The 70,056-nt window shown below is 42.3% G+C and overlaps 7 protein-coding genes and 1 long non-coding RNA gene across 13 annotated transcripts in view; 3 read left to right on the top strand and 5 right to left on the bottom strand.

Annotated features, from left to right (window-relative positions):
• The window catches only part of LOC134462515 (tubulin alpha-1A chain), an 11,437-nt gene extending 3,580 nt beyond the window's left edge, over positions 1-7,857 (bottom strand). The window contains exons 1-4 of one of the 2 annotated variants that reach the window (XM_063215585.1): positions 7,724-7,857; positions 6,548-6,770; positions 6,309-6,457; positions 4,956-6,170 (exon numbers count right to left, since the gene is read on the bottom strand). In XM_063215585.1, the coding sequence (XP_063071655.1) occupies positions 5,190-6,170; positions 6,309-6,457; positions 6,548-6,770; positions 7,724-7,726 (1,356 nt within the window). In that variant the 5' untranslated portion in view covers positions 7,727-7,857 and the 3' untranslated portion in view covers positions 4,956-5,189. Of the gene's footprint in view, positions 1-1,495; positions 6,171-6,308; positions 6,458-6,547; positions 6,771-7,723 lie in introns of those variants that run through there. The other variant, XM_063215586.1, reaches the window with a different exon arrangement.
• Positions 7,858-10,436: 2,579 nt separating this feature from the next.
• On the top strand, positions 10,437-14,441 carry LOC134462514 (tubulin alpha-1B chain). The gene is made up of 4 exons (XM_063215584.1): positions 10,437-10,536; positions 12,605-12,827; positions 12,918-13,066; positions 13,190-14,441. Exons 1-4 carry the CDS (start codon positions 10,534-10,536, stop codon positions 14,168-14,170), a joined length of 1,356 nt encoding a protein of 451 aa, XP_063071654.1. The 5' UTR covers positions 10,437-10,533; the 3' UTR covers positions 14,171-14,441.
• A 1,240-nt stretch (positions 14,442-15,681) lies between these two features.
• On the bottom strand, positions 15,682-38,488 carry suox (sulfite oxidase). Of its 3 annotated transcripts, none has more exons than XM_063215580.1 (5): positions 38,384-38,488; positions 26,704-26,774; positions 23,638-23,839; positions 21,289-21,579; positions 15,682-19,088 (listed from the first exon to the last, which is right to left on the bottom strand). In XM_063215580.1, exons 2-5 carry the CDS (start codon positions 26,760-26,762, stop codon positions 17,856-17,858), a joined length of 1,785 nt encoding a protein of 594 aa, XP_063071650.1. In that variant the 5' UTR covers positions 26,763-26,774; positions 38,384-38,488; the 3' UTR covers positions 15,682-17,855. The 3 variants fall into 3 exon arrangements, with proteins under 3 accessions (XP_063071650.1, XP_063071652.1, XP_063071651.1); XM_063215582.1 differs by lacking the exon at positions 38,384-38,488 and adding an exon at positions 33,378-33,499; XM_063215581.1 differs by lacking the exon at positions 38,384-38,488 and adding an exon at positions 32,000-33,360.
• LOC134462512 (uncharacterized) lies at positions 33,778-36,593 on the top strand. Of its 2 annotated transcripts, XR_010037536.1 has the most exons (5): positions 33,778-34,335; positions 34,920-34,972; positions 35,478-35,661; positions 36,039-36,134; positions 36,472-36,593. It is a non-coding gene; the product is annotated as an uncharacterized LOC134462512 (long non-coding RNA). The 2 variants fall into 2 exon arrangements; XR_010037535.1 differs by having other exon boundaries at positions 33,778-34,972.
• Positions 38,489-38,901: 413 nt separating the features above from the next.
• mcrs1 (microspherule protein 1) lies at positions 38,902-53,182 on the bottom strand. Of its 2 annotated transcripts, XM_063215577.1 has the most exons (15): positions 53,059-53,172; positions 52,671-52,757; positions 52,379-52,550; positions 51,059-51,197; positions 50,016-50,180; positions 49,045-49,154; positions 48,742-48,850; positions 47,512-47,650; positions 46,989-47,064; positions 46,097-46,125; positions 45,593-45,685; positions 42,874-42,956; positions 42,279-42,366; positions 41,817-41,944; positions 38,902-39,750 (listed from the first exon to the last, which is right to left on the bottom strand). In XM_063215577.1, exons 2-15 carry the CDS (start codon positions 52,678-52,680, stop codon positions 39,664-39,666), a joined length of 1,428 nt encoding a protein of 475 aa, XP_063071647.1. In that variant the 5' UTR covers positions 52,681-52,757; positions 53,059-53,172; the 3' UTR covers positions 38,902-39,663. The 2 variants fall into 2 exon arrangements, with proteins under 2 accessions (XP_063071647.1, XP_063071648.1); XM_063215578.1 differs by lacking the exon at positions 52,671-52,757 and having other exon boundaries at positions 53,059-53,182.
• Positions 53,183-53,312: 130 nt separating this feature from the next.
• On the top strand, positions 53,313-61,252 carry LOC134463460 (acyl-coenzyme A amino acid N-acyltransferase 1-like). Its single transcript, XM_063216657.1, has 11 exons — positions 53,313-53,972; positions 54,561-54,770; positions 55,909-56,008; positions 56,207-56,415; positions 56,747-56,922; positions 57,233-57,349; positions 58,215-58,300; positions 58,490-58,583; positions 60,019-60,099; positions 60,580-60,715; positions 61,138-61,252. Exons 1-11 carry the CDS (start codon positions 53,888-53,890, stop codon positions 61,248-61,250), a joined length of 1,407 nt encoding a protein of 468 aa, XP_063072727.1. The 5' UTR covers positions 53,313-53,887; the 3' UTR covers positions 61,251-61,252.
• Positions 61,253-63,032: 1,780 nt separating this feature from the next.
• On the bottom strand, positions 63,033-64,326 carry LOC134462510 (protein S100-B-like). The gene is made up of 2 exons (XM_063215579.1): positions 64,096-64,326; positions 63,033-63,200 (listed from the first exon to the last, which is right to left on the bottom strand). The coding sequence occupies exons 1-2, from the start codon at positions 64,222-64,224 to the stop codon at positions 63,033-63,035; spliced, it is 297 nt and encodes a 98-aa protein (XP_063071649.1). The 5' UTR covers positions 64,225-64,326.
• Positions 64,327-66,173: 1,847 nt separating this feature from the next.
• Positions 66,174-68,397, bottom strand: LOC134463459 (protein S100-B-like). The gene is made up of 3 exons (XM_063216656.1): positions 68,383-68,397; positions 67,385-67,525; positions 66,174-66,631 (listed from the first exon to the last, which is right to left on the bottom strand). Exons 1-3 carry the CDS (start codon positions 68,395-68,397, stop codon positions 66,488-66,490), a joined length of 300 nt encoding a protein of 99 aa, XP_063072726.1. The 3' UTR covers positions 66,174-66,487.
• Between the last annotated feature and the right edge of the window lie 1,659 nt (positions 68,398-70,056).

Here is a 70,056-nt window from a genome sequence, read left to right as displayed (position 1 = left end):
ATTGTCATGGCCATGTTATTACGATGTACTTGAATATTTTCAGCAAAAAGTGAACAGGCCTGCTGGTTGGTCCATCTGCATCCATCAAGAGGCCACGCGTGTGTCCTGTCCGCATGCATGAATAAGTGTGTATGAGAGAGAGACAACGTTCTATATGACTCAGCACGTTCCTGTTCTATGCGGCGAAAAAGCCATGGCAGGCCTGGGCGACTCTGCGGCAGAGAGACTAGAGTAACCACGGGGCAGGGCGCGCACATGACATGGAGAGCTGGCACAGCGCATTGCTAGTTTGATCCAATACCTGAGTCTACCACACTCTCATTCAGACTCTCAGCAGCTTGTTGCATCCTCTGATAAAACCAAACCTCCTTCTTAATTAGCACTAGACACAGTGTCAACACTGTTCGTGGAGAAATATATTTAGGATTGTCTGTTTTTTTTTTTTTTTGCCAGAACATCTGATGCAATATATAGGCCTATGGTAAATAAGGCAGTAACGGGTAGCCAGTGTTCATTTGTGCTGCGTCAGAGGCGATTAAAACTAAGAGGCCAGCCGCGACAAGAATCACTACGTGCGTAGATCAATGTGTCACACGAAGAAGGTGGTGGTTATGTGTCAAGATGATGTCATGCGTGCGTTCGTTTAGTCTCATTACGCACGGTCGGATGATCTTCAGCGGGCACCGGGTGTTTTCACCAGTCCCCATCACAATGGTCTGATTAACAATGATTTGTGTGCTAATCCCGCCTAAATAATGCAGCACAGAGTCAGCGCGGTGAAGTCATTCTCTCAGCTTTGGGTAACGGTTTGCGCTTGTTCATGTCTGCCCGAGGGGTGTATGGCAGCAAATTTCACTAAACCACTGTAAAATGTAGGGCGACAAGATGGTTGCTAAGTCTCAAGAAATGGGTAAATGGGTCACTGACAACCCACTGATGTGCCATATGAAAATGTTGGGATCTCATATTTGGAGCAATGCGTGGTTAAATTGCAACTGCCATGGACATCAGACAGTAGGCTATGTGACTTTCACACACAAAGACGTTATGGGCGGCCAATGATGAAACTAACAGAAAAATGCTCAACGACACGCTGGTCACATAACCGCTATGCAACAGTGTAACAAAGCGTCTGGGCTGAAGAGGAGGGGTGAACTAGGAAATGTTCCGCTCAGACAAAGAGAATTTTAAATCTGTGGCGCAGAGGCAAAGACGCTTTATATCGATACAGTTAGTTGTGTTTCAAAGAAAGAATCTAAACAGGCCTTCTGAAAAGATATAATAATTCCTGCCGTTTAGTGGCAGTGACGTTGTATAAAGACATCGTTGCGATGCATTTTATGAACTCAAAAGTATAGCCTAATACATTTTGATAGTCAAGACTACATCAGATATTAGGCTACTGTGTCAACTTTTATAAGTGACACGCAAAATAAAATTAGTATGACTTATGACAAAAAGAAACAACATATCACGACAATTGTTAAGCGCTTACCATATTTAAGGTGAAGATATGGAATAGAAGTACAAATAAAAATGCAAAATTCCGGTCCTATTAACCCTCACGTAGAGACCTTTAGGAGTCTGTTGTGAGAAGTTCTTGATTGATGACGGGTGGGGTGCTAAGCTATATACTGGCTGTCACATGTTGAGGCGGGGTTTGCATCAAAAGGCACCACCCCAAGCCGGAAAAGGAAGAATTTAGCCATGCTTATTGGTCTGTCGAAAGCTAAATATCTAAAGAGGCATGAATGAATTTGCATGAAGAGAGACTCGCGGCAGTTGATAAGATCTCATCCGGATGAGGTATTTTCACCGTGTCCTGTAATAACTGCGCGCACTGTCTGCACAGAAGGTCTAAAACGCATGTGTTGTATGTAAAATTATGTAGCCTAAAAGAAAGTGTCAGTAGTCTATTAAAACGTATTTAAAAAGACTAGTCCACTTCATAACCACCTGGCTGCCATAATATTGGAGACATAATCTAGTCTGAGTTTGCAATCACAGTAGCCTATGTGAGGAACTGGTAGCCTACATCCTTAAAGGTGCATTGTGTAGAATGTGGGCAGAATGTGTACTGCAACTATGCTTCTCATTGAAACTGTGCTGCCTATTACCAAATTTTATCTTTCCATGAATATTTACTAAATAATAAACCAATATTTACTATAACCAAAGTAGGCTACAGTAAGTTTTGCTTTGCAGCTAAAAATGTCCATTTCTGGAGATTCAAAATGGCAGGCATGGAGAACATCCCCCTTTCATGTATGAAAAGTGTTATTTTCCCAGTCATAATGAATACTTAATTTGGTGGTGGTGGTAAGTATTCATGATCAAGGTAACATTTGTGAATGGGCAGCAGGAATTCTGGAAATAAACTACAAAAAATATTACATGTGCACATTTAACTTACTGCGATGGTTAACCAGTTAGGCCTACACTAAAATATTGGCAGATACACGGAGAGAATAGACAGAAGAATTAGGTAGGCTATATTATCCCCATGAATAGGCATTGCTCTTCAGACATCATGACCATGTATTGAGAAAGATCAGGTGTTGACACATACACACGTTTTTGTCAAATAATGTACTGTATTAAGCTGATAATGGCCAGTTTCAGAGCAACAAGGCAGCCTTGGCCTAATGGTTGGGGAGGTAGTCTTAAGTCTTAAGGCAGGGATGGGGAACCTTTTTCATTCGAGTGGCCACTTCAAATCCCTCCAACGGACCTCAAAGTCCTCCAAGGGCCGCACTATGAGCACAAACCAGGATTTCCCCCTGCACTTTGGGCCTATATTGAAGGCAGCCAGCTTTAAAACAGGCCCCACCTTCTCTTGGTCCCCTGAATATAACTTAATTTATTGCAAATGTAATTTCTAAGATTCCTTTGCAAACTATGTTATATTTAATGTGAAGCTGCATAACATTGAAATTATGCCAGGGGCCGGATAAAACGGCCTCAAGGGCTGTATACGGCCCTCGAGACATGGGTTCCCCACCCCTGTCTTTAGGGTTGCAGGTTCAAATCTCACCCTTACCTCTCCCCACACATCAGTTTATGGCTGAAGTCCCCTTGAGCGAGGCACCTAACCTAACCCTACATTGCGCAAGAGACTGTAACCAATACCCTTTAAATACTTGTGAATCGCTTTGGATAAAAGCATCAGCAAAGTGTAATCTAATGTAATGTAATGTAACAATGCATGAAGGTGATCGTGAAAGCACACACTATCTTCTGTCTGCAACTCAACTTAATTTAGATAGATAGATAGTTTAGAGTTGTATTAAGTTGAAATGAAAGTAAATTCATTATATAGGTACTATGTAATATCATGTCCTTAGGCCTATGAGTACCCAAAGTAACCTCGACTTTAAACTCCTGATTGTGCAGAAACAAAAACACTCCCCAGGCAACAACATTAGATTAGATTAGATTATCCTTTATTGTCTCTTCAGGAGAGAAATTCAGAATGGACATGAGAAAGTGTGATTCACAATTAACATCAAATTACCACAATAGACAGACTTAGGACCACAAAGCACAAACAAACGTGTAAACAGGTAACAGACGACCATTGTTAGTGTTACACCCAACGTTCCAGTTTTGGCCCTGAGTCATCCAAAGGCGTATACAAACCTAGATATTGCACATACTCTGAGCTAGAGCTATTGCTCAGAAAAAATAATAAAATAAAATACAGGAGATAAAAACTATAATGCTACATGTACAAAAGTGTAATGCTACATAAAAGTACCCCCCCACACACACACACACACGCACACACACACTCTCCTCTCTCTCTCACACACCCACACACATGCGCACCACTAAGACCTGCTATTTAGTATCCTTATTGACCAAGGGACCATTGAAAATTTGAACCTATTAGTATTACAGTTGGGTAGCCTGTATCTCTTCCCTGAGGGCAGTATCTCATATTCCCCATGCAAAATATGTTCATCATCCTCTATGATCTTCAGACCCTGTCTTTTTACTGTTTCGTCAAATAAGGCCTGCAGTGATGTGGGAGGGGGCATGCCCATTATTTTCCCTGCTCTCTTAATGAGAGTTTGTAGTTCAGCTTTCAATTTCACAGAAAGGTTCCCAAACCATACCACGATCCCATATCTGATGATTGATTCGATTGAAGCCCTGTAAAAAGCCATCATTATTTCTTTTTCAATGCCAGCCGGCCCTCACATTGGTGTTGTGAGCTATTGTACTTCTTTGTGTTCAAGAAACACTGCTGAAGAAATAGGCATGACCAGAGGAGGGAGCCAAAGTTTGGCGCATGAAACCTCACTCAAAACACCTGCCCAACATTGCATGGGTGTTAATTAAGTCAGTAGAGTTGGTAATTGATAAACATGAAGTCAATCACATATTATATTATTGGTAACACTTTCTGTGAAGCCCATATCTATAGCGCATTATGAGTACATTTCTAACAAACATAACATAACATAATAATGTGCATCATAATCATATTGCATTATGACTACACACTAACGCTTCATGATGGAGTATATCAACAGTCATGAATAGCTGTAAATCTAGCTTATAATGCATTATAAATGTTAGGGTGTTTTGAGTGCTCGTGAATGGTTATAAACTACAGGCAGTGAATGGGGCTTATAATACATTATAACTGTCATAATGCACTATGATTAATTATGATGTGCATTATAAGTTGCGCGCTCATAATGTGAGATATGGGCTTCATAGAAAGCGTTACCATATTATCTTGAGTTCATGGTCATGTATATTCAGCCTATGTAATCAATTTTTCTATTGCAAGTTTGAATTATTTGACAGTAACATTTATTCTCTGAGGTACTCATAAAGGAATGTCTTACATCATGGTATACCTTCAAATTATGTCAAAACTGAGCAAAAGTACAGTACAAGTGTAGAAAAAAAACATTGCAACAACAATCATGTCAGTTGGGTGAGGTCTTTATTAGGTTCTAGCCACCAAAGTTCTAGTATCACAAAGGCAAAGCATTGGACCCAGCCTTTACTAGCACACTGATAAAGTTTGTGTGGACTAGAGGAGGCCTATCACCAGGTGGAACATGGCGATTGGGCCAGCCCTCACTTAATACTGTAGTGGGCAAAAGTCATGATGGAGAAGGAATGGCAATTGTTTGTTAGGGAATAGGCAGCACACAACTGTGAGGAACAGTTTAATACTCCTCTCCTTCCTCCTCACCCTCGCCCTCGATGGAGTCGACACCGACCTCCTCGTAATCCTTCTCCAGGGCGGCCATGTCCTCTCTGGCCTCGGAGAACTCTCCCTCCTCCATACCCTCACCTACGTACCAGTGTACAAAGGCGCGCTTGGCGTACATCAGGTCAAACTTGTGGTCAAGCCTGGCCCAGGCCTCTGCGATAGCAGTGGTGTTGCTCAGCATGCACACGGCCCTCTGCACCTTGGCCAGGTCGCCACCAGGTACTACGGTAGGGGGCTGGTAGTTAATGCCCACCTTGAAACCAGTGGGGCACCAGTCCACAAACTGGATGGTGCGCTTGGTCTTGATGGTGGCGATGGCAGCATTGACATCTTTGGGCACCACGTCACCACGGTACAGCAGGCAGCAGGCCATGTACTTGCCGTGACGGGGGTCACATTTGACCATCTGATTGGATGGCTCAAAGCAAGCATTGGTGATCTCAGCCACTGAGAGTTGTTCATGGTATGCCTTCTCAGCGGAGATCACTGGGGCATATGTGGCCAGGGGGAAGTGGATACGAGGGTAGGGCACCAAGTTGGTCTGGAACTCAGTCAGATCAACATTCAGGGCACCATCGAAACGCAGAGAGGCAGTGATGGAGGACACAATTTGGCCAATCAACCTGTTAAGGTTGGTGTAGGTAGGACGCTCAATATCGAGGTTCCTACGGCAGATATCATAGATGGCCTCATTGTCCACCATGAAGGCACAGTCTGAGTGCTCCAGGGTGGTGTGGGTGGTCAGGATGGAGTTGTAGGGCTCCACCACTGCAGTGGACACCTGGGGAGCTGGGTAGATGGAGAACTCCAGCTTGGACTTCTTGCCGTAGTCGACAGAGAGGCGCTCCATCAGCAGGGAGGTGAAACCAGAGCCGGTGCCACCTCCGAAGCTGTGGAAGACCAGGAAGCCCTGAAGCCCAGTGCACTGGTCAGCCTGGAGAAAGGGAATTACAGGCCATTAAGCATAATTAGTATACAACCTTGCAGGTCAGAAAACAACATAGTGGTAAAGTTGATATTCAACTAATGTTCTGCCCTCAAATGGCAACAACTTTCCATTTTGTATCCTTACCAGTTTGCGGATCCTGTCCAGAACCAGGTCGATGATCTCCTTGCCAATAGTGTAATGCCCACGGGCGTAGTTGTTGGCAGCATCCTCCTTTCCAGTGATCAGCTGCTCAGGGTGGAACAGCTGGCGGTAGGTTCCAGTGCGCACCTCATCTAAACCAAGACAGATCTGTCAGCTCCTCATTTACACATTACACAAAACACGGTAAGCCAATAATGTCAGTCACTGGCTTCCCAGCTTACCGATGACTGTGGGCTCCAGGTCCACAAACACAGCCCTGGGGACGTGCTTGCCAGCTCCAGTCTCGCTGAAGAAGGTGTTGAAGGAGTCGTCTCCTCCTCCGATGGTCTTGTCGCTGGGCATCTGCCCGTCCGGCTGGATGCCATGCTCCAGACAGTACAGCTCCCAGCAGGCATTGCCAATCTGCACGCCAGCCTGGCCCACGTGGATGGAGATACACTCACGCTGTTCACAGAGAAGACAAAAGGGATGGTTAGAAGACTTATTTTTGTTTTGCAGAAAATAATGAAATAACACTTTTTAAAAAATAAATAAATGGGCAACCTTTTGAATGTAAAATACCTAAGACGTGGATTTTAGGAATAAATAGATTGAAATAGATATCAGCAACAAAGGTTTAGTTGTGATGGGCCTTATTATTTAGTGTGCCACCACAACAATGTGCTCTACACAGCCTATGCCGGTTCTCACAGAAGACTACAGCCAGGGGACACACCCTAGCTGACCTGTCAAAAAAGATCAATTCAGACACACTCCTATAACATTTCCAAATTAAGACTAGAAGATTTTCATTATCATCATTTCCTATGGCCTTAAATATTCTTGAGCACTTTTATTCAGTTCAAATGTGAACTTGTTGAGGTTATCTTTTATTCAGCATAATGTGATATCCATCCTCCAGTCAGTAGACGACCTGTGGTAGCCTATGTTGTTTTGTAGAGTAGCTTTAAAAAATAATTACAGCACCACACGCTGTCTCGTGCACGCATAGAGTCTGCCGGTTCACACCCAATCCAAATTTCTCCTAGCGGTCGCGCGTGTAAGGAACCATAATTTCATTGGAACAAGGGATGCATTCAACGCTCACGTTTTTAGCTATAGTGTGGGAGTTGGTATTTCAACAGAAATAAAATGATAAACATTCATTTGATAACACAATAACCGCTGTTTCTTTCGGAACTAGAGCTGCATTTGTCTTGAGACGAGATGTCCCAGCCGACATGATGTGGATGAAAGTACCACCATCACAAAAAGCACATGATACCCCAGTGGCCGTCAGTCGAAAAACACCCAAAATTTAACACCCTTTCATACAATACAGAAAATTAACCATTTCTGACCATTTTTGTCCCCACAAATCAGGTTATGCAAGCTAACAAAGGAGGTTATTGTCTCACCATTTTGTTCCCTCTCGGAAGCGACGGTTGATGGAGGCGCTGAAGAGTTGAATGTTGAATTCTTCCAGATAGCTGCAGGAGCAGAGAGCTGGGAGGCGGTGCCTGAGTGTGCGCCAGACAGCAAGACCAACGGACAACAAAGCAGACACAATGTCCAGCAAATGCAAATGGGTATATCGCAAATATGCCGTGGCTTCATTAATTTAAAAAAGCGATATTATTTTACTTTTTACCTTTTTGACATTTTCCAGTCTGCTCAAAATAATAGGCTTAGTGACAAAGTAGGCCTAGCTACATCTGGCAGTAGCCTGCTCATTTTATTGTCAACAAATCATGTAACCTGACCTGTATTATTAATGCATTACCTTCGTGATGGGGAATTTGTACTTATTTATTAAAAGTGGGATGAAGATACACACTTTAGACACACACTATTATGGATATTTTGCTGCATATTTTATGTGAAGACAGAATGACTCAGGATTCATTTTTTTCTAGCATTGACCAGGGCACAGGCAAGAAGCCCCACCCAGGCCCGAACCTGTCATTTTCACATATGGTAAATTCTTTTAAACCTATGGAGGCATATTAAATATGTTTGTCATAAAATCACACACACCTTCTTATATCAGTGTCCTATCATAGAGGGCTCAACTGTTTGTTTTTTTTCATGTTTAAGCAGCCAATATGGCATCTACATGATCAACCTCATTTCAAACCAGACCCACATGTCTTGCCATTTTTAGGAGACAGGTAACATCATTAAAATCACGTGACAAAAAGCTGGTTGTGCTGATTAGCTTTATAACATAAAAAAAGAAATTGTACATTTGATTTTTGCAGCATCAATATTCAGCTCCTCTCTGCTCCTTGTCTCCCCCTATCCTCCATGGCACTGCTCTCAGCAGCCGGAGCCTCCGCCCCTCTTTGTTCAAGATTTTTGCTGCAGTGAAGTCATCCCACTGCAGTGGGTCACGTGACTGGTGTGTCAGCCCTGTTTCTAGGGGGGATGAATGCACTTTTCCTCCTTCCTCCCTCCCTTCCTCCCTTCCTTCCTTCTGCATACATTAACATTAGCCCTTGCCTCTCTCCTCTCTCCACCAATCACCAACACCACCGAAGACCAGCAAGCCGGCACTCTTGACTTTGTTTTAATGCAGCCGTATATTACATATATATTAAAAAAAAAAAAACAATTCAGAGCATCGGCTGTAAAGTAATTGCTGGGGATTCTGAAGTCCTAAATATACTGCTGCAGTTGGCTTGGGATGCTGGATGTCTAGCGAGGGCTGGGCCACAGCAGCAGCTGCCTCCACTCGGATCCCCTTGTGTGCAACGCCCCTGTCTGTATGATGGCATAGTCTAATGCCCCTGGCACACACTTACACACACACACACACACACACACACACACACATTGAATTATGCATCAGAAACAAGCTGGTCTCTTGCCAGAGTGCAGTGGAAAGTCACGGACAGATGATCTTCCTCGATATTTCTACACTTTCATGTAGCTCGTTTGTCATAAACCATGTCAGTTGTACAAATGACAGTGAACTCCATCAGAACATTAAATGACATAATTGCAATCAGATGTTACATTTAATACAAGTGAATGACTTCTAAATGAAGTCGCACTGGCTTGATGTAGTAATACGATGCTGTCACTGCACACTGTAGGTGTAAAGATGCAAAACTGAAGTCCTCAATGCTCAGGTACTTTTCCACTATCAAGCCAATGGTTAATAATATATATTATCCTCCATCGTGTAGTGTGTGCTATTTGCTGAGAACCCTCAAAAGCAAAGCAGAAAACAGAATTGTGATGTAGATAAGCCTGCATTCTGTGGCCAACAATTGTGTTGTCTGGAGTGATTTCATGGCACTGACTGACGGTGATCATGCAGATTCATGGAGCCTGGGTACCATCTGGAGTTTTTTGTGTGAATCTGCATTCACTATGAACAATAGGGCCACAGTCAGCATCAGTGTGTAACACTCCCACCTCCCCCTTCATGAAGTCTTCAGCATTGATTGTCGTGCCATTGTTGGCTATTTTCTTTTACAGGCCTACAGCCCCCTAATGTTTGTTTCTGTGAGTAAGTATACACAAGCGTAACTATTTGAGATTGTGGACTTCTGTGTTTTATTTGATCTGTTATGCCATGTAAGAAGAGTATTTTAATAAGAGGCACCAAGTGGTGATGACAAGTGGGGACAATGTAAGTCTCAGATGCTGAGACAGCTAGATCATCAGTAGGCCTACCAGTTCCTCAGAAGTATTCATCAGTGACAGTGATGAGAAAATATGGCTTTGCAAACAATAAGCAAGGAGGTCAGCCATTCATATGGACTCGCTATTGTTGAAACAAAAAGACTATACTCTGTGATACTATCCTTAATATTCCCTGCACAATATATTATCCACTTTAACATAGACACTAAGCTCCTTAACATCCAGGCGGCTATGATAAAATTCACCGTTTAAAAAGGCAAGAAATGTAGATATTACGCACATAATTACGCATCAGTACCCGAATCCATCATAACGTTAAACCGGTTCTGTGGACGTTCCTGAAGGCACGCTTGGCTGGTACCCAGCCTTCTCCGTCCTCCGTGATTATTCATGTCACCCCAGTAAGCACGGCCCCTCTATGCGACAGTATAAATACTAGTGCGCCACAGTGTTGAAGGTTAGTTACTACATCGACTCTTAACTGTCGAGTAAAGTAACCTATATTCCATCCGGAAAAGACGGTTTCCGTTCTCTGAACTTTTTTATATTAATACTCCACTCTCCTCTCAGAAATATGGTAAGTGATCTTGGCATATTTAATATATATGGGCGGGTTTTTATTTTAAAAAGGATAATTCGATTTGAATGGAATACCCTGACCTTCCATTGCGCTGCGATCAGTGAAATACCGGTCATTTTGATAGCAAATTAGATAAAACATTAGATAGGCCTATGCACAAATATGGTACTCTTTCTGAAATAGGATGACGAAACGTACACTAGGCTATATGTCCGTCGCATGTCTGTGAATTTGTGAATCGGGAATGCTATTCAGGCCATTTCAGTGGGCACAGGTGCAGATTAAATAGCAAATGACACCCCCTTCCCCCCTCATTTCTGTATAGTGAATAACACGGGTACATGACCCTATGCTTATTTGCATTAAATGTTAGTTGCAATGGTCATCTAACGGTAGGTACACTGTCTTGCCAATGTCATTACTGTTCCTTTTCAGTGACGCATGGCGGATTTAAGGTAGTAAGGCATCTCTGAGTAGCCAAGCCATAGGCCTAATTGCAATTAGCCTGCACCATAATCTTGGTAGCCTATCATATTAGGTCAAATTAATGCAAATCTTGTAAAGTGGACAGACCTCACAGTCGTTGAGAGAATAAAATGTCCAATTTAATGATATCCTCGCGGATCATCCCAAAATGGCACAATTTAAATTCATTGAGATTTTTTTTAATCACTGCGAGATAGCACTGCATTGAATCTAGACCACTTGACAAAGAAGACACTGTTGCTCATACCGAACGATTACAGCACAAGGCACCGCCAATTCTCATGCAAATGGCAGTACCCCAGATAACTGACGCATCCACCTGTGACGCGACCAAAGTTAGATGAGCTACATCGATGTCGCTCAGATGCTTGTAATTGTAATTTGACCATGAGAAGTGGCATTTTGTTGAAGTACAGTGACACGTTAATGTGCAAGGAGGATTTAGATTAGCCCATCCTTTGTCGCCATTGAAGCAAAGCCTGCTTATCGACAACCCAATGCTCTTACAACGTGACCTATTTAAAAGAATGGGGATAATATGTCCGTATGTTTTGTCAATGACCTATCATTTCAAAAGAACAGCAACCAATAAAGCATTTTGCGCAGAAATGCGCGTTCACTGATTGAAGCACCGGCGGGAACCGATGGCGCCGGCGGGCAACAGTGTGTTCAAATGGGGGATGGGTGTAGCCGCCGATTAGCCCACTACACCTTTTTGTCTGGTGGTGCCCCCTAAGCAGATGGTAGTCTGGTTATTAAGTCTTTGAAGTAATTGCTAATTCCTCAGGTAGCCTACTAGTACTAGAACCGCCATTTACAGCTTCCCATGTAGAGCGTGCGCTCTGGTTCATGACAGTGTTATCAGCTTGTATGTGCGTATTCCATTTAGTTTATGCTGCCAACATCTTTGCGGGTGAAAATAAACGTTAAAATAATAACTTAATTAAACATTTGCGGGTAGATTGTGTGCTAGACTCGTGTTTTATTTGAACGCCCATGAATGAAAAAAGGCTTATTCAGCTCGCGCTCAGTGTAACTGCCCCCTTCAGAAAACCTCAAATCGTTTCCTAAACGAACCGGTTGCCTAGGAACAGGCATAGCTTTGCTGGCAGCATATGTGTGCTGCAAATCCCTTGGTAACAGCAGGGTGGAGCTCGCAGTGGGGGAGGGAGGAAAGGAAGGGGGAGATGGTGGCATGATTTGTCTTGGCCTTCCCCTTTGCTGCACTGCCCAAACTGCAAACACTGCTGATAGTGTCTGTCAGTGGCAAGTTGGAAGTTCAATTATCAGCTATCTGCCTATCTTTCAAGTTAGCTCTGCGCACACAAATAGTAGATGAGTATATAGCTGGGGGAAAAGACTCAGTTCTTTAAGTGGCCATAGATTTTGAATTATTAATACAAAGGCGGTGTAGACCTGTCTTTTTTTGTCCAAGTGGGGCCTAGAGTTGGGCTGTGGGAATTTTGCATGGCCTGATTTGGAGAGACATTGAATGGATGCCCTTTTTGGCACACATGCACCAATAAACAACAACAAAGAATGTGTACTAAGTATCCCTATTGTTTTTCTCTTTCTATAGCGTGAGTGTATCTCCATCCACGTGGGCCAGGCTGGCGTGCAGATTGGCAATGCCTGCTGGGAGCTGTACTGTCTGGAGCATGGCATCCAGCCGGACGGGCAGATGCCCAGCGACAAGACCATCGGAGGAGGAGACGACTCCTTCAACACCTTCTTCAGCGAGACTGGAGCTGGCAAGCACGTCCCCAGGGCTGTGTTTGTGGACCTGGAGCCCACAGTCATCGGTAAGCTGGGAAGCCAGTGACTGACATTATTGCTTTATCACGTTTTGTTTAATGTGTAAATGAGGAGCTGACAGATCTGTCTTGGTTTAGATGAGGTGCGCACTGGAACCTACCGCCAGCTGTTCCACCCTGAGCAGCTGATCACTGGAAAGGAGGATGCTGCCAACAACTACGCCCGTGGGCATTACACTATTGGCAAGGAGATCATCGACCTGGTTCTGGACAGGATCCGCAAACTGGTAAGGAGCCAAAGTGTAAAGTTGTTGTCATTTAAGGACAGAACATCAACTTTGTCACTATATTGTTTTCTGACCTGCAAGATTCTATACCAATTTTGCTTAATGCTCATTTCCTCATTATAGGCTGACCAGTGCACTGGGCTTCAGGGATTCCTGGTCTTCCACAGCTTCGGAGGTGGCACCGGCTCTGGTTTCACCTCCCTGCTGATGGAGCGCCTCTCTGTCGACTACGGCAAGAAGTCCAAGCTGGAGTTCTCCATCTACCCAGCTCCCCAGGTGTCCACTGCAGTGGTGGAGCCCTACAACTCCATCCTGACCACCCACACCACCCTGGAGCACTCAGACTGTGCCTTCATGGTGGACAATGAGGCCATCTATGATATCTGCCGTAGGAACCTCGATATTGAGCGTCCTACCTACACCAACCTTAACAGGTTGATTAGCCAAATTGTGTCCTCTATTACCGCCTCACTGCGTTTCGATGGTGCTCTGAATGTTGATCTGACTGAGTTCCAGACCAACTTGGTGCCCTACCCTCGTATCCACTTCCCCCTGGCCACATATGCCCCAGTGATCTCCGCTGAGAAGGCATACCACGAGCAGCTCTCAGTGGCTGAGATCACCAATGCTTGCTTTGAGCCAGCCAATCAGATGGTCAAATGTGACCCCCGTCACGGCAAGTACATGGCCTGCTGCCTGCTGTACCGTGGTGACGTGGTGCCCAAAGATGTCAATGCTGCCATCGCCACCATCAAGACCAAGCGCACCATCCAGTTTGTGGACTGGTGCCCCACTGGTTTCAAGGTGGGCATTAACTACCAGCCCCCTACCGTAGTACCTGGTGGCGACCTGGCCAAGGTGCAGAGGGCCGTGTGCATGCTGAGCAACACCACTGCTATCGCAGAGGCCTGGGCCAGGCTTGACCACAAGTTTGACCTGATGTACGCCAAGCGCGCCTTTGTGCACTGGTACGTAGGTGAGGGTATGGAGGAGGGAGAGTTCTCCGAGGCCAGAGAGGACATGGCCGCCCTGGAGAAGGATTACGAGGAGGTCGGTGTCGACTCCATCGAGGGCGAGGGTGAGGAGGAAGGAGAGGAGTATTAACATGAATTAAAGTCAATCTTAAAGCATATCACTGGTCAGAATGAACATTAACTGTTTTTTCTTAGACTAGGAAAAACACAAGTACTGTCACGCTTCATAGGGATGTACATGTTGTCTGTCTGGTACTGAAAACTGGTCATTGATGTGCTGTGATTGTGTTCAGGGAACGTGATGACTGTCTTTCTTTGGTTTGTTTTTTCTTTTAAGCTTTCCACAATTTACACGTTGTTTGTCCCTTTCTGACGACAGAGATATGCAATAAATTATTGACCTAAAATAATCTGTGCTTTCGTCATTCTTTCAAGCGTTTAAATAATCAAATCTGGAGTGGTGCCGATTTTGGTATAAGCAGTTCAGCCAAAGCCCATTGGGTGGCAGTATTAAACCAATTGTCTGCACAGTTCTCAGAAGGCAGGTGATGGAGGATGGTCATGACTCATGATAGGGCAGTGGTTCACAACCGTTATTAAAAAAAAAATCCAAACGCTCCCTAGGACTCGACATAAGCCTTCCAACGCTTAGTGTTGAAAAAATAAAGACCCACGAAATGCCCCCATTTGCAACTGACTGCCATCCTCTCAGCTGTCTCCATTCAATGCCACCCAAGGGCTCCTTAAAAGTGCACATTTTGTAATTGCAGTGCACTTACCTATCCCTACCCCTGACATTAAAGCTGCACTGTGTAAGATGGTGGCCAGAGTAGGTATTGCAACTATGCTGTTCATTGAAATTGTGCCATCTATTGCCAAATTTGACCTTTTGATGAATATTTGCTGAGTAATAAACTAATATTTACTAGTATGACCAAAAGACAGTAAGTTTTGCAAATAAAATGTCTATTTCTGGAAATTCAAAATGGCAGACAATGGAGAAGATCCCCCGCCTTTTCATGCCATCCCAGTGATAATGAATGCTTAGAATTTGATGGTAAGTGTTCATGAAAAATGTAACATTTGTGAATGGGTAGTATTAATTCTGGAAATGATCAGCAAAAAACATTACACAATGCACGTTTAATGCCCCCTGTGTGGCTGTAGAGCCCCCGTTGCGGTGTGACTGGACTAAATGTTTAGGAACATTTACACTTGTATATGAACTTCTGACACATGGCCACTGTGGACCATTTTAAGAAACACTTGCTCATCTTAACTGCACCTAACTACAGTCTTGAAGTCATAAAATTAACTCAATATGGTAGGAAGATTTTTCTCCATTACCAATCTGGTTGCTGATAGTGTTTGTTGGACTGTTTTCTGACGGTAAAGGTAACTTATCGGTAGTTTTCAACCTTCACATACAATTGTTGCTTCTACACCTGTTGAAATTATTTTCTTTTGTCTCTTAAGATGAGGTCCAAATGTGTTATTTTCTAGAATAGATAGACTGTTATTGTCCCAAAGGGGGCAATTCGTTCTCACCATCACAGACTTGTCACAGCCAACATCAGGCATACATAAACAGACATCAATACAATGTGAAAAGCAAGGGAAGAAAAACAATGTGTAAACACATTACATAGTTGCAAGAACCATTCCATTGAAAGCTCCCTTTATTGAGTTGTAGTGATCTCTTATGTATACAAATATCAAACGACATAATTCCCAAGATCAGAATATGTTCACTTACATACCAAGAGTGCAAAAAAATAATTTAACATTAATAACTGAAGAAGTTTTTAAATCATCTTTTTTTTAGGAGTCCACAGGAAAAAGATTAGGCACCGTCACAAAATTCATTTCTTTCCAGTTACTCCTTCAACTTTTTAAAAGATAATCATCTGAAAATATAGCGTGCACTTGGAAGTATATAAAATATCATTTACATATTAAACCACCATAAATCTGCCTTCTGAGTCTATTGCATTCTGTTTTCTACATGCATGGACTACTCATTTGCATATCTATTTGCATTTCGGATTCCATTGATGAAAATGAGTACTCTAGTAATGTGTTTTTCTATCTCCCAAACATGTTAATATTTCCACAAACAGACCTGAGAAATTTGGACTTTATTTACTTCCATTTAAATAATGACTCTGAGTGTACATAGATTAACCTTCATAAACTGTGAAGAGATGTATTGTATGTTTACAGCTCCAGAAGCATTTAAGGATTGCGGATATTTTATATATAGACATATATTCATATTTATTGTATTTAAAAAATGAAAGTTTTGGTTTATGTTGATAACAGACTATACAGTCTATGGTTGATAAGCATTTGACAAAATAATGATAACAGTCCATGTGTTTGTCACTCGCTGTGGAATCATCGTACATGTGTATGTGGTACACAGGAAGTACCGTAATACTTTTTTTAAAGCGATCCAGCCCTTCCAGGAGGCCATATATTTTTTCCTAGGAGAGCGACGCCACAGATGGCCAAACCCGACTTCTGATTGGTCGAGCTTCAAACGAGAAAATGCTCTGCTGTGCCCTATCCAAAACCACCCCTAAACCTAACCTGTCAGTAAAGCAATGTGTCAGCTGCTTTACTGCTTTGCCAAGAGCAGAGAAATAGGCATAATGGTGAATTGGTTGTGAAATTGTGCCCAGACCAAAACCATTCCTAAACCTAACCTGTCACAGGGCATAGAGCCAGTTCCAATTAGCAAGTTATCTTGAAGCTCGACCAATCAGAAGCCGAGTTTGGCCATCTGTGATGTTGCTCTCCTAGGGAAAAAAAGCTTCCTGGAAGGGTATTCCAAGAATATGGCATGATAAATCTGGCTAACATACACAAAGTGGTGAACCTGCAAATAGAGGTGGCATTTGGTTAAAGGTACACTGTGCAGGAAATGGTCAAAAATGTACTGCAACTATGCTGCTCATTGAAACGGGGTTACTAAGTAATAACCTAATATTTTCTAGTATGGCCAAAGTACAGTCATTTTTGCAGCTAAAAATGTCTATTTCTGGAAATTCAAAATGGCGGACCATGGAGAAGATCCCTCTTTTCATGTATGAAAAGTTCAAATTTCCCAGTCATAATTAATACTTGGAATTTGATGGTGGTAGTATGTATTCATGACAAAGGTAACATTAGTGAATGGGTAGCATGGATTCTGGAAATAAACAACTACAAATCTCACACAGTGTGCCTTTAAGAAAACAGGACCTCAGGTTCTTCTATTAGAAGATTTACCACTACCTCAAGGATCACTTAATCTGAGCCTTGGAATACCCCTCAGCTGGCCGCAGTGATTAGAATCACCTCCGCTTCACTTAGCTCTGTCAGCAGACTGGTCATTTGTGCGCTATGCTCAAGTCATCCCAGATAAACTCCACCCTCCTACACTGCATAAGCCACCACAGAGCTGTAGGGTCTCTACTACCTCTGATGGACTCTGGCTTTAGTCCTACCCAACCCTCTCACACCTAATAGTCAGTCTAGCAATGGTATTTCCCGCCAACTTCAACGTCTACTACTAGTCCTGACTTTTTAAGAGCAATATGTCAGAGCGATGCATTGGGTCTTGTAGTGCAGGTGCTCTTCAAGGGAAAGGGGCAGCTTAAATATCAAATAAAAGGAAGGTCCTGAGGCAACTCTGCCACTTTTTATTTTAGCCGCACACACCGATGCTGCATGTCAACTCAAGCACAAGACTTGGTGCGTGTCGTACAAATAAACGAGACGAATAACTAGCGAAGTTGCCTCGGGACCTCTTCCTTTTATTTGAAAACGAACTACTCCTCGCTGTCCTCGTTTATCTTCACTGTGACTCGGTGCCAGGCGTTGCTGAGCACCCCTCGCAGGTTCCAGATGGGAGCCACAGTGTCCGGCTGGGTGTTGTAGCTGTTGTCCACGGCCTTGCACATGATCTCCAGCTCCTGGTGCTCGGGAGGCAGAGGCACGGTGGCCTCGAACAGCTTCCAGGCCCAGGCCTGACCCGTGGGGGGAGGGGGGGTCTGCGCCGTGCCCTCTTGCCCCTTCTCGCTGTCCTGGAGCTGGGCGATGTGCCACGTCTTGCCCCCGTCCACCGTCACGTCCACCCTGACCACCTCGCGGCCGCCGCCGCTCCACGCGTAGCCCTTCACCGTGACTTCCTCCATGCTGCGGTCCACGGAGGTGCCCTCGGCCGGCGTGGTGATGGCCGACTGGATGGGCAGCTCCTGGATGGCGGGCGCCGACTTGAAGTCGACCGTGTCCCAGTCGGTGCTGGGGGAGAAGCCTTTGTAGTCGTTCTGCTGCCAGTGACTCTTGCTCTCCTCCTCGCTCACCACGATCTTGCCCAGCCACTTGACGTTGCGCGCTCCCACCGTTCCCGGGACGACCGCGCGCACGGGGTAGCCGTGATCCGGAGGGAGGTCTTCTCCGTTCATCTCGTACGCCAGCAGCACGTCGCCGAACTCGCTCACAGCCTTGACCAGCGGTATGGAGGCCCCGTAGGTGGTGCCGGTCACGTCGCGGTCCAGCCCCTCGAACTGCACGTGGCGCGCCTTGGCGGCCACCTCGGGGGTGTAGCCCGCCGCGAGCAGCACGTCCCGTAGACGCGCCCCCGACCAGGTGGCGTTGCTGATGGCCGCGATGCCCCAGTTCAGGCCCTTCACCTGCTTGACGCTGTTCATCTCTGAGCGGCGGTTTCCGGCACACTGCAGCGTGGCTGTGACCGTGTGCTTGGGGAAGCGCGTCTTCAGGTCGTGTAGTGACAGCGACACAGAGCCTTTGGGCAGGCCCTCGATCTCCAGCTTGTAGGTCTTGGGGTCCACCTGTGGCACGGGCAGGTGGTTGCGCTTGAAGAAGAGGGCGTTGGGCGTGATGTAAGAGTCGGTGAGCAGCTGCGGCGGCGGCTCGGCGTTGAAGGGCTTCGCGCTGTTGATGCGCAGTGCCGGGTGCCTCTCGGGGTCCGTGGAGTAGGGGTCCGACGCGTCCGACACCTTCTGCTGACGCTTCCGGTCCTCCGGGTTCAGCTCGCCCACCTTAGAGAAAAATATACGGTAACACTCTCTATGAAGCCCATATCTATAGCGCATTATGAGCACATTTATAACAATTTATAATGTGTATCATAATTAATCATAGTGCATTATGACAGTTATGATGTATTATAAGCCCCTTCACTGCCTGTAGTTTATAACCAGTCACGAGCACTCAAACACACTAAGATTCATAATGCATTATAAGCTAGATTCATAGTCATTCATGACTGTTGATATACTCCATCATGAAGCGCTATGAGTGTAGTCATAATGCACTATGATCATGATGTGCATTATAAGTTGTTATTTATGTGCTCATAATGCGCCATAGATATGGGCTTCATAGAAAGTGTTACCAAATATACATAAATACATCAAGCAATCAATCAATCAATCAATCATGGGCAGCCTGGATTTAGAAGCTATAATCTACTGACACTTAATACAATAACAGAAAAGGTAAAAATGGGTATTTTGGAATGTGGCACTGGATTAGAGCCTCTGTATCCATGTTGCCCATCACAGCCTCTTAAGCACTGAACACAAAAAGCTGCTCTTAAGCATTTAACTTATGGGTCTGTATAGTAGTCTGCATTTCCCCACGTATTGCATGCAACTGATTATGCCCTTATTTGTCCCAACCCGGCCCCATCTCTCTCTCCCACTCATTTTCTATCATACTCTCAACTGTCCAGTCATCAATAGACATAACAAGTCCGACAGGCGGACAACAGATGCGTCCGTCTATGCCCGTTCTGAACCTTTTTTGCCCAAACGCCCCCTTGGCCTCCTCATAACCTGTCAAGGCAATTTATCAATAAGCCTACCATGTACTGTATAAGCCTGGATTTGAAAAAGTACCATAGGATTTCAACAGTGTTGGGCAATTTACTGAAAAACTGTAATGCATTGCTGATTACATGTTACTGTCTTTTCAAAATAATCCCTTACACTACATTTAGCAATGTGGGGCCCATCCCATATCACATTTTTTTTAACATAAAATCTCTATTTTTGTTAGGCTATTTTTTTTTTTTAAATCACTTTTTTTTTTTTTTTTTTTTTTTAATTTACAAACATAAACAACAGGCAAACATTACAACCCTTTCTGGACAGATTTCAATGAATAGGCTATTTGCAATTTTGCATAGGCCTACATTAAATAAACTAAAATGTGAAATTCTCTTTTCACTTTAATATGAGAGCAGTGATGTCCCCCCCTCACTGAAGTGTTATTTCATGTGTGAGCATGATGCTGTCACCTATTTGAAGTGACGTTGATGTTGGATTTCATGGAATACTTTTAAATGCCGCTTTGGGAAGAAAACAGAGTAGGCGACAGGTGAACTGTATTTCTGTCAAAACAGTGGTTTGCAGGCGTTTGCGTTTTCACGTGGATATTGTCTTCGTGGACCGTAACAGACAAACCGTAAGTTCCATAAAGTAATCAATGAGACATTGGCTACGTGTACATGATGTTTTTAAGTCCGATTTAATAAATGCGATTTAAATAGATCGGATTAAGAGTTATTTTGCGATGTGTATACATGGCACTTTCACTTAAATGCGATTAAACGTCTGGGGAAAATAAAGCATTGCGATTGGACTGAGGACGCACGTGCTGAGCGAGCCAAATAAGGCACGGGGGCGTGGTTCAATGCCACCGAGATGCAGGTCATCTTCCCCACGAAAATCGTTGCCTCAGGCGGACTGAAATCACAACATTTCCCCCTTTCTCCCTGGATCATTTACAATGCTACATTAGCTACCCTGTTAGCATAGAAAAACGAGTGGTCAAATGGTAATGTGGAGTAACTTTGTTGTGCTTCATTACTTCGTGGGGCACTTTTACATCAATATATGGAAGCCACAACATTTATAGTCGCTTAGGGACTTTAAATTAAGCAAAACTTTCATGTGAAAATCAACAGGAAGTGCCGCCATGTTTTTCTCACTGGCAAAGAGCACGGTTGGTTTGCACGCATGAGCTCCAGGCCAAAACTGAGCGACTGCCACCTTGTGGACACAAGAGGGAATCACAGGAGGGAATCACAATTCAGAAACGCATCACGGGAGGGAAACACATCACGGGAGGGCGGACGGACGGACGGAGGGACGGACGGACGGACGGACGGACGGACACCAAAGCCTCTTATAGAGATGCGTGGGACGCATCTAAAAAAGGTTTAAAAAATATAACCTTGTACTCGGCCAGTATTTCCAGCACGTGCTCTTGGCTGTGCACGGCATAGAGTGCCCAGAAGGGCTCCAGAGCGCCCCCTGCGGCCAGGAGGATCTTATCGCCGCCCGGGTGCATGTTGATGAACTCTGTGATGTCGTAGACGCCCCCCTTGTAGGTCACCCACACGCCGTCGTCCAGGTTCTTGTGCCTGGAAACCTCCTCCTGGGTGTAGACGGGCAAGGAGGACTGGGAGACCGGCTCGATGGAGGACTGGGAGGCCGGCTCGATGGCTATCCGCTCCTGCCCAGACTGTTGTGGGGGAGGAAAGAGGAAAAGGAAAAGAAATAAAGATTTAAATCCTGAAACATTATTGTAGGGGCAGAGAGAAAGATAGAGTTTACTATATATTCACTTTGCTGAGGTTATTATCATCATATTAATGGGTTCATCTGCTGCTAGGCCGATTAAAATGAAGGTTAAAATAGTAACGTCCACAGGGTAAAAACAGACTTACCAAACCAAAGTCAGCTCATATACAGTCCCAGGAAAAAGTTTGTACACCCTTTGAAATTTCTTACATTTTTGTCAAAATTGATCATAAAACATGGTCGGATCTTCCCGGAAATCTCAAGAGGGAACAATCAGAGTCTGCTTTAATTAATTCCACCCAAACATTTACATGTTATCATATTTTTATTGGTCATAAGGCCATAATATTTCACAGGAGAACAGGGCATAAGTAAGTACACCCTTGCATTAAGTAGGTTTTAACCCTCAGTTAGTTGCAATATCATCAACCAGACTTGTCCTGTAGTTGCAGATCAGATTAACAAAACAATCTGTTTGTATCTTGTCTCCCTCTTCTTTAGAGAACTGCCTCTCGTCAGCAAGGTTTGTGTGATGTCTGGAGTGCATAGCTTTCTTGACTTCATGCCATATAATCTCAATTGTTTTTTGTCAGGGCTTTGACTGGGCTATTTCAGAATGTGTATTTCATTATTATGAAGCCATTCTAAAGTTGATTTGCTTCTAAAGTATGGGTTGTTGTCACATTGCAGGACCCATACTCTTGTGTGCTTCAACTGTGTGACAGACTACCTCACGTTTTTTCTCTAAAATATCACAATAAACTTGAGTTCATTGTTCCACTGATAATAGCAAACTGTCAAGGGCCTGAGGCAGCAAGGTAGCCGCATATAATGATGCTCCCGCCACCATACTCAGAAGAGGAGATGTAACCAAGAATAGCTAAAAATGGGATTCATTCTGCCAATCTAAAATTAATGGGGTTCCTGTCCAAAAAAATATTGCTGCACCTTTGAGGTTTGCGAAAAAGCATTTATATGCTTCATAGAATTACTGCAAAATATTCTGTAGACCAATGCTGAAACCAAAGTTGAATTGTTCAGGGGAACACACAATGTCATGTTTGGAGGAGAACTGGAGAACCACACCTTCACCAAAATATCATCTCCGCCTTTGAGTATGGTGGCGGGAGCATCATTATATGCGGCTACCTTGCTGCCTCAGGCCCTTTTGAGTTTGCCATCATCAGTGGAACAATGAACTCAGAAGTTTATCGAGATATTTTACAGAAAAAAAGTGAGGTAGTCTGTCACACAGTTGAAGCACACAAGAGGATGGGTGCTGAAATGTGACAACAACCCATACTTTAGAAGCAAATCGACTTTAGAATAGCTTCATAATAATGAAATACACATTCTGGAATAGCCCAGTCAAAGCCCTGACAAAAAACAATTGAGATTATATGGCATGAAGTCAAGAAAGCTATGCACTCCAGACATCCCACAAACCTTGCTGATGAGAGGCAGTTTTCTAAAGAAGAGGGAGACCAGATACATCCAGATTGTTTTGTTAATCTGATCTGCAACTACAGGAAACATCTGGTTGAGGTTATTGCGACTAACTTAGGGTTAAAACCTATTGAATGCAAGGGTGTACTTACTTATGCCTTGCTATCCTGTGAATGTTTACATCTTATGGCCAATGAAAATATGAAAACTTGTAAATGTTTGGGTTGAATTAATTAAAGCAGACTCTGGTTGTTCCTTCTTGCGATTTCCGGGAAGATCAGACCATGTTTTATGACCAATTTTGACAGACAGGTAAGACATTTCAAAGGGTGTACAAACTTTTTCCTGGGACTGTACCTATTGTTACTCAATGTATTTTTCTAAACTCTGGCCAATAGTAACCATGCTCTCACTGATTACTTTTCCCTGAAAAAAAAAACGTTCACAATGCAATACTTATCAGCCTAGACGACTGAAACTTTGAAAACGCTAATCCATCCCGATTACCAGGTTTGCCGTCAAGACAAACAGATCATTAGTCACCACCACCTACCTGACTGTTGCGGAGGCCATATGCCAAGACGGCCCCTGTCCCAGCCACCAGTCCTGCTAGCAGGTGTGGCCACCTGGGGTTGAAGCCGCTGTGAGCCTGCCCTGACTGGTCATTGGAGGAGTTGCCACGCCTCTGCCAGCGTCCAGCCAAGGGACCCGCACATGCTGCCACTGCGGGTGCTACATCCTTCAAGAGCTGGGCCCTGAAGAATAACATGCAACAGCCATTAATAAATGGCAAAATACATAATGTGTACATCAACATGTTTTAAAAAATATATTATTATTATTTCAAATCACAACAAAAGGCTGGCAAACAAAGATGTTTTGTCCATTCTCAAAAGGGTGGTGGTTACTAGTCTGTTGAGTAATGAGCTATTAAAAAGAGCTGAAGTGAAACTGTGTATCCTTCCACATGCTTACCACAGGTTGCCTAGTAACCCTATCCTGTATATTCAGATGATGAAGTCAAAAGCAGCATGCATCAAAATCCAACTAATAAAGGCTAGTGGCATGGGTTGTGGCCTACTTCTTGTAAAAACAAAAAGTTCATTGTTTATTTACATGAATAGGACTGTTTGCCTTTGTTATGGGCCCTGGTTGTTTGTCTTCCCATTACAATGTGCATTTTGTTTTACCACTGCCACCCCAGGATTTCTACTTGCTGATTGGCTGATTGGAGCTAATTGAGGACATCTGCAACTGGGGATATAAAAGACCAGAGGATCTTCAGTTAGGGACTGCTCTCCAGACGCTCTGCAGCACTTTCCTCTCGCTCCGGTTTTGCTGACACTCTATTGTCTTGTTTACCTTTCGGGCTTTGCCTTTGCAATTGTTGATCTCTTGGTTGATTTTTGATCCTGAGCTTGGAGCTCTTGTACATTTTGTTAAACCCCTAGACTTTCTGTAAATAAAATCCTTTTGTTGAGCCTTGATTTTGCGTCTGACCCCTTTCATGTTACCCGTTTGTAACAGCCTTGTTACCACTGATATGGCCGGGGCCGCTGACAGCTATGGCTGGGCTGGACCAAATACATGCAATGTAACGAGGACCAAAATCTGGGCCCCCCGACACAACTTTGTCTCCCCCTGTCAGCTTCAATGGATATGGCCATAGGCGGAGCTATAGTAAGAGGTTTGGGGAAGCGAAAAAAAGGGGCAGCGGGCAAACATCACTGGAAAGGGCTGGGGCCTATACTACAAAGCTGGTTCAGGATAAGTTAAGGTTAAGTTAAGGGGTAAATCATCTAATAGAAGAGCCTTAAGAAAAGCTCTTGTATTAGATGATTTACCCCTTAACTTAACCTTAACTTATCCTGAGCCAGCTTTGTAGTAGGCCCCAGCTGTGGTAGGGGGGTCCGGGGGCATATCACATCATATCATATCATATGGCCAATGGATTTCATGACTTTCCTGATTGTAAACACAACAATTCTTCACGATCTGAAAACAAACTATAAAAAAAACTATTATAAAAAAACCCCAACAACACTGCAGCCAACTTTCAATATTGCAGTTACAAGCAGTCTTGGGGCATGGTCTCCCATGGGAGAAAATTTAGTTACCATACTGTATTAAAACTTTCCATTTTGGGCAGATATAAAACTGGTACCACTGATATCGTCTTTGGTTATCGCACTAATCTATGATGTTACATTATGATTAGACTTGATTAAAATGTGGGTTACATGGAACAGAAATGTTTTTGTGTTTTGTCCATTATGAAAATAAACAGCACACCGTGTTTTTGGACAAAGTGTCTGAGTTGTGTGATCAGTGAACATTGAGACCAAAACCATGTTAAACACTACAACATATGAATATATGAAAACCACAATAATCAATTATGAAACTAGTAAAAATCCACTGTGCAATAAAAGCATGAAAAGAATTCCCTGAAATAAGGCGAAATTCACTGAAATAGTGCAGACTCCGTGCTTTTTTTCAACAAGTTGCTATGTCGGCTTCTGGTTAGAAATGATTAACTTTACGATGCCACTCTCCAAGATACACCTGTTGACTGATCAGAGCCTGAGAGTCTGTCCGCCACGGCAAAGCATTCACCCACAGTTAGCCTGATGACGCCATCCCACACACTTCCACCGAAAGATTTTGGCTCCGTACATAGTCTGGCCTAGCTTGGCTCTACCAATCAGCAAACAGTTGAGAGAGGTGACACAGAACTCACCCGTGGAATCCGTTACTGATAAATTAAGGTAACACTATTCACACTTTTGTCTTGTTATTTGTATGCTTTGGCAACACTGTATCGTAACAGTCATGCTAATAAAGCACAATTTGAATTTGAATTCGGGACTCCAATGAATTTAAATTGCAGAGTAAGGTCAGACCATTTCCCACCCTCCATGGAAACAGATTCCTCTTAGCTTGTTCCAGACGGTTTGACGGAGTCAACAGTCGGCTTTCGCCAAGGCTAACCCACAGTGTGTTAAGTGTCCAAATATGATTCATAGGGGATTAAGTTCCTGTTCCTTACATTAACACCTCATTGTGTATGCAACACACAGTAGTATTGTATCCAACCTTGGTTTCACAAAGCACCAAGTATGCACAGAATCCTCTCTTACTGTATGTGGTGATAGTTTTTGTAGGAAACATTTCTCTATCCTATCTAGCTGTTCATACACTTGCATTGTTAGTGCCTCATTTAGAAGCAGGTATTGATATCAAACTGTGTATTCACCACAGTGGAAACATAGAGAAGAGCTGATTAAAAAGGAAATTGTGAAATGAGTGAAATGGAATCTACTGACTAACTGGAGCAAAAGAAAAAAGGGGAAGGACATCTTATTTTATACAATTTACAAATACAGGAAATAGCTATGAGTGAAATGGAAATCACTGTCAAACCTGAGTAAAAGAAAAACAAGGATGAGGGACAACTTAATTTACACAGAACAGACACTATTCTGAATGAAGGGCTAAAAGGAAATAAAATGTTATTGATTCGCTTTTATAGATATAATTTTATGAGTCGGCAACCGTAACATTTCACAAGTCAGGTTGGTGAGGTCAGTGGTGGGGGCAATATGCAGACGTGCTGTACCTTTGTGTCCCGAGTAGGCCAACTCGAGCAAGCCCTTGGCAGTGTCTCAGGTGCTGCATGGCATTAGTGATCTACAACACACAGAGGCAGAGAGATACACAGCAACATTACCATTGACAGCAATATTACAGAATACACACAGTGGATTCAGGCTTTATGAACATATTAAACTTTTTTTTTTTTTAAGAATACATAATGTATTGTGTTGGAGTACAGTGTGTGCTTTATGACTGCTGGAACAATGGAATTAATGACATGTGGCTATTAAGAGTATATCTAATCTAATCAAATTGGTCAATAAATAACAGATATTAGAAAAACAAGCAGCTGCTTGTTCAGCAGAATCTCTGAGCAGACAAGCAACACAATCTGCTGCAAAATCATTCCAGCCTGGTGGTAAACATCAATTTGATCGCTTTGGTGCACTAGTTTGGTGGAAAGTAGCTTTCATGCTAATCTTATATATGTTATGCTTTAAACCTAATGTTATTAATAAAGGCTGTCCCTGTGTTAAATAAGCGTTGAACTTTCAGGTCAAGTGGACCCAGACATCATAAACATCTGATATCTCAGCATTGCTTCAAGGGTCATTCCATGTCAATTCAACAGGAGCCTGCGCACTTAGGTCTCAAAAAAATCTGAAAAAATTACCAAATGTACCCATGGTACTTAAGAGAAACACTGTACATTTATTTGAGTGTAAGATGTATAGAAATCATGTTGCTCTCTTTTTGCATTTTGCCCATGTTCAGGGTGGAAATTAAAAACATCACATAAGACAAGTCTCATTGGCATTTTTAAAAAGAATACTTCATGGAGAATGACGAAAAAAAAAAAAAAAATCTGTCAACAATCCCACAAGGTGTTCTGGGGCTCTGAAAATGACACCCAAAATGATTTGTCAGACTTGTGACTTCTGGTCAAACACTGATGGGGTTTCCTTTCTATTTATTGCTTTTTTGAGAGTGTTTCTACTTGTATCTACAAGGGAAAAAATCATGAGACTATGTTGGGCACAAATATGTCTTCTGAAGGCCTAAACAGAGCACAGCCAAAAAGTCCAGTAAAATTTGTATCTTTGAGGGAATGCTATGACGCTGCAAGGTCATACAGACCAAAACTGACAGTTTTGCAACAAATGATTCCGATCTATGTACCAGCATGCCAAATTTGAGCTTCCCAAATGTTTTAGTTCTTGAGCTATGGGCTTGTGAACATTGACAAAAAAAAGAGTGTGCACAAAATGGGCACCCCCTTCCCCCAGTAAAATTGGCTGTAACACGGAGAGTAGACATCTTACATTCAAATACATTTACAGTGTTTCTCTTAAGTACCATGGGTACACTTGGTAATATTTTCAGAATTTTTTGAGACCTAAGTGCGCGGGCTCCTGATGATTTGACGTGGAACGACCCTCAAAGGACTGAGAGGCTATTGCATTGTAACTTGTCATTATGGCATCTGTTTCAGGCCTTCATCAGCACATCAAAACAGATGGCCGAGCACTACGTGTAGTGCCAACTTTCCCAAGCTAAATACTGCTTTGCCAATTCATCAGGACTTCAGAGGCAAAGTTGATGACCTAAACTAGCATTCATAAACTACCATTAAAGAGGACAAATTAGCACACGGTAATTGTGTGACCCCAAGGTACAGAAAGATACAATAAGTATTTGCTGATTGAACATAATGTTGTCAGTCTACCACACTTCATGTTAAATAATGCAAGCTATTTCCATTGGACATTGTGGTCACACATATCCCTCCACAGCACAGAGCGAACAGTTGACAAAAAGAAATCCAACCTCTGCATTTCACTTGCTACCCATGTGAGCGGGGGTCAGCAGCCATGGCAACAACTTGTGACCTTACGGTTGCTTTAGACTACACAACTCATTATCTATTAAAAGGTTCAGGGCCTTTGAGGCAGCCTGCTACACCTTCAAATTGTTCTCTTGTTTCGGCTTCTTTACTTCTATTAATCAGGCAGGACAGTGAGAGAGACCACACTAAGTGGGGAGAGAGAAACGGGGAAGGAACAGGAAACTATCTGGAATCGAACCCGATTCCCAGGCTTACCAGTCCACTGAGCCATGTTGCCCCAACCTTCACGTATTTCATCTAACTGAACGTGTCCATGCAAAAGTGACTCATACAGTTATAATCTTGAAAACATGGCTTGCGTGTAGACATAACCATGTCATTTGCTGTTATATGGCCTTTCAATAGCAGATAAGCAAATCCCACGATAAGAGCAAAAAGATAACACTACAACTGGGTGAGGGGAGGCTTAAGCTTGAAAGGCGCTGAGAGAGAGAGAGAGAGAGAGAGAGAGAGAGAGAGAGAGAGAGAGAGAGAGAGAGAGAGGATGAATATGACGGTACAGTAGTGTAATCCTTTTCAAATGAGCATATGGGGCACAGCCGTGATGGTTCTTGATGACTCAACAGGATTTAAGCTTACACCATCACCTAACTTACATCACCAGTTGTATTGGTAAAGCATCAAGCATGCCATGCTTGCTACATGTTAACTGAAACTCAATTAGTGAAAATGACGGCTGAAATAGGTTTAAGTTCCTCAAATAGTATGCCTAGCTCAAGGAAATGACAGGGCCCATGACCATTTCCTCTTTCCAGACTACAAATCATATCAGATCATATGACCAGATGAGCTTGCTGCAGAGAGGAGAAGGTTTAAAGAGGAGGAAAGAGACGGCGACCGGCAAAACAACAGCAAGCACACTGTTCTGGAACCTCTCAACAGAACACAATTCATTCTCTTAATGAAGAGGACCACTACGTCAGAAGCAGAATATGTAAAATGGGAGGAGCTACCCAATTGTAGGCTAATATAGTTACCGGTGTTAACTTTTATGGGCCTTTTGTGCCTTGATTCCAGACAATACAGTGGACAGAGACAGAAAACAAGTGGGGAAAGAGACAGGGAAGGACTGTAATTTGTGAACCAACCAACCTAGGGTTGGAATTGAACCCGGGTTCCCGGTCTACTGGTATGGCGCCTTAGCCCACTGACCCATGACGTAGGGCAGCATAATTAATCGAAATTAATTGAAAATTACGGTTTTGGCCAAAACAAGAAAAAAATCCCGCTCATGACGATTTAATTGTGATTGCACAGGGGGGAATATAATGACCTGCCTTTGGGCGTCCTTGAAGCCAGAACATGTTGACAGTTATTTCTGTCAAAAAAATATGTAGGCCCACCTAAGCTTCATGCAATTGACTTTTACGTAGCTATTACGATTCAGTTTTATTTTGTTCATGCCTAACATTATTGTTTATACTTCATTTTGTGATTCTGAATAACATTCTGCACAAAATTCAGTTCTTTATAATTGTTTAATAATCATGATAAATAATTGTGATTTCAATTTCGACCCAAACCGTGATTATAATATTTCCACAACCGTGCAGCCCTACCATAACGCCCCCACCTGCAGTCACTCACCTCAACAGCTGAGAGCAGAACACTGAGCAGACTGGACTCTATTATGGACAATCAGCATCACCCCCTTAACGCCACCTTCACTAACCAACTGAGTCTGTTCAGTCACAGACTCCGTGCTTTCACCTGCAGGACAGACAGGCTAAGGAGGTCCTTTGTCCCTTGGGCCATTCAACTGTTTAACAGTATACAGAAGGACACTAAGAAGGACATCATTATTGGGGATTGGACTGCCTGAGATGCCAGAGCTGGCCCAGATCTGGAGCCTCTTGGCGTGTGTGTGTGTGTGTGTGTGTGTCTGTGTGTCTGTGTTTGTTTTTATGTAGCTACTTGACACCTGAATTTCCCCCTGGGGATCAATAAAGTTTCTCTACTCTACTCTACTCTACTCAACATAAGTTATTCTTTGCTAAAGCAGGAGCCGCCCACACCGTTTCCAATACAGCAGCCATCAGCACTGCCCATGTTAACATTAAAGTGACTTGCCCAATTAACAGCACAGCAACCTGCCCTTAGCCTAGCGCAGCCAGACCCGTAGGGGACCTAGTCAAGGTGGTAGATGTTTCTTGTCAAGGTGGCCGCCTTAGCAATAAAGTGCTGGGGGAAACCCTGAAGCCTATGCTGGCCAAAACCGCTAGCCCAATAAGCATAAAGGCATTTAATAGTAACTATCCTCTTGAGCACCTCAGGACGGTCTTTTCTTTGATAATACATAGGCTCTCCATGCTGAACAGCACCAGAGGAGTGCATAATTTCAACATCCAAACAGCACTCCCAGCATCTTGTTTGTATAACAAGTTTGCATGACAAGCCGTTGGTTGGGCTAAGTCACAGCAGCTACTGTAAACATTAGCAAACGGAAGCGGCAACGTCAGTGTGTGCCTGTCAGGTCGTATATCTTTAAGTGCACAGAGACACTGAGCCACCAGCAAACAATGTTATCAACCCAGCAATAAACCAAACCCCTTACAGAATAGACCCCACAGGAACGGATGCTGATGCAGGCCATCTCCAAGTGCAAGTCTGACAGGCCTTTCTTTAAATAAACAAAAGAGGGCACTTGACCACATGTAGGCACTTGACCACATGTAGGCTATGGTACATGCCCATGGGGACCCAGGTTCGAGCCCAGCCTTGGTCATTTCCCAAACCCAACCTCATCTCGCTCTCCCACTGACCTCCTGTCCCCTGTCACACTTTCCAATCTGAATAAAGGCATAAAGGTCCACATAATATCTCAAACAAACAAAACAGGCGAGACAGCATGTGAATATAAACATGTACAAAATATATTGTGATTTCTTCTGTCATATATTCCTTTTCCAAAATGTTAGTCGTGACAATAATGAAATAAGGCACTGACAAGACAGATGTCGTCTCAATTCATTATAATACATTACAACACATCACTTTCAAGCACTGCCACAGGCATTCACTGCCATGACCACAAACCAAAACTGTGGAGGAGGTTTAAGTCGGATTTCCTTCATGTCGCGCAAAGCCAAACCTGTCATCACAGCACATTAAGCAACACCCACCGTTGCCCTCATGCTTTCTCTGACCAGCATGTTGTTTAGACAAGACAAGACAAGAAGGCCTACTTACAAGAAATTACACCACATTAGCTTTAAACATAATTAACGTATATGATGGATTTACTTTCCTAGAGTGCTGAATAAGAATGCATTAAAACAGCAATAATGATGAACAGTATAAGAGGTGTATTATCATAAGCTGGAAATTAGACCAACATATTTTACCACAAAAAACTACTCAGATTTAGGCTATAGTTGATACAAGGGAGTGAAATGGGGATAAATACTGTCACCTAAAATCGCAGTTCAGGCGTCTAGACGGTTGAATGTCTGCTATGTTTCCAATCCAAGGACCTTTTTTGGACATTTATGTCAGGCCATTTATGATTAAGGTTTTTTATCACCCTAACCGGCTGGTTTTACAATTCTTCAAAACTCTGCCAACTCATGTTCCCGCTAACAGGCCAATGGGACTTACACAAACAAGTCCAACACCTCTTTCATGGACCAATCAGGAACCACGTCCAAACATGTGGAAACCCAACCAAAAGCTGGGGCGTGCTTTAGAGGGGAGGTCTGGCATTGGCACAAAAAACCTTGAGACTTGACTTCAGACTTGAGCTATGCAACAGATTCCCTATTCACATAACACTGAGCGAAGACACAGTATGTAACAGGGAATTGGAATCTAAACTTTCTTAACTTTGCTGACATTTACATGGTCAAGCCACTGCTTGCATCTGGACCAATCAACTGTGTATTCTTTTTCCCCTCATAAGAACAAAATATGCTGTGGCGACAAGCCCCCCTATATGGCTAGCAAATAAGCAGTACTACCATGCCCTATCAATTACAGAATATCCAAGTGTGAAAAGGTCAATAAGTTATTATTTATAACTTGGCAGTCCCTAAATGGTTTATTGGCGGCAATAGAGGTGTTTCTGATGCTGATAACAACACTTCACAGCCGTGCATAATAGACTGCCATCATGCATAAGTACGGTAGGTACTTTTGGAATTGCCAACACTGCCTGGACCACAATATTGCTGTTGCCCACATACTGACCCTGGCAGCTGCTGAGCTGTTAGTAGTTCTACATGGCAGTACAATCAAGATGCTGATCAAAGTAGAACTGCTGTTGCTTGTGCTGTGCGTGCAATTTCGTTAGGAGTGTTGGCCCATGCGCCTATAACTGTATCATACTGAAAATAATGGATGGCTGCAAATAAAAAAATACTTTAAACTGAAAATGGAAAGGAAAATCGCGTGTGCAAAACGCTGCGATGGAATGCCTTACGAATAAATCAAAATGACAACGGAGCAGTTCACTTCAGCTTCAAGTCTCTGCAACTGCCGTTCATGCGTTTTCAAACAAGGAATATTGAGATAATGAGGAATGAATACCAAATACTATAGTATAAGAATTTTGAGGCATCTTACCATCGGTATGCAACACTGTGACGTTCCCCAATCCAAATTGATACAAATATTTCCAACAACGTGTAACAGTTAACACTGGCTACATAATATCTTTTATCGTGTATTGACACACGCTCAATCAGGATCAGAGCCAAATACGCCGCTTGATCAAGATGACCAGGTTATCATCAAGGTTTGACATTTAGTTTCTTCGAAAGAGATACCCAGCAACTCTATATAATTCTACATACCGTTACAGGTCTAGTCGTAGCCTTTTGCTTCGGGGTAGTCTAACTTTTTATGAGCTGCCACTCTGGCTAACTCAATGGCGAGTTACGAAATGTCAAGACCTGCCCAGGGGTGGTGACTGATGAGGATGAGACAAACACACCATGTATAATATAGCAACCGAATCAACTACTGAATGAACTAATATGCAACATTCACAGCTAAACTTTAAAGTCAAGCGCTTTACTCTCAAAACCCTGCAAATGCCTTTACCTCTGGTTGCTACAAATAGCTAACATGCTAAGCCTACAGATAGGCAGTTCAACAAATAATCGATTTCTGGTAACATATGTGCCATGCGGCTTAATACATCTTAAACAGATGAATTGGTAATTATCCAATGACCTCAAAGTGATGTACCAACCACTGACGTGTATAGTATAACTGGACTGCGGATGTTCGATGTGTTGTGAAGCAACGGCTGGGGGCGGGACATGGGACGATTTTTGGGCGGAAGAAGGAAGTAGAGCGCCTTTTTCCATTGATCTCTATGGTGGACTTGAAGCCATATAGTTCCTAGGCAATTCTTGCCGAGTCGGCCCTGTTTCGTTAAAACGGTAGTCTCCCCTCCCTCCCAAACAACCCAGATATTTTTTTCGGGCTGACCCTTTATTTAAGAAAGCTATTAAAATAGTTTAAATGACCAATGAGCATGGCTATTTGGGTTGATTGGCAGTTGCCATTCTTTAGAATTATTGTTTTGATTGACAGGCAGGCCGTTGTCAAGGAGAAGGGCGAGTCTCGCAGCGTCTCCAGGGGAAGCCCCCTCCCTCCCTGCTGCATTACTTTCAACCAGCTCTGCTTTCAACAGCTTCATTACTGCGATGGGTTATTTAATTTTGGTACACTTTCCCCACAAATATGCGTTGTTGTACTTTTGGATGTACTTCTCCGTACTCTGTAAGGACCTCTGCAGTTTTGGTAAGTAAAATAAAAACATGTATATACGTGGCTGATTGACCAAAATGACTGAGCTTTGTTAAACAAACACGTACGACAATGCTAGCTTGTTATTAGCCCAAGACAGCATGCTGATCTTTCAGTGTTTGATGATCTGTCGGCTTGTCAAGTAACTTAATTATAATTTGAATGCCATTGCTTTTGAAAGCAAAATGTGTCTGTTTGGCGTGCGTCAGGTGTAATTATCTCCTTCCGTACCGTAGCCAAGTCCTTACATCAAGATGAGTAAACATTTCACTACCATTCTGGCACTATGCTGGCCAGTGGCCACATCGGAAAAGCAACGTAGTCTAGCTGTGTTCCTCCGTCAACTGTTAAATATTGTTTGTTTCTGTGTTGCCAAATTGCTAGTTGGTGATGAAATGATGGTCATTGGTACGTTCGTTTTCAGTATGCAAATTGCGTCATTAATGTTGACTGTACTGAGTGACGAGTGCATAGTGTAATGCAAATTGTGTCATTAATGTTTAATTGTAGGCCTACTGACGAGTGCATTGTGTAGTAAACATTTCCCCATCCTCATGTGACATGGTTTCATTCTGTAGGCAAACAACAAACCACACTTCACCTGGAAAACAGAGCCAGGACTCACTGTCAGGTAAGTAAAGTTTCAAATCCTTAAAGTATGCTCCTGAGTTAAGACCAGAGACCTTCCAATGTAAAGCTAACACCATCATCTGCTTACTCTGCATGTGTTTATATATTAGTAATAAAATAGTAATGAAATATGGTCCAGGAAAACAGATGCTGAGGCACTCAAGGTTGCAATTTTTTTACTTTTTTATTTGGCTACAATGCCTACGCGTTTCGGCCCTTATGGCCTTCTTCAGGGCGTATCAAGCTTGTATCCTTGATACGCCCTGAAGAAGGCCATAAGGGCCGAAACGCGTAGGCATTGTAGCCAAATAAAAAAGTTTTTTTTTAAAGAATTGCAACCTTGAGTGCCTCAGCATCTGTCTTCCTGGACCAAGTTTGAGAGCCTCTACACTGATGAGCACCAAGGAAAAAAGGTGAAGACCCAGAAGCACTCCAATTACCTGCTTGTGAGTAATGACATATATGTTGTTCTCATCACCCTTCGTTTGTCATCATTTTCTTTACAGATGTCTGAAAATGTACAGTAGGCTACACGCCAGCAGGTCTCACCATAGTCAACATCATCAAGGATTGTCACTCTGACCTGAGAAGAGGCCCCATAGAGACACGGACAAGGACCAGCCACTGTTGCCAGTGCACAACTGAGGACCCGACCAGCCTGCTGCCATCTATGATACTATATAGTACCCGGTATGTAACATTACACTACACTCAGCCAATGCTTTCATCCAAAGCTTATCACTTATTTTTACATGTGCCTCCCAATTTGAAGGGACAAAAAGTAATTGGACTGGATAAAAGTATACATCAAGCGTAGTAAACTCTTAGCATTTTGTCAGTAGCCACTATCTTCAATAATTACAAGGGTACCAATTCTATTGACAGATATGCATGCCCACACCATGAAACTACCACCCCATGATTTTCACTGATTAGGCAGCATGCTTTGAAACATGAGCAGCCCATCTCCTTATCTATTGTGTTTTCTTCCCATGAACCTAAGTTGTTGGTGTATCAAACGGTGACGTATTCTCATCACACTTCATATGCCATTATTTTATTTACAGCGGAGCGGTCTGAAGACGTGGAGTACACTGCAGCAGGTATCACATGACCAAGGACTTGGACAACGTCTCTGTTTACATCTATAGTGTATTACACAAGTGAGTGTACACCCCCATATTTCTGCAGATGTAATGGGACAATAAAGACATTTGAAAACTGAAAATGAAGTCTGCACTTCAAGCTCATCACATTAAATAAGTAAAACAGGAGCTTGGTGAGCAGACTTAATTTTCAGTTGTCATTTGACTTTGTTAGTCCTGCACCCAAAACTTTTTTGAGAAGGATGTTCATGGGTTTTTTCCTTTTTAAACAAATGTAGACATTTGTAGACACTGAAATGTTATAGTTACTCTATATATACCAGTGATATGCTTCAATTATGTTCATGTTACATTAATTATTTTTTTTTAAATAGATTTGTATTTATCGTTACAGCTGAAGATGTGCACAGTACGCTACTGCCTGCATCCTACCACCACAGAGGATCCGATATGCAGAACCAGCTTCAAAAACCATTGCAATTATGAAACACAGTTAATAAATGCTTATATACAGCAGCCCGCACATTTTGTTTAATTTGTAATATTGGTTAACACACTATTGTAACAACTGTTTAGATCGGTGTTTCCCAACCAGGGGTACATGTACCACTAGGGGTACGTGAACACAATGCAGGTGGTACATGCATTGGCAGGTATCAATAAAAAGAAATGTATGGAGCATAATCATATTGGGATAGAGCAGTGGTTCCTAACCTATGGGTCGGGACCCAACTTATGGGTCGCCAAAGATCCACAGTGGGTCGCGAAGCCCTCTTGATTTTAAGGGGTTTCGTTTTAATACCATATAGCCCATGTTGAATATATGACAAAGTAAAGCTTTTAAACTGATATATGCATAGAGGCAACAAAATGTAAGCGACACATTAAACAGTCATTCTATATTTGACTGAAGACAAATTGAGGAATACAATTTTCTAATGAGTTTCCGCATGACTCCCTCTCGCCTGGGACTCCCTCTCGCGTGGGCGCTGGCATGATTGGGTCACCAAAGCTTACAATGGTAAAAATATGGGTCCCTGAAGAAAAAGGTTGGGAACCACTGGGATAGAGGAAGATATACAGTAGACTAGAGCATGAGGGAGGGGGTACTCATGGTATGACAAAAATGCTTAGGGGGTACATGAGACAAAAAAGAAGTTGGGAGACACTGTGTGATTGAAGTAATGCATTTCTTACAAGCTTGGGGAAGAATGTCCACTCCATGATTTGCAAGTTTAAAAAGCTGAACATAAGGGTGAATATTTCATTTTAATCTTTATGTCAAGCATACAAAACACCCAGATGTTTAGTCATAGCCTACTGTAGGCCAGCTATGTTTTACTAACTGAAAGGTGTTAACTTTGGTTTGTTTACCATACCGTCTACTTCTAAGAGTGATTTTGTATTCTGAATCTTTTCAAAAACTGGGGGGGATCAGCAAAAAAATGGTCAATCTTCATCTTCAATCTTCCGGATGACAGCTTGGCGTCGAGGAGCCTTTCTTCAGCGTCCATGGTTTGTCTGTCAAACGGAAAGGTTTTGCATGTCATTTGATGCCCAAACATTCAAAGTTATTTACAAATGTCCGTAGAGGATTAACTTGGTGTGGCAGACACAAACCAAACAATATTTTACGCAGATGTACTTCTGAGCTCTCATACAAAAGCAATGTTGATACTGAGTATTGCTGACATGGATTATGTTTTGCCAAACGGTACGCCGACCCCAAAGACACATCTGCATGTTCTGTGTACAGCTCTGTTTGTAGCCTAACTTCCCATTTATCTTTAATTGCGGCTACATTACAACGTGGTGAAGTAACTTATAGTAAGCTAGGTCTTTCGCCACTCGGCTGGCTCACGTTAGATGCTAAGCTAAAATTATTATGGTCATCATAACAAGCTCTTCAAGGTTTCGTTAACCCAAAGTATCATTTTATTAATAGCATGGTATATTTGCCATACTTACCGATCACCAGTTCCATTTGAACTTGTGTTGCTGTTTTTATGACAATCAAGGGTTTCTGTGTCGACCAGTTCCACAGCTGAAAAGTGGGTTCAATATTTCTGCTGGGGACGCCATGTCATATTCGGGTGGGAGGGGCGGGACATGTCTTGAAGTGTCTGTTTGTGGATTGGCCGGCGATGTCGACCTATCAGCAATGTAGCTCAACGTTGTCAAGGGGATTATTATATTTCCGCATTTTTGGGGCGGAAGTAAATCAGCCGCGGTTGCTTCAAAACCGTTGAATGGAGTTCTATCGAACTCCGCAGTCCAGTTATACTATACACGTCAGTGGTACCAACCTATGACATGAAGTAGCACTGTCCTCTTCCTGACCTGCCAGCTTCACTGACGCGCGAGACTGGTCTGGAATCTCCAGGAAGGTCGACCCCACTCTTGCACGCGGACACTTTTACGTCACTTGGCATAGAAAGATTTTTTTTCAATCATGAGGAGAAAGCATTGAGTTAGTTATGTACACTCTATGGCAGAAAGCCAATTGTTTTCATTGAAAACATGTCATTAATTGTGGTTAAAAATAAAAGTTATTGGACAGACACTGTGATGGACGGACCCAAAATGTTGCCATGATATATAGTCTACATGTGTGATATTGCTATGTTCAGCTGAATTCCATTACAATAATGCTTTTATTTTTATGAATTTAAAGTTGTACTCCGTTTCAATTGTACGTTTCAGTCGTATTTGTATATTTACTAGCAGGGAACAAGTGCAACAATGCACAGATAATAATACTGACAACAATGAAGTGAAAGTTTGCATGTCGTTAAACCCACAAATTAAAACACGTTGAGGGGGCTTCAGACAAACACTGTTTATTAAATGTTTACATCACAGTTTAATATGAACATGAGCAACATACACTTCCCTCTTACTAAAGATTAAAGCGCTAACTTAGAATAGGCGAATACCTGTGTGTGGACTAGACCGATTCCTGAGCCTGGGACTGGTGCAGTCGTAAGTAGTGCATGACTGCAGATCTGTAAAAGTGTTAATGACCGTGTTCATGGCAGGGACAACAGTAATTGTCAAGAAGGACATGTTAATTATTCATTACAACTCTGACAAATCTTTCTCTCTGTATCAGTGTCTACAACGTATATGGTGGCCGTTACAATTTCAAGGAATGTCTTTGCTGAACAACAACAAAATATCACAAACAGGTGAAACCATGGAAACAGAAAACCCAACTTTGAGCTTTAAAAAAAAAGGTGTTCTAAGCCAAACTTAAGGTTCTGAGTTCTAAATATCGAGTCAGTCAAGTGTTTGAACTGTCCGTATATTATAGGCACATTCCAGTCCTTATCCGCGTTTCCACACAGCTTGAAATACCATTTTCCACTGTGGACACGCATGATGTGTGTGGAACTGTTGACACATCTCTTTACATGAAGGGCCATGGGAGTCCCAGGAGCCCGTGGTCTAGCTCTACAAACACAGCTAGGTAGTGGGACCTGGTGGCAAGGCTTTGCCCATGGCCTCATCTATGGCAGGCCATCTGCCTGGAGCACCACTGGGTCTGGTCCACTGATGAGGGCGGTTCTTCTCCTCGGGAAAAGGTTCACTGCTGGTTCATCCTGGCTGCCTCAGCCTTGATGAGAGAGATGAGCTCCTGGTTGATGAGGAACACGAAGCGAAGGCTTGCAATCTGCAGGACAAAAACAACAATAATTAGTTGATCTATTTTACATCATTACATATAACATTTTTAAAAAGATATTTTATGGGATGTACACCTTTGTAATGACAGGACAGTAAGATAGAGAGAGGGGAAATGAGTGGGGGGAGAGAGATTGGGCAATAACCCCCCATACATTGTTCCTCCCATACATTGTTTTTGTTAAAAATTGGGAAGATCTTTGTTTTAAAGGATAGTTCCGGCGTAAAATGAAAGTTTCACCATCGCTTTCCCATGCCACATAATGTATCTAATGATGAGCCATTCTGGGCAATGCCGCGCCGTTATGGTGTTAGCTAATTTTAAGCTTTTTGGCGAAAAACGCAGCCAATGCATCACGGCGGGGCCAATTATAGGCCTATTATTTTCTGATGTTTCCCCGCTATAAACAACTTCAAAAACGATACACACTTCATCACAAAGGTCTCGTCAATCAAACCGAGGCACAGAGACGATCATCGGACCACACAGTCTTTCACTGGCCAGTGTTTTCAGAGGTGTCATTGCAACTCTCTGACCCGGATGCAGGCTACTCAATCAGGTGGCTAGGTAGGCTAAACATGGTCCGCGGTTCTTACACCGGCTGCGACCGTAAAATGAAAAGCTGGAACCCCGACCGTTTTCACCGACTGCCACTGTCTAAACCAGCCATATTACAGGAATGGCTAATAGCATCAGAAGTGGACTACCGTGTGTGCAGGCAGCAGATTTGAAGAGTTGTATGGAGTACCGGTGGCAGATGGACAGACACTCCCAACTGAGATCACTCCCGGACGTGTAGCCCCAGGTGGTTTTATCACTCCCAGACGTTCGATAAGGTAGGCAGACTACTCTTACAAAGTAATTGCAACACGGTATAATATAACATGGATTCAACTTTGTAATAACACACCACTGGTGGTGTACTTACATTCTAGTACGACTTTATAAAAAAATCCTCCAGCCCTCCTCCGTTGCGTAATGGTCCATCTGACCTCGCGCGCCCTGGTCAATTAGTGTCTACTTCACTGAAACTACTCTAGCATGCTTGACATCAACCACATCGAATGCCTCAGGTCGCACAATTTCACAATTTCACTTGCCATCCCGCGCTAGTTTGTTTTGACAGTTTATTATCTCCTGTAGTGGGCTACATTTACTGCACCTGTATGCCTTCCCAAAACAGAGTGCTAGCTGGCAAAGACGCGCGGTGTTGCAACCAGTTTCACAGATTCAAAGACACTCAAGATTCATGAGCCAGACACATTTACACATGTTTCTCTTTCTTCAAACATACCCCCATAGCCATGCGCCTTTTTGGTACAGCATTCATCTTTAGACGGTTTCGTTTAGGTGTTCCATTTCCCTTACTCTTCTTGTAGCCTAGTCATCATCCTCGAAATACTCCCTCCATACACGGTAGTAGCGATCCCTCAGGGTTTTTATGTCAGTTTCGTCCACTTCTAATGCTATTAGCCATTCCCGTAATATGGCTGGTTTAGACAGTGGCAGTCGGTGAAAACGGTCTGGGTTCCAGCTTTTCATTTTACGGTCGCAGCCGGTGTAAGAACCGCGGACCATGTTTAGCCTACCTAGCCACCTGATTGAGTAGCCTGCATCCGGGTCAGAGAGTTGCAACAGTGAGACACCTCTGAAAACACTGGCCAGTGAAAGACTGTGTGGTCGGATGATCGTCTCTTTGCCTCGGTTTGATTGACGAGACCTTTGCGATGAAGTGTGTATCGTTTTTGAAGTTGTTTATAGCGGGGAAACATCAGAAAATAATAGGCCTATAATTGGCCCCGCCGTGATGCATTGGCTGCGTTTTTCGCCAAAAAGCTTAAAATTAGCTAACACCATAACGGCGCGGCATTGCCCAGAATGGCTCATCATTAGATACATTATGTGGCATGAGAAAGCGATGGTGAAACTTTCATTTTACGCCGGAACTATCCTTTAATGCACATTGCAGTTTTCTTCATAAGGACACATGGCATCTCTAAGCATCTCAAAGCCTCACGAGTAATGACACCCATAACACAGCCTTGTATCCTTACCTCCACTACAGAGTTGTTGTTGAGTTTCCACTTGTTACCCGACAGGACAGGCCTGCCGTCTATGTAGATTGGTCTTCGGCCCTCGTTGGCGATGAAGAAGTCCCCATTGTTCTTCAGTTTGATGATCCCTTTGAAACAAACACATTTTGTATATAGTCAGGAAAAGGATGCCATTAAAAGAGAAGCTGGTTTCCTTTGTTTAATGTGTATACATGTTCATGCTTATGTATACATCATGGCGAAGCTCCTGAGATCCATATTCATCTTGAAAAATTACTAGTGGTATTTCACACAGACTAACGTAAAAGAAACAGGTGGTCAATTCGGTGCGGCTGAATGTTGCAATTTTATTCCCATTTACTGCTTTGTAAATTACCGTTTTTCCCCCAACAAAAACTGTCAGCAAATTAATTTCACTGGTCTATTTCCTTCTTTGGGTTTGCAAAGGACAGCATAGCATACCTTGCTTTCTTGAGATCTTCCATGCCGGCCCTTCCAGTGACAGATCCACATCTATCTGCTTGTCCTTGGTGGCTCGGCCCAGTGTTATCTACAGCAAAGCAGAGAGAGAGAGAGAGAGAGAGAGAGAGAGAGAGAGAGAGCGAGAGAGAGAGAGCGAGAGAGAGAGAGAGAGAGAGAGAGAGAGACAGTTTCGTTAGGACTCGAAGGACTTTAAGTGTGTTTACAAAACAGAACACTATTTTAAACAGACGCCCATGACCCGCTCATAACAAAAGTGAACAACTCCAAACACAGAGTCACAGAAAGACCTTCAGAGCGACAAACTAAACAAACAAAATACAATTAAAATAAATGTCTTTTTTTCCAAGTGCCAAACCCTTCAAAAAGTACCAAACATCAACCGTTTAGAAACCAAGAAATTCAAATCCCATATTTCACTTCTCTTCAGTGTTAGTCTCATTCAAGAATGTGGAAAATGCATCTCCTCCCCACCCCTCCCTGTTCCATTATCACAGTGTGCCACTTGCAGAAGCTGGGCAGTCGGGAGCACTGTGCCGGGTTGATGTGTAACTTTGCCCACTAGTCACTCTTTTACCTCTCTTGACCTCATCAGGTAGCGCACCATGCGTCCTCGCAGCGCTGCCAGCGTCTGGTTGTCAAAGTCCGGGGAGTTCATTCCTGAAAGCACGCCACAAAATTGGTAAACAGTTAAACATCTATTCCCAGCAGCTGACACAACGCCCACAAGAACTTACCACAACTACGCCTATAACTTTACTGTCAGAGATCTAGACTAGTGAGATAAAGAAGAACTGAGATCAGGGTCAAGTTAACTTCTTGTACAGTTTTTCCTGTTGTATGACCTTTCACTTTTCACCTCTTGAGCCTTGTATGTCGTTTGTTCTAATTCTGTGGAATGTAAGACAAGTGACAACTGGACACAAAGAGGAAGAGAACAATGTGGAACAGCTTTTCAACTTTACTGCCATGACATCGTGGCTTGGAAGGCGAGCACCTCAGTCAGCGAACTAGCCTAATGATGAGTAACATCCATACATACACATAGCCTATGATGAAAGGCGCTCTTATTAATCTTTGGGGTGGCAAATTCTTGAGCACTGCTTTATCAAATCTGTCACTGGTGAGTTAAATTCCATATAGGGGTGCAGCATAGCCATCATCATCATCATCAAAGCTGAGTGGGTCTGGCCAGAGTGGGCCTGGCCTCCCATACAGAATGAGACCATTGACACTGAATAGATGGGATGCCGTGGGTTCTATTCTAAAGTGAGGCAAGGGCAGGGGGTGGGACTAGGCGTGGAAACAGGAAAAAAAACCTGCCATTTCCCATTCATCTCTATGGGAGACTTGAAACAATGCATCTCCTTGACAATTCTTGCCGAGTCTACTCTATTTCGTGCAAACTGTAGTTTCCCGCCTGTTTCAAACAAACCAAATATTTTTTGGGGGCCGACCCTTTATTTTAGAGAGCTATTATTCTTTTGGTTGACAGTCAAACGCAATTGTTTACCTATCAGCGCTTATTCTCAGTGTTGCCAAGTTACGAAGCCGGAAATTTAGGGCAGAAGAATCCTCACAGATCAATCGCGGATGCTTCAAAACCGTTGAATGGAGACCTTTGCTTACGTGTTACTGAACTCCGCTCTAAGTTGCGTGCCTATTGTAGGACTTAAACGCCCCAGATGGTTGTTTTGGTTTTTGTTTATTGTTTAGTTTGGATTTGTACCGCAGTCTTATACGTTGTCTTTTTTACTTTATTTATGATAGGACAGTGAAGGTAAATGTGACAGGGAATGGGGAGAGAGAAAGAGGGAAGGGCCGGCAAAGGACCCGGGCCGGAAATCGAAGCCGGGTCAGCCGCATGGTAGTGGAGTGCCCTACCGTTTGGCCACGGCAGGGCCTGGCTTTGACGAGTGAAATATAGAAAACTCCATGACTCCATGCCTCCTCCCAGTTATTTCTTGTTAAGAGTGTAACAACATCGTCATAAGAATATCTGACTCATTATAACGCAAAGGCATATGACAGGCGCTTGGTAAACGTTCACGGGGGCTTTTCCATCAGTATCTCATCCAGGCTAGGGTGGCACTAAGGTGACAGATTGATCCCCACATGCAAAGTGAGTACAGTACTGAACTTCCTGTATCCTCATGGACCATCTCCATCCTTCACATATTCCGATAGACTTGCTGTCATGTGATATTACTATGGTATTACCATATTATTACTAGGTGATCTGTATGATACCATATTTTTGAGTCCCATTATCTCTGAAATAAATAAATAACCAAACACCAGCATTTCAGGTGTTGTTCATGACATTGCAGGCTACGTTTAGACAAGGAACGGGCCATTTTAAAATATAAGGTTTTTTGATATTCAATTAAAAAAATTTCAATTTATCATAATTCATATTCTGAGGGTTGTTGTATTCCATGATTTTTTTTTAATTTGTAGAGCCAGAAAAGAGCTTTCAAATAACACCACAGACATCTTTTTGTGACTTACACGGACTGATATAATCAAGGCTGAATGTATAGTGTCCTACCCCCATATGTAAACCTTTCCTAGTCTGTTTGTCCCTTAATATTAGTGTCAGATTCACACAAATGCAGTTATGGGGTGCTACCTTGCTACTAAATAGGCACACCAAGTATGATTGAAATCTGTGTCGGTTGGGTCCCAAAGTGTCTGATTTCATGTGAAATGACCCATGTCTGTCCTGTGATGCTCTGCGTGTGTGTGTGTGTGTGAGTGTAACCTGTGATGCTGATTTGTGTGTGTGTGTGTGTATGTTGCTGTTCTGTGTTGCTCAGTTGTGTGTGTGTGTGTGTGTGTGTGTGTGTGTGTGTGTGTGTGTGTGTGTGTGTGTGTGTGTGTGTGTGTGTGTGTGTGTGTGTGTGTGTGTGTGAGTGAACGTAGCTGACCAGTGATGCTGAGTAGTGTGCGTGTGTGTGTGTGTGTGTGTGTGCGCGCGCGTGTGTGTCTGTGACCTGTGATGCTGTGTGTGTGTGTGTGTCTGACCTGTGATGCTGTGTGTGTGTGTGTGTGTGTGTGTGTGTGTGTGTGTGTGTGTGTGTGTGTGTGTGTGTGTGTGTGTGTGTGTGTGTGTCTGACCTGTGATGCTGTGTGTGTGTCTGACCTGTGATGCTGTGTGTGTGTGTGTGTGTGTGTGTGTGTGTGTGTGTGTGTGTGTGTGTGTGTGTGTGTATGAGTGTCTGATGAGGTGTATGAATGTGTGATGCGGTGTGTGTGTGTGTGTGTGTGTGTGTGTGTGTGTGTGTGTGTCTGACCTGTGATGCTGTCCACTAGCACCTGCCAGCGCGGTAGCTCCTGCTCGAGCTGCCTGATCTCCCTCTTCTGATGCCGGTCAGAGATCATCAGCTCTGCACACACACAGAGGGGAGAACCATAAGCAACAGCAAAGCTAGTTACACCAGGGACACATGCAGGCAAAACCAGCGAAGCGAAGAGAGGCGAAATTCAGTGTTCCACATCAGGCCGTCGAGGCAAATCAAATAGAATGAAACATTTATGTTGTTGATTTGATTGGCCGCCATAGCTGAAATTCGCCCCTCAATCACATAACATTAGCCTTGGTCGAATATTTTTACTCTTGGCCAAAATCGTGTATGTGTCCCCGGTCCCCCCCAAATGATGATTTTGTTTTACTGTTGCTATTGTTATTTTTTATTGCTTTAATTGTGTATTATTACAATAATGACCATTATTATAAATAAGGCAACATTATTTTAGGTTTTTGCAGAATAATTTTGAAAGTTTTATATATGACTCACCGTGTTCAAGCACCTCATCTCTGCTTTCCCTGTAGTTTGGCAACAGGAAGGGTGGAAGAGAGAGACAGAGAGAAGAGTGAATCATTTCCCCTCTCAAAAACGGCTCAACAGAAAATGTAGTTCCATAACCCATAACTAGTGTTGCACCGATATCATTTTTTGGCCCCGATACCGATACCCGGCTGTGCAGTACCGATACCGATACCATACCGATACCACCCTATTTGAAATGTTTATCTATGAAGGGCTGTAGTGCATACTACTTGGATGTAAAATCATTGCATGGCTTTGTCAGGCTGCTACCTACCTTTGTGAAACAGGAAAAAGACTAATACAAAGTGAATCCAGCAAAACGTTTTATACTTTTTAAACACCTCTATGAAATAACTAATTTCAAGGCTGTTTAAGTGTCATACAAGCACCTGTAAATGGTATCGGTGCCCTATTTGTTGGTACTCCGCGATACCGATACCACCATTTTAGTGCCGATCCACCGATCCTGGTATCTGTATCGTTGCAACACTACCCATAACCTAAAAAAGACTTTACTTAAGTAGAAGACTTTAGTTCCATAACCCAAAGAAGAGTTTACTTAAGTAGAAGACTTTAGTTCCATAACCCAAAGAAGAGTTTACTTAAGTAGAAGACTTTAGTTCCATAACCCAAAGAAGAGTTTACTTAAGTAGAAGACTTTAGTTCCATAACCCAAAGAAGAGTTTACTTAAGTAGAAGACTTTAGTTCCATAACCCAAAGAAGAGTTTACTTAAGTAGAAGACTTTAGTTCCATAACCCAAAGAAGAGTTTACTTAAGTAGAAGACTTTAGTTCCATAACCCAAAGAAGAGTTTACTTAAGTAGAAGACTTTAGTTCCATAACCCAAAGAAGACTTACTTTAGCTTGGCATCATCTACCAGCTGCTCTGCGTCTGAGAAGTTCAGGACTTGGTCTTCTTTGGGAAGAGGTTGCACTGTGATGTTGGAAAACCCTTATTGTTAGCGGCATAAAAAGGAACTGAATGGGTGAGCTGAGTTTAGCTCAGATGCAATCTTGACTCAATGCAACACCAAGAATGTGATGACATGCACTGTATGCATGCTAATATTGAATAAAATAACCAACTGTTCAACATGATCAAATTTCATTTTCAAAGAAAAATGATAGCTTACATTATTGATAATAAGGGAAAGAAAGAAAAACAATAGAACATGAGGACACAATAAAAAGTTACCTAAAGATCCCCCAGATTATCTAATCTGTGCCAATGGACACTGATATTGACGCTCCTGTGAAGGCATCTAGCCAGTTTCAGGAGGCCTGGTTTCAAATGTGAAGGGCTTAGCACGCTGTACCACAGCGTCCCCGAAAACACATAATTGTACGTTTTTAGGGCCCTGATGTTAGGTGGCCGTCTCACCTGTTTGGTCCTCCAGCAGGTAGTACTGCTTGAGCAGCTGCCAGTGCACCATGAGGCTCTTGGGGGTGCGGGACGGGTAGAAGACACTCGGGTGCTTAGCTAGTAGCTCCTGGAACACCTCCAGCTTGGGCTGGCTGTTCTGCTCACAAGAAACATGATGATTAGGGATGCAAATTATCGATTAATTCATTAATCATTAGTTGATAGTCTTATCGATCGACTTACGATTAATTGATAAGCGGCGTTTCCCCCCCGAAATCTCAATATTTCTCGGAAAAAAACTATTAAATCTAAAAATGTTAATTAAAAATGTAGATAAAATGCAACATTTAAATTAATTCTATTTCAATTATTTAATCCAAAGGTGATTAAATATTCCCACTACTCACACCCCTCTTCACACACCCTCTTCACATGCCCATTTCACTTGGGTCTCTTGTCAGTTGAATTATCGATTAATTGCGATTAATGTTTTTAATCGATTAATGCATTGATCGATTAAAGTCGATTAATCGATTGCATCCCTAATGATGATCAACAAAGAGAAAACCATACTCTGAGGTGACACTCCGGCGCAACCAGAGGAGGACCAGGCATAACAAAGAAAGGAAAAAAATGTGTGCCACCCACATGTCTTCTGTTATTTCTACATTTTTCTAGATAATGCATGAGACTGATGTTTTGACCACAAGGGTTTCAGGCCGGAAACAATCCCAGGTCCCCAGTGTAATGGTACAGTCATAGTGCATGTTGCCTCCAAACTCATGCACTGTCTAGAAACAGTTAGATGTAGAAAAGTTCAACACATATCTGCTTGTCACCCTGTTTGCTGGAATTTCTTGGAGACACAATTTTTTTGATGCATGACCAAATGCAGTCAAAACCAGTCCACAATAGAGACGCTAAAGAGTGAAGGTTCACCAAACCTTTTTGCACAGTTTAATCTTTGCAACAATCTAACTAATACACTTGCATGTCAAACAATACAGACCCTAGAGAAATATGTGCAGTCATTTCAGAAGCAAGCGACCATTGTTACTGTTGGTGTTGTGCTGTGTCATGTTGTGCTGGCCGGGTAAAAGTACAGATTGTCCGGGCACATAGCCCAAACACAAGGACAAAATGACTGCACGCTGAGCTGACAAAGGATGTTAGCTCCGGCTGGGGACAGTAAACAAGGGCTGAATGGAGAGTAGGGCAGAGCAGGGCAGGGCAGGTTCACTCACTCACCGAGCTGATCTTGGCCAACAGAGCCTCTTCTGCCTGGCTGAACAGCGCTTTGGCCTGCACCGCCGCTATGGCCTCTGGATGCAGCTGCCTCATCGCCTGCCACGCTAGCCTGCAAGAGAGGAGAGGGGGTGGGGGGAGAGAGAGAGAGAGAGAGAGAGAGAGAGAGAGAGGGGGGGGGGGCAAAGAGAGAAAGAGAATGGACAAAAATTGCAGACAGTTAAAATGTGACCCCATGGTAGGATTGGGAGTATGTCATTAAAACAAGAACATATTTCTAATGTTTACTGGTTGAAAGTCTCTTACTTGGAAATGACAGGGTCGTAGAGCAGGGCATACCAGCGCTCCTGAATCTCTCTGAGGGTGAAGCGACAGCTAAACTTTACCCCCAGGTGAACTGCTGTCAGATCTGTGGTCTACAGCGAGAGAACACAGAGTAAAAATTACACTCATCAAAAAAACAAACGTAGTCAGAAAACTACATCAGGTGTTGTGTTTTTCTCTTCCCGTTACAGAAAAGGGGAAATTGAGGAGAATCATCTTGCACAAGGTCCAAAACTGAATTTGGTCATATTTGTTATTATCGGCAACAAAAAAAAAGATGTCCATCACTCAAGGATCATTGCATGACAATTCACACACCCTCCCCCAGGTGACCTCTTCGATTTGCCTGATTTTTCACATGTATCTGTATCTGTCTTCAAACTACTGCTCAAGTCCATATCTGCTTGTAAAATCTGTATACAATTCCTGGCCTTGAAAAGTGTGTGTGGTACCCAAACTTTGGAGGGACTCATCTCCAAAATTGTTAGAAACAGGATGCTAAAACTTCTTTCAACGGGCATCAAAAGGTACCTGCACATGAACAAAATAATTCTGATCCTGGAGACATTCTAGGTAATTGTGTGAATTGACCCTCAAGCTACAGTAATTCATCCTTCAGCATTCTGATGAAGATCAAGTGACACCAAAATATTTCCTTGTTTTCTCCCCAATTTCTCATCTTTGTGTCTACTTCCATCCTATAAGTCTTAAAACAGGGCACATTATCTTTCCATGCAAAATCTCTAAATGCCCTCGCTCGACCATCTTAGATTTGGCTGAAAAACATGAGGTTAACACACTTTCCAATAGGAAAGAAACAGAGCCGAATTTTAGCAACCCATTGAACACAGTAAATTTTGAGGAGGTGGAGCAGAGATATTCAGAACATTCAGGCTTGTAATGACCACACAACACAACTTTGCTTCAGCGGCCCATCGACCATCCCACATTACCTGTAGAACTGCGTTGATGAGGAGCAGGTCGTCGGTGGGCTTCCAGCGGCCGAGGTCTTTGGTGATCTGCAGCGTCTGCTTGGTCTTCTTCACACGCTTGGTGATGGCGGGAGGGGTGATCACCATGGTGAGGGGGGGCGTGATGGAGGAGCTCGATTTGGACACCTAGAAAGGACCGGACAGGGGTTATACTACTGTGGCCACATAAAGTGGCTCTCTCACCACATTGCGTGGCCAGTGAGTGACACTTGATATACACAAGCAGGAGAGGAGACGCTCTTGAATAAAGAGGAGATATGCTCGGAAATCCCCACAAGATGGCAGTAGCAGGACATCATGGAACATTTGATGGAAAAGAAGCTTTGGCGACACCATAATAGTTTCTTTTTTAGTGCATCTACATGTATTAATACAGTGGTGCTCATATATTTACATACCCCAGCAGAGTATATGCTTTTTCTGCGATTTCTCACAAAATGTGAAGAATTACACAAAATCTTTATTGTCAAGAGTAAACACAGAAGATTGCTAATAAATATCTTAAGGCAGTCAGTAGCAATGAGTGAAAAAAAGGTTTTGTGTAATCCTTCATATTTTGTGAGAAATTTCCAAGAAAGCGTAAGCTTATATTCTGCTGGGGTATGTAAACATATGAGCACCACTGTATGTAATATTAAGTAGAACAAAGGAAATACGTTCTCAGCTATCAGACAAACGTTTCGACAGCGTCTTCATCAGGAGGACTCAGATGAAGACACATGAGGATTCATTAGTCTGATTGCACTGAAAATATAAACAACATAAAATAGACATCCAACTTTTTCAAACTTTTTATTTATGTAATATTATGTACTTACACTGAACATACTTCACCCAAACCCTGACAATATGGTGAAGTGCCAAGTGCATAATGTTCCAGTTACATATTTATTACATACATGGTAAACTGTACAGGATTAATGCAAAAGAAACAAACAAACAAAAAGAAACTAAAATAAAGTCTGACCTAAACTTCATGATATTAAGTTTTTTCCCGCAGTTACCTTCTTTTTCTCACTGGATGACGGCTCCGCTCCAGGGCAGCGGATTGGCTCGATGACCTGCGGCCCTTTCACCCTGGTGGAGGACTTGGCCAAGCTGCTCTCCACCAGCTCGTCATCAAACTTCTTCCTCTTGATGGACCTGATGCAGAGACCAGAGGAGGCTTAAAGGGGAGTATGCACACTGAAAAGCGCCCAAAGTGACCTCAGCAACTTTGGAGATTTCTCTATAGCAAACACAACAAATATAAGGGTGGTTGACGTTTAAGGGCGTAACACAAAAAAAAAAAGTTTTTCAAATTCCTGAAAAAAATGATGGATAAAAAAATAAAGCACTTAGTGGTCTGTGGAATTTCACCTTATTTTTGCCATTTTTGGGAAAATGTGTCCTGCATCAACACATTGCATAGGCATGTCACACCGCAGGAAAATGGAGTCACACCACAGGGAATTCACTGCATTATGGCCATTTTAATCCTTTTGTATACATGGCTGACATCTGAGCTCATGCTAACTTGATAATGATATTGTGTTTAATCTTAATATGTGTTTTCATTTATTAAAAAAAAAAAATTTTTCCTCCTATAAGAGCAGTCACACCACAGGACACCATAAAATGAACCTAAGCATTGCGTGACAGAAAGATTGCAATATGAAGACATACGTATTAAGAGGTTAAGAGTCACCTTAAACTTCCACAGCACTCTCCAATAACTGAGGCACTGACTGGTTAGGAGCCAGTCTTTAAGACCCTTGTAGTTGGCCTTGCAGCTGCCCATTCACAAACATTGACATACATGTCACCCCACAGGACGCAATTTGTGTTACGAAATTGAACTTGTAGTTAATATTACTGTCTTGAGTTTCTTTCACATTCACATATCTTAATATAAAGTTAATATTTATGCAATCATGCCAAATGCTTCATACATTATTCAAAATGTTGTTTTGAGATATATAATATTCCAGGTTTCATTAATGTTACAGTCACAACGCAGGATATTTGACATATAAACCTTTACATGAATCTTAACAAAAATGTTTCATCTCATCTAAGACTAATATAAAACATAATGTACCACATCTTCTTTCATTGACATTTGTTTTTTAAAGGAAAAATAACAGTTTTGTAGGTTTTTAACCAATGTTACGAAAAAACAAGGCGTCACGTCTCACCCATAAACTGTATATCGTCACAGACAACCAGTTAAGAATGTACAAGAAATATAAACATGGGTATATATAAGAAAAACAGAATCTTCAAGTATACTTGGTACAGTATCTGCATAAAAAACAAGTGATGGGCAGCGTTTCTGCTTTTACCTGGAAGAGCTGCGACGTTTGGGTACCCCACCGCCACCACTGAAGGCCTGTGCTGCAGTCCTCTTCACATCCTTGATCCCCAAGGACTCCTCGTCCTCGGACCTGCTATGACTGGCCATGCCTCCGATGGACGGACCCCCTACAATGGGGGCAGCAATGCCAGCCTGAGAGTCTAGAGACACACACAGACACAGACACAGACACGCACACACTTTTGATTCTGCATTTTGACATGAACTCCAGTGACCATCAAATCACCCATGTATGGCATGTAAAAATACCATCATCTTACCCTTGTCCATACTTTGGTTTCCAAAAGTAGAAAATGTCAATCAGACAAGTGCCATTGCAGACGAGTCCACAATGGCGATAGCGTCACCTACAGGGAGGAAACATGTATTTCTACGTTCATAACAATAGAATAGCTATGCGTGCGTCAAATTTTGACACATTGCCAAGCTAATAATTTTCTTTACGTTTAAACTATGTTATCTCACTGACATAGCATTTCCATCAATTAATACTAGAGTATGTACCAACATATGGGTATGGTATCGTTGAAGTAAGTGTAAAAGACTTCCAACACGAGTTATCTTGATAACTAAATTCGAGTTAGCCATTTATTATAGGTAGGTAGCTACCAAAGTAAAGCTCAATGTCGGAACACAGCGAGTATTTACCAGTATTAGGCAGCTCCACGTGGTCTGTAACGTTCAAGTCACATGTAGTGATATAATTAAGATCCGTATATTGGGGAATGCCGCCGATTTGCGTCTAAATAGCATGTATTTATTTACTGTAGCTCAAAAACAGGATAGCTAAAATGAGCGTTTCCGGTGATTACGGATATTACGTAAGGTTGTAGTGGAACGTGAGAACTGAAAAGGCAACACGCGACTGGCGCCACCAAACGGACTGGATGGCAGAAAAGAAGTTTCGTTGAAAGCATAAACTGTGTATCGGTATTCAGATTGTTTCCAAGTTCTCACCCATTCCTTCGTATTCTCTCAAAACTAAGGATCGTTTCGCAGATGAACGCAGGTACAAAAGCTCTTATTCAGATCGCCTATGGTTTGACACAGCCTGCATAACGAATTCTTTCCATAATGCTGCATGCAGATGTTATTGCGACTTGGTAGGCTACATGTCTACTCTCTCTGCGTAGCCTAGAACATCTCCTTGGGGCCGCAATGAATGTAGTTCAAAGTTCATCGAGTCGTTTAACACTTCACCCCATTCTGTTGTGCTTCAACAATAAGTCACATGTGCGCATGGGACATTTCCATTTTTATCATACACCAGGTGTAAGGTCCACCCCCGAAAAAGTGTTTCGCGAAACCGGCGACAGCTGGATCTAGCCCACTCACTTCTTCCTCGTGGAACATGTGGAATAGGCTACAATAAAATCATTTCGGCGCTAATATTATCGGTGTAGCCTATCATATGCATGCAACTTATTTTGCGCCGTAAAATCAGAGTCGTGTCCTTCAGAACCTGTTTAGGTCAGTCATGACCAGGACGCTGCTCTTTCTGAAGTGCCAAGTTCAATTTCAGCTTCGCAACAGTCAACAACGCAAGACATGCTGGCAACAAGGTGAGAGTCAACTCTGCCGTGCTCTCACTTCTGCAGACATTGAAAACACTCATAAATGCTTTCATAATGGTTTACAGCAGAGGCTGGATCTTACACCTGACATCAACACCTGAGCAAGGCAAGGGTGTGTGTGTGTGTGTGTGTGTGTGTGTGAGAGAGAGATAGAGTGTGTGTGTGCGCGCGCGCCTGCGTGCGTGGGTGTGTGTTTTATTTATTTATTATTTATTGAAAATATAAATGATTAAATCTGTTCATTATCCAAAGATGAAAAAGTGTAACATATTACGTGAAAAAGTAGCCTACTTTACTCATAAATATGGTATGGTCATTTTTCACTGTTATTTTCACCAGAAGTAATTAAATATTGTAGGCTGTGTATTGTATTACAGTGCATAATGTAGTTTTGCTTGCGTCCCATTGACATAGAGGTTTTAGTCTATAAGAATAGTGAGATTTCATATTTTGAAGGTCATATCGGAAAGGTAAAACAGCATTACTACTTGCTTCGGTCTTATTGAAACTGTAAAACAGGATGGCATGTGTCAGAGACGAGAAAGTCTAATGGGTTGCTTGGCCACCTCTCTCCAGCTCAGGTTCGATGGAGAGGCACCTGTGGCCCGGCCCCTGTGTTGACTGCCAGCCCCTCCAGAGCCCTCATAGATGAGCCCATCCGCATACAGGCCTGCCACCTGCCCTCCCACACGGCCGTCACAGTCAGGGCTCGCATGAGCAGCGAGGACGGAGACCTGTGGGAGTCCCTGTCACACTACCACACCGATGCACACGGTGCTGTCAACTGTAAGTTTAGACTAGTCTGAAGACGTTTGGCTTTGGAGGTTCAGGTGCTCACATCCGAAACCAATAATCCAAGTGCCAGACAATGGTAGTAGATAGTGTGAGAGGGTGGTCTGCACACTGGGTATGCCAATGGCCTTCAGATCTAATTGCAGTAAAAAAATTACCATATATTATCACTTCGACTAGAAAAAAAGGATTGAAGTTCTCAACACCATAATCCCACTCACTGTTCACTGCAAAAAGCTTTACTACAACATAACAACATTGCTATGACATTACAGAGAGTTTTAAGTGACATAGTGACATAGTGACATAGTTTCAAGTGACCCTGTCCGCTCCTCTCTGCACTGGCTCCCTGTTAGTCTTAGAATCCATTTTAAAATGCTCCTTCTTGTTTTTAAGTCCCTCCATGGTCAGGCCCCTGTATACATTTCGTACATGCTACAGCATTGCTCTGCATCCAGGCCCCTCAGATCTACGGACAAAGGTCTCCTCCAGGTTGGCCCGTCCTGCCTGAAGCAAAAAGGGGATCGTGCTTTTGGAATTGCAGCTCCACGCCTCTGGAACAGTTTACCTCCCGACATTAGATCTGCTCCCACGACTGCTGCTTTTAAATCTAGACTTAAAACCTACCTATATACTGTACATTGGCCTTTGCTTCTTAGATCTTAGTTTCCTTTATTTTTGCTTTTATTGTACCCAATGTATACTTTTAGCCCTTGTCCCTCTAGTTTTAAACTCCCCTTTCCTTTAAAGACACTGTTTCTATGTGCTATGTGGAATGTTTCTATGTGCTACTAATATGCTTTATTTGCTTTATTTATGTAGCTATTTTTATTCTAACCAGCCTCTGTACAGCACTTTGGTCAGTTTTGTAATGTTTTAAATGTGCTTTAGAAATAAAACGTACTTACTTACTTACTTACTTACTTACTTACTTACTATTAAGATGTGGTTGTTACCATATGAGTAACTCTGGCTCGGCAAGGATAACTCTAGGACATCCACCTACAACAATGTTGACTATAGCTCTGACTGAAGTTCTAAAAAACATGTTTTTTGCAGGACAGCACCATGCTGTGAATGACAAGCTACTTTGCATGTATAGTACCGGTAACTGCTATTGTATTACTCCCAGTGACGCGAGACCCATCAGTTGGAGGTTCCTATGTCGGGTGTGAGCCAATGGGGCTGTTCTGGGCCATACAGCCGGCTCCCGGAGGAAGAGAGGGACTCAGGTGCGTTGCCACCGCAAAAACTCTGAATACAGATCAGAATCAGAATACAGATAAAGGTGTAGGGCAAAGAGCTTCACACATTTGACGTTTGATTTTTTATTTATTCTGCCATGGAAGAAAAAACACAAAACAAGGACTTCAAGTGAGTAGACCTCTCACTCGTAAAAACTAATGTTGTTTTTTCCCCCTTGTCTGCAGGTTGCGTAAGAAAGACGTTGAGACTCCATACTCCGTGCATCTGTCTCTGATGGGGGGCCATGTGATCCAGAGTGACAGCAGGGGCGGTGGGGCAGACGAAGGGCAGGTGCTGGCCACAGCACAGGTGGATAGGTACTACATGGCACCAGGAGTGCGGCGCGTCGAGATCCGGCAGAACGGTGTCGTGGGCACCATGTTTCTCCCACCAGGTGAGCTCAGGGCTATTGGAAATCCCAAATGTTTTTGTTTCTGTATCCCTGGACTTCATTGCTTGCTCCAACAGATGCAGTGAGAAGTTTCAGTCAGATATATACATGCTGTATTTTAACTCAGTGCAGCTGGTGAACACCTCATGTGGGTTTACCACTACCATTGACTAATTTAACTTTGGTTAGTGCACCAACTCATTTACTCAAATACGTACACACTTGTGGTTCAAGGTGCCCTTTAGCTACTAATATATATTTAGTGCTACATATGTAAATACCACACATGCAGATGCATTTTGCATTGTGTTTTTTTTATTTTTTATTTTAACAGGTCAAGGCCCATTCCCTGCAGTATTGGACATGTGGGGGATGGGAGGGGGGCTGGTGGAATACCGGTCGGCCTTGCTTGCGTCTCATGGGCTGGCTAGCCTGGCCTTGGCTTACTTTGGCCACAAAGACATCCCTGGGCCACTAAACTGCATCAATGTGGGAGATCCCTACTTCCAGGTAATCCCTTAGTAGGGGTGTTGTTTGTGAGTCATGACAGTCCTTTACAATCTTAGTAGACAGGAATCCCTCAGCTCACACCGTCCATTACGTGTGCATTTTTATTGCTCACAATGTTGTGGTTGTTCTTGCCATCTCTAGGTGCGTTTAACTCTGAATGACCGAAACATTGTGAGCAATAACATTGATTGGTGTTGATAGGATAGGATGACACAGCTGGCCTTTTGAATTAGTATTAATGTGCAATCATGAGTAACAATGCTTAATAATAGTTTTCTTTCCCCATTCTTTGGACATTTCTTTTCTATAGGCTGCCTACCAGCTGCTGCAGGATCATCCACAGGTGTGTGAGGACAGAATAGCAGTGATGGGTCTCTCATTTGGCGTATATCTGTCCCTACGGATTGCCTGTCAACTCCCTGTCAATGTAAGTGCCGGTGTCATCATTAATGCTCAGTTCATGAACCGTGCTCCAGTTCTGGAACCATGCTCCAGGGTTTACGAATCAAGTCACACAAAAGTCACTACACTCGTGGGCCAGATAATAATAATAATAATAATTGTATTTGTATAGCACTGTGTCATACAAGGCATGTAACTCAAAGTGCTTAACAAATGGGGAAAAAAACATTGTTAGAGATGGATTTAAAAGGAGAGGTATAGAGGGGAGGCAGAAATAGCAGGAAGGCAGAGGAAGAAGAGATAGACAGAGATTGTAGAGTCATAAGGTCAACGTAGGTTAGGACCAGGATTCTTAGATGCGTAAGGTCCATAGTGGCTGGGCCTATCATAAGTCATAGATAGTCACACAGAGATTGGGCGCTCAGGTGCGGCCCCTGGTGGCATCAGGGGTGAGGAAAAACTCCCTTTCGCTTGATTCATAGTTTGTAAGGGGGGAAAAAAAGCTCATTGAGGTCTGAGAAAAAAAACCCTATAGTCAGGAAGAAGCTCAGGCAGAGACCAGCGGCCACCTAGGGGAGCCCCCTGCCAGGGCTGGTTGTGAGTAGTAAGGGCGCTGCGGCAGCTGGGACACTATGACGCCTTGGCAGCTAGGAGTTGGCAAGGATGAAGAGGTGGGTCTTCAGCTGCTTCTTGAAGGAGTCGACGGAGGTGGCTGATCGGATCTCGATGGGGAGGGCGTTCCATCTCTTGGGCGCATAGCAGGCAAACGCGGCGTCGCCGATCTTCTTTTGCGGGGGGTGGGGGTCCTTAGCAGCTTGGCATCAGTGGACCTAGTGGACCAGTAGATAAGACATTGATCTACAATAAACATTCAATTCTCTTCTTCTCAGCCCAGGTGTGTGGTGGGCATCAATGGTCCTGTGGCCAGTTTCAACACATTTTCAAGTGATGGTGGAGTCAATGGAAGCTTTGAACAGTTAAGTTGACATGGTTGACAGATGAGTTTTTAGTTTCTGTTCAATTATAAAATAGATTATACCTGTACATACCTAATTTCTTCAATAATGTTTTTGATGTATTGACTTTACACTGGATAATTCAAAAGATATATATAGGTTGCTTTTAAATTATTAAATGTATTGTATCTGATTTCTTCCCTCATCAGGGAACAGAAGCACTGGAGTTTTAATGAGGAGGGTTTTGTCAGTTTTAGAGAAGTCTCTAACCCCAGCAACATCCCACAAGAGAACCATGTGAAGGTACAATAGAGCTACTATTCAATTACACACCTTGAATGAGGTATATTTTGCACTGCGCCGTGTCATATGTGGCTTAGGAAAACAAGCATAACAAGCATTTTTAAACAAGCATATCAAGAGGAATTTGTATTAGATGACTGATTGTTCCATCCATTATCAAAAGATATGAACACTAAACACAGTGTTCAAGACAGGTACATCAGTTACTTTATGTTGTCACCCATGTTGGAAGGAAACTAATAAGATTCGTGGCACATCTGGATGTCTTATTTGTTTGTGGGGTTATATTGTACTGTGTCTGTATGGCTGTGGGAAGGCATAGGACATCTTTATTTTTTGTGTCACATGTTAGTTGGCACTTCAGAGAACACAGGCTGCTGCACCTTAGGCCAGTCAATCTAGCTCTGAAAAGGCCCAAACCCGGGACGAATTGCAATAGTAATGGTTCCTACTTTTAAGTGATCCTTAAACCCCCTTGTATCACATATTAAAAATCTACAGCTTTATATTTAGTGGAACATGTTTTGTTCAAGGTCACAGTTGGCAGATTTCCCATTCATTTCTCCATAGGGAGACAAGGTGAATAGGGTAACATTTTAAACTATGACAAATTCATTTGAAACGTTCACAGTTGGTAACTCACATTCAGGCAAATATTTTTTGTATTGCAAGTTTTCTGAAATATGATGATGGAATATGCAAATGAGGCCATATGTACTGAAATATGTGATAAAATCTGTGGTAACAGACCAAGCATAAAACACATTGCAATAGTAATGGTTCATACATTATATTGATCCTTCAACCCCTCTGCATCACATATTAAAAATCTACTTTCATCAATTCAGTGGAACATACTGAGTATCCGATTTTACACACTGAATGGCAAAATGCATTGGAAATCTGCTACTTCTGACCTTCAAAAAAGTGTGTTCCACTAAAGTGATGAAGATAGCTTTTTCATATGTGATGTACGGTGGCTTAAGTATCAATAAAAACTGTGAATCATAACTTTTGCAATTTGTTTTATGTTTTGCCCGTTGTTGCATAATTTATCACATATTTAATTAGATGTGATCTCATTTGCATATTTAATCATCATATTTCAGACAACTTGCAATACAAAAAATATTTGTCTTTGCTTGAGTAAATTACTGTGAAAGTTTCAAATTGATATCTCATTTTTAAAATGTTAAGCCTATTCCCCAAATATCTCCTATATTGTCTCCCTATGGGAAAATGAATGGGAAATCTCTAACTTTGACCTTGAAAAAAAGTATGTTCCACTAAATATGAAGCTGTAGATTTGTAATATGTTATTTAGGCATACCTAGGGATTACAAAAAACTTGGAATGAATACTATTGCAATTTGTCTCGGGTCAAACGCTAGATTGACTGGCCTACCTTGTTCACTGATCATTTCTGTCTGTGCAGGTTGAGAGTCTGTGCTGCCCCCTGCTGTACATAATTGGAGAGGACGACTTGAGCTGTGCTGCTGTGGAGAACGCAGATGAGGTAGGGAGAGCATCTCTGTGAAAAAGAGTTATATGTTGTTTGATTTGTCATAATACCAGACAATTTCTGGAACCATGATCATGTCTGGACCAACTACAAGGCCATGAACGTATGAGCCCACAAGGCCTAGATACAGCAGTGATATCTCAACAGTTAACAGTCATACCCCAGTCAACTGTCGTTGTTTCCATAGACATGAACTACCATGACATACATACAGTATCTTCCTGTGTCTACCAACCAATGGGAAATTCTCACATGAAACTACATCAGGATTTTTTGCATTATTTAATTTAATATTTTTTTGTAGACTATATGTCATTACAAAATGTAGATGTAGATATAATTCTTTTATTTCTTTTTTGAAAAAAAAAAATGCTGTAAAGTCTACCACAGACTGTGCTGTATATCTTGTTCTGTTATAGTTATCTACTGTGGAATCAACTCATTTCTTGTGTGGTGCTTTGTTGTGTTTTGTAGATTGAACGGAGGCTGAGGGCGGCAGGTAAATCTCACCTGTTCACCCGCCTGCCCTACCGAGGCGCCGGCCACCTCATCGAGCCCCCTTACACCCCCAACGCACGAGTCTCGCTCTGGACAACCAAACCCCAAAAATGTATGTGCAGTTTCACAATTGCATAGTTTCCCTTTTCTTCTTGTGACAACATATTATTTTATGTATGTACATCCAGACTTGTCTGATGAAGAGCGACTAGCTCGAAAGCGCTCACTTTTACACACATTTTTTTTAAAAAAGCAACAGGGGAGCAGTGTGCGGACATTCATCTTTATTTTCACAGTTTTCTGACCTTTTGTCATGCACCTGCGTCTTACATGTGCGCACCACTAACCTACTGACAGTTATTACCTTAACATTTGCTCTCCTGGTGGAGCACATAGATTGAATAATTGGTATGTAATCAGGGGCGACGATCAGGAAAAGTATACAGACAATGTAAGCAAATACTAAAGCCACAGATATAGTCACATGAGATTGTTGGACATGTGAGTGAGTGTTTTGTGTCCTTGTATTTCCAGTGATGACCCTGTGGGGTGGAAACCTTGCGGACCATGCTGCAGCACAAGAGGACTCATGGCAAAGGATTCTGGGATTCCTCAGACACCATCTGCTCAGGCAGGAGCTACCGTAGTTATACTATATATACAGTAATATGTATTGTAACATGCATTCTATGGGCATTCTATCATATACACACTACATCATTGTACATTTGTTTATCAAAATTCATGCATGTTAGTGTAATTTAGAGATCACTTTAGTGTTAGATTGATGCCTAAAGTCTAAAATGTGACATGCAACAACCACTGAAACTGAAAGAAGTCATTGAAAGTAAATGCAAATAGTAGTTCCATGAGAACTGTGTGTTACTTGCACTGCTGCGAAGTTACCATCTGCAGGATTATGAGTGACTGAGCGCCATGTTGTCTTTGAGTGATTCAGGTCGTCTATGAGTGATTTAGCACCAGGTTCTTCACACACAGGTGGTGTAGTGTCAGGAGAGGTGCGCCGCTGCTCCGGCCACATCCCGACCCAGTCATAAATGGCTCTGCTCACTGGGACCCGGGGGCCCCAGGCTACTCCAGACTAGGGCTGGGACGATTAATCGACTAATCGTGACTAATCGACTATAAAAATTAGTCGACAAGAATTTACTTTCATAGACTACTTTCATAGACTAATCATTTAATTCAATGCTTTTTTACTTACTTTACTAATGCTTTATTACTTTATTGAAACCTAAAATTGCCCAACACGTATGAATTGGACGTTGTATCTCGGCGTAAATAAGCTACTATCATGATTTAAAGCTCATTGTGAGCTCAGGGACCTAATTTTAACTGTTTCTTTTTTCCCAATTTCCTTGAAGATTAAAGTGCTAGAGAGCTTAAAAATAATCGTTTGACTTATCGACTATTCGAAAAAAAATAGTTGATAGATGAATCGGGAGCCCTACACCAGACCAACCAAAGCACTTTGGTGCATGGGTATCGCTATGTCTGGGAGGGATTCAGTCATAATAGCTTTTAAAAAAACCTTTTCAGCCATCTTAACTGTTGATCACCCGTCATACAAATCTAAAATGTAAAGACGACAGGAGTCCTGTTCATGTTGATCATGTTGGTGCTAAATATTCATGAGTTCAAGTTTTTAAACAGGCAACACCTTCTTCACTGGACCTATGAACATTCACAATTACAATCACAATCATTTTATGAACAGCACTGTTACAAGTAGGTATAGTATATAGCTTTGTAAGATGCATACCAGTACTTTGTGTCCAACAACTGATTCTTAAGAAATACTTGAAATAATACTAATCCTTCTATACTGCAAAATGTACAGTACTTCTCTTCTGAGTTGACTTCAACACGAGGATTGTTATATGTTTTTTTTTGTTTTTGTTTTATGCACATTTTTACCCAGCATATTGTATTGGATGTTATTTAAGCTCAGGTAAAGTAAGAAATGAGAAGACAGATGTGGTGGCGAAAAGGACAATACATGACTTTTACTTTCTGTCTTATAACATCGGAAATTAAATTAATTTAAAATCAATCAATCCAAGAAATAAAGATTTTACAAGCAAGTTGCGCGACACTTATGGCCATGCTTTGATTGACTCTCCCCCATAAAAAAAATACTTTGAAGCACTAATGGACTAATGTGAATCTTTCTTCTCCCCTCCCTCCGAACACAAGTGGAGGCTAATACACCGAGGAGGACTAAATCAGACGTTAGTGAGGAACATGGCAGAGATCCCTTGAAAAAAAAGAGAAAGAATTTGCTTAAAGGCAATAGTTGTTTTACAAGTATCTAACATCATCAATATTAATCTCCAAAAGCTTTAAACTAGGTCTGCTATGTTCTCAGGGTGTATTTCACATCTATTCCTCTACCATCCATTTGTTTATTAAAGATGCGTAGGGGCCATAGCATGCTGCTGAGGCACATAGGTCTTATAGCACGCTGCTAACACTTTGGCAATGAAAGTCAGGAATTCCTTCATGTCCAGCTTTTCGTCTCTATTCTGGTCAAGGTCTGAAAAAACTTGACCAACTGTCTCGTCATCTTCAACTTTCTGCAACAGACAAATGTAGAAATGTGCGGTGTGATGTTATTGGGTGGTAGCTGTGGGAATTTCTTACACTGAATGCGAACACATATGAAGGTGCAAGTGATGGCATGGAAGCTGAACAGCTATGGCTGTCACGGCCACTTTCTGACTACTACATTATACTCTATTGTCAATCCTGTCAAGTGAGTTCAGTGCCTGTATGATGACATGACACAATGATGGGATAAGCTGCAAAGGATGGATAGTTTTGAAAGCTAATTAAGTGTGTATGTATGTATCCTTTTTGTCCTTCCGAAAATAAATCATGTGTCCCATCAAAACGTGCTGTCAAATGTTTTTCTACTTTTCGTTCAATACCTAAATCACCACTACTACGAAAAACTAAGCTCACTACCGGCACTCTGAATTTCATAGCAGTATTTGAGTGGTGAGTTAATACAAAGATAATGTAGGTGCAATACCCTAATGTGGGACATTATGTCTATGGAGACTACTTTTTCTGAACAAATAAATATATTGAGACTCATGACTATTAAAGCACAGTAAGCACTATACCGTACAATATGCGGTGCATCTGCACTTGTTCTGTATATGTCCTGTGCACTTTGTATCTGCTAGTGATGTGATGTTGGCGATGATTGTAAATCAACTTTGGTTATAAAACGTCTGCCAAATGCAATGTTATGTAATAATGTAATGTAATATGCTAGTAAGCTTATACTGTATTCACCAAACATGATTGACATAAAACACAAAAATCTTGAATAGGGTGCCAAAAACAGGCTCAAAGTACTTTATAGGATAGAATAAAAGATCTAACCCATTCTGGAAAACTAGCCATCTGTCTGATTTCTTATGATGTACAGTATACAGGAGATGTGCATATATCCCTACTCACCTTAATGAAATGTTTCAATTCGTGGTTGATGAGGTCTTTCAGGTCGGCCTTCTTCAGGTAGCATTTGTGTCCTGAGTACTTGTGGAAAACATCGATGATGGAGACCATGGAGGTCTCAAGATCTGACATGCGGCTGGACGTAGCTCTCTGCAGTGCGAATAGAATATGCCTAATTTACAACATTTTCATAAATGCCAGTCTAATACACAAATTCATACACAAAATGAACAATTATGTGTATACTCTATCTCATCTATTTTAACTGTAGCCTAATTGGTTAAAAACATGCAGTCTTATGTGTAATGTAAGGTACAAAATAATGGCAGGAGGAAGTAGTTACCTGCGAGGAAGTAGACCGTGCAGAAGAGAATAACATTTTTCTGTCTGTTTGAGCTAACCTGGCTTTTGCCCAACTCTTGTGTATTTCCAGACAGCTTCTAATGTCTGAACATTACATCTGCAAAAGGTTAATATGCCTCCGTTTCTCCGTAGCAAAACCATAAACCATTTTTTGTTATGTGTTGTGTCTAATGGATCTTGTGGTTAGGGCATACTCTCAGTTTTTTTCTGCAGTCATTCAATGCTTCTCTTTCTGAGAATGCCCATTCAAAAACTACAAAATAGAAATAATATGGAACCCTCACTCCCATTTTGTTTTGTTTTTTTACTTCCCTTTGAAAGCTTTCGAGCTGTTTGCTCTTAAGAAAAAACAACAAAACACTACCTCAATCAAACCTAACCCCTAACTTTATAGCATAGTCTTTCAGCTGGCAACAAATGACTGAAACGTCTAGGTGTTTCGTCCCACCTAGTTAGTGTAACAAAACTGATTCTGATGTGGTTTATATAGGCCTAAGGATATGCTGTCCTTGTCCTGTGCGCTCGTTCATGTGCTTGTCTGTGTCTGTGTGTACCCTAGCGCCTGTGAGGGCGTGAGTGGTTTATGTGGTGTATGCAAGTCTGTGCGTCTGAATGTGCAAGTGTGTGTCTGAGGCTTTTGCCTGTCATAACTTCTAAATGTCTTGTGAAACCATGTAGTATACTGAAGAGTAAATGCAGGTTGTTGCAGTTTATTGTGGCTGTGAGTGTGTTTATGTGTTGTATGCAAATGTGTGTGTCTGTGAATGTGTGAGTGTGTGTTTTCAATGTTTTCTGCTTGTCATAACTGCTAAATGTCTTATGAAACCATGCTGTATGCTGAAGAGTGAATGCAGTTGTTGTTATAACTGATTTGCACATTTGTATGCCTGACTATCTTTTTTCATTTATTTTTGCTACAATATTTATTTTACCTAATGTACAAATGCGGGCCCCAGCTTATAAGCTTATATTTAGCTTAATTTGGGGACCCTTCTCTCCATACTTAAATACCTTTTCATGACATGTAACTGAAAGTCTAAATAACGGTGTGAAGAGAAATAAATCATTCATTCGAATCATTCCTTAGCTAGGAGGGTAGCGCTATATTTCTGCTGTCTATTACTTCTGCAAGATGTATTAAGAGCCCGGGGTCTAAGAACTGAAACTAATTCAGTTCGCCTGCTCATTGTAATCAAAATTGTGCAAAATGGATAATTAGTTAGTTTGTCCAGTGAGTTAATGCATAAAATCTGACTACTCTTTGGCACTGAGACATAATTGACCTCTATAGCCATTGTGATAGATATTGTGATAGATAGAATTTTGCTGCCCATTCACAATTTCTTATTAATATTTACCACCATAATCACTTTCAAAGTATTCATTATGACTTAGTATAATGTCCACTGTTTGTAATTACCCATCATAGACATCTTGGCTGACAAAACATGGACTTTGGTCAGAAATTATTAGTTTATTACTGTTACTATTACATTTCGAAAATAAACTACTAAAATGACATATTGCAGACAGAATGAGTTTTAATGGCTTGATTATTGTGTCCAAGTCATTTCAGAAGAACGTGAAAACATTACGACAGGCCCATGAACGCACATGCTGAATCAATTTTATTATTAGTCTGGGTCCACTCATAATGCTTGTGATTGACAAAATTAGTCTTCAAGTTATGCTTTCTATGAATGGTGTATGTGGGCAAACTCTAATGCACATTTGAAATTATCTCACGGGCCACATACAATGACTGTGGGCCCGTTTGGGTTTGACACCTGTGATATATACTGCCGTACAAAGCAAGAAGGCAGCTACTGCATTGTTGTTGAAAATAAGTTTGTATGATTTCAATGGCATATTTGCAAGGAATGTGACAATATAAAGTAATTCAACTATGAATCCACCTAAAACTACTTGGCTGGACAATAGGATCATTTTAAAGTCCCATAACCCAGTTCGGAGTTCTGTGTAGTCACTGCCTTTTTGCTTTGCAGTATATTGCAGGTCAGGGCATCTCCTCTCAGCGATGTGCAGGTAAGAAGTCGTGACACGCTGAGGTGACCATGGCGATGAGGGCTATGAACTCCTGGAAGTCGATCTCCAGGTCGCCATTCTGATCCAGGTCATTGAACAGCTGGTCCAGAGTGTCGTTGTCCTGGACTTTCTGTGATAGACAGGTACATTTTACACTGTACATTTGTGAACAGTTCAAGTTTCACATTTTCAAGGCCAGAAAAAAGGTAACAGGTTCAGAATAAAAGGGTTTGGGCTTTTTTATAGTCTTGAAAATGAAATGTTTAATAATGTATGGCCTGATAAACCTTTTTGGTTTAGGAATCGTACAGTGGCACTATAGTATACAGCAATTTTTACAGTGTTCATTCAATGCATATCCTTTTCATGCAGAACATCTATACATTATAAACTTGATGCTGACAAAATGGTAATGGTAAAAAAAATATTTTTTTTTTTAAATCTGATCGCCAGCAACCCCATCTGCACCAAATAGATAAAGAGTTGAATGTAACGCTCTTCCAGTTGGTCCTAATACCTCATGTTATGTGTATATCGAGCCACAGGAGATATGATACAGTATAGTTTTACATAGATTAATAATTCATGACATGTTGCCTAATTGGAAGATATGAAATCTTAATGATAAAAACAGTGTTCTGTGTTGGATTAATATGATGGCAGACATCGACGCATTAGACATTGAGCTTGTCCTTCCAACAGCCAATAGATTAAGAACAGGAGGACATCTTATGGAGATTAATTTCCAAAATGATTGTTAATTACAATGGAACGGCTTTGCAAACACTTACCAGATGAACTGTGCAGTCAGTCAACAACATTCATCCAAACCATTTTTTTTGCTCTGATCTACTAAAGCAAAAAATCTCTTTCCACCACTCACCTTAATGAAATGCTTCATCTCATGGTTGATGAGGTCTTTCAGTTCGGCCTTCTTCAGGTAGCATTTGTGTCCTGAGTACTTGTGGAAAACATCAATGATGGAGACCATGGCGGCCTCAAGATCTGATGTGTTCTGCACAGGGATTCAACATGAGTATCAGTTACCACCAACACATAATTACATTACATGCATAGCATCGCATTCAATAAAGCCAGCACAAAAACTATTACCGGCAACAAAGGGACATACCTCGATTTGGCCATGTATCACTTTTAAGTAATCTATGCAGCAATTTTGAAATATATTTCATTTATCTCTGTAGCCTGTATCAAAACATCATTATGCAAGAAAAAATAAAATGGTGAGGATATTTCTCAGTTCACTTGCCTGCATATTGACAGAGAGAGAGAGAAGAGGTCCTGGACAGGGTCTTGCTGGTCTTATGATGAGGCTGTTGTGAGAGCCACTCCTTGTCTAGCCGGAGCCTCAGTGAAAGATGCACTGGTCAACAACCACAACAGGATGCTCCCATGTGATGCCTTAATGGATGCACTAGCAGGGCGTGAGAGATGCAATGAGTCTCTGAATCCCATTTCCTCAGTCGTAGACAATTTTGTGGGCATCTGTGAAGTGGACTAATTACTGTAGCTTGTGAGTGGTTTCATTGGGGGAAAATAAGGCTTTCTTGTTTGAAAGAGGACAGAATGTGGTATGCTAGGGGAAGTCAGCATTCACTTACATAGGCCTGTCAGATTAAAGTATAACTTCTGCCAACTTCAGTATGCTGTTGTATTGCTGGGGTCAGCTCTATGTTCCCAGAGCCCATTGGTCCCAGAGCCCATTGGTCCCACAGCCCAATGGTCCCACAGGCCAATGGTCCCACAGCTTATTCCTGCTGTTCCATGTTCCCATATCATATTTTTAAGAAATTATTCAAATGGGTCCTATGTTCCAAAACTCCATGTTCCAACATTTCCGAGTTAACTAAGATAACGTACCTTTCTCTCCGCCATGGATCATAGGGCCTAAATTTGAATACATTCTTAGAAATGTGAGAACATGGAGCAGCAGGAATATGCTGTGGGACCAATGGGCTGTGGGACCAATGGGCCTGAAAATTAATGTTAAAAATCTTAGTGATGTGGGGCCAATGGGCTGTGGGACCAGTGGGCTGTGGAAACATAGACACACTCCCGTATTGCTCACGCTACACTTGACTTGTCAGCACCTGGTGATACTCAGCCCTTTCTGAGATCTGAGCTACTCTAATGGGGGCAGATTTTATTGACATTAAAAACTTTCTTAACATAGGCCTACTCCAAATATTATCCCAAAAGGTAATGCTGTTGGTTAGTTGTCTGCTGATGTTGCATAACCTGGATGTTATTGGGAATAAATCAAGATTTTTAAAAAATGTAAATAAAGACCTGCCGCCATTTCGATGACCAGGATCTCAGAAAAGGCTGAAGAAAAAAAATCTCAGGTCCTACTGACAAGTCCAGGGTAGTGTGAGCATCACAACTGCATGTCGAAATTGCCAGAAGTAGCCTCTGGTTCACTGATGACATTCCTTTCTTGTCTACAAATGCCTACATAGTCATTTGAATGTTATTGCAGATTTGTTATCTTGACCTGATTGTGTAATTACTGTTTTATTTTGAACTAAATGATGATTTAACGCTGTACGAGAGGACTGTGAAATGTGACATTGAGTGTGGTGTGAATATGTGGCCTGTCTACACAAACTTGTAAAACGTGTGTATAAAATGCCATCAAAAGTTTATTTAAGCACCTTAGCTGCTGGTGGCTGGCTGACCAGTATAGGCCAGTCAATCTAGCGTTTCACCCGGGACAAATTGCAATGGTAATCATTCCACGTTTTTTGTAATCCTTAGGTATGTCTAAATAACATATTAAAAATCTACAGCTTGATATTTAGTGGAACATACTTTTTTTCAAGGTCAAAGTTGGAGATTTCCCATTCATTTTCCCATAGGGAGACAATATAGGAGATACTTGGGGAATAGGGTCCGTGTAACGCTTTGCAGTGCTTTGATCCATTTTCCGAATTTACTTGAAAAAGATCAAAAATCGGTTCAAGATTTCAATTTTCAATTTTCCAGACAACTCAGTAAACAGAAAATTGACGTTGTTTTTTCATTTCATTGTCATTTTTCGGTGGCTTTTGAAAGACAAAATATGTGAATTTGAAACCAAAGTAAAATGAGTCAATATTTCAATTTTCAATTTCTGCGTGGTGGTTGGACTGAACCATCCGCGCGGGGACCGGGGGAGGTAGGCTATTGGCTCATGTAGCGCCAGATGTGTTTGCCTAGCCTACACATGAAATGGATGGCAAGTCAGCTTGGAGACATAGGCCTACAACTCGGACAGAATGACTGGTTCAGCTGTAGTCGTAGCCAACCTGCAAACTTTTCAACAACCCGCTTTTACCTCCCCTGCCAACACGCCAGAGACGATCTCAGAACCCAACTCCGAACTCAGAGGGCTGCCCGTTGGGCACGCACAGCTTAGGCTACTGTAGATCAATGGTCGGCAACTCCGTTTGCATATGGGCCAACTCCCCTAAGAATTCAGACAATCAGATTAGGCTATAGAAAAAATCAGTTGCTGCACTTGACAGCAGACTGTGGGCTACATTGCCGTTATAA

This window comes from Engraulis encrasicolus, chromosome 14 (genome assembly GCF_034702125.1).
Source record: "Engraulis encrasicolus isolate BLACKSEA-1 chromosome 14, IST_EnEncr_1.0, whole genome shotgun sequence".
Lineage (NCBI taxonomy): Eukaryota > Metazoa > Chordata > Actinopteri > Clupeiformes > Engraulidae > Engraulis > Engraulis encrasicolus.
The sequence above is the reverse complement of the archived record's forward strand: the minus strand, read 5'-3'. Positions and strand labels throughout refer to the sequence as shown.

Coding starts and splice junctions, on each gene's coding strand:
- suox (XM_063215580.1), bottom strand. CDS start 26,762: ATGCAGCACCTGAGACACTGCCAAGGGCTTGCTCGAGTTGGCCTACTC. Junction 23,840..26,703: donor GGCCTACTCGGGACACAAAG/GTACAGCACGTC, acceptor GTTATTCTTCAG/GGCCCAGCTCTTGAAGGATG. Junction 19,089..21,288: donor AAATACTGGCCGAGTACAAG/GTTATATTTTTT, acceptor TTTTTCTCTAAG/GTGGGCGAGCTGAACCCGGA.
- mcrs1 (XM_063215577.1), bottom strand. Junction 49,155..50,015: donor TCATCAACGCAGTTCTACAG/GTAATGTGGGAT, acceptor CTCTCGCTGTAG/ACCACAGATCTGACAGCAGT. Junction 42,957..45,592: donor GCTAGTGGACAGCATCACAG/GTCAGACACACA, acceptor GCGTGCTTTCAG/GAATGAACTCCCCGGACTTT.
- LOC134462514 (XM_063215584.1), top strand. Junction 12,828..12,917: donor CCTGGAGCCCACAGTCATCG/GTAAGCTGGGAA, acceptor GTCTTGGTTTAG/ATGAGGTGCGCACTGGAACC. Junction 13,067..13,189: donor TGGACAGGATCCGCAAACTG/GTAAGGAGCCAA, acceptor TCCTCATTATAG/GCTGACCAGTGCACTGGGCT.
- LOC134462510 (XM_063215579.1), bottom strand. CDS start 64,224: ATGTCAGATCTTGAGACCTCCATGGTCTCCATCATCGATGTTTTCCAC. Junction 63,201..64,095: donor AATTGAAACATTTCATTAAG/GTGAGTAGGGAT, acceptor TGTCTGTTGCAG/AAAGTTGAAGATGACGAGAC.
- LOC134463459 (XM_063216656.1), bottom strand. Junction 66,632..67,384: donor AGATGAAGCATTTCATTAAG/GTGAGTGGTGGA, acceptor TGTCTATCACAG/AAAGTCCAGGACAACGACAC.
- LOC134463460 (XM_063216657.1), top strand. CDS start 53,888: ATGACCAGGACGCTGCTCTTTCTGAAGTGCCAAGTTCAATTTCAGCTT. Junction 53,973..54,560: donor CAAGACATGCTGGCAACAAG/GTGAGAGTCAAC, acceptor ACCTCTCTCCAG/CTCAGGTTCGATGGAGAGGC. Junction 56,009..56,206: donor GGAGGAAGAGAGGGACTCAG/GTGCGTTGCCAC, acceptor CCTTGTCTGCAG/GTTGCGTAAGAAAGACGTTG.